General features: G+C 43.1%; 1 protein-coding gene across 1 annotated transcript; it reads left to right on the plus strand.

Moving 5' to 3' along the window:
• The first annotated feature begins 8,079 nt into the window (after window positions 1-8,079).
• Window positions 8,080-60,155, plus strand: LOC126334607 (uncharacterized). Its single transcript, XM_049997010.1, has 4 exons — window positions 8,080-8,232; window positions 27,737-27,889; window positions 45,154-45,309; window positions 59,867-60,155. Exons 1-4 carry the CDS (start codon window positions 8,083-8,085, stop codon window positions 60,074-60,076), a joined length of 669 nt encoding a protein of 222 aa, XP_049852967.1. The 5' UTR covers window positions 8,080-8,082; the 3' UTR covers window positions 60,077-60,155.
• Window positions 60,156-72,089: the final 11,934 nt, after the last annotated feature.

A 72,089-nucleotide genomic window follows, 5' to 3' on the forward strand; every position in this document is an offset into this window, starting at 1 on the left:
TCACTAGTGAAGTAAAATGGCAGGATGAACATGACTTATGGTCAAGTGAGTAAGGGGTTATACATAAAAAAAGCAAGCAGGGGTAATGCAGTAGTAGTATTCTAATGAGTAAGAAGACAGGAACGCGGGTAGGCTACTACGAACAGCATAGTGAACGTATTATCATACCCAAGATAGACACCAACCACAGCAGTACAGGTTTATACCAGCCAACTACCTCCACAGACCGTGAAGAAATTGAAATAATATACCACGTGATAATGTAAATTATTCAGATAGTCAACGGAGATGAAAATTCAATTACAATAGTTGACTGGATTTCGGTAGTAGGAAAGGAAAGAAACTGCAAAATAGTAGGAGAACATGGAATGGAGGAAGGGAATGAACGTAGAAGCTTCAGGCAGAAATTTTGCGCAGTGAATAATTTAATCATTACTAATGCTTGGTTTAAGAACCTTGTGCCCGCAGCTCGTGGTCGTGCGGTAGCGTTCTCGCTTCCCGCGCCCAGGTTCCCGGGTTCAATTCCCGGCGTGGTCAGGGATTTTCTCTGCCTCGTGATGGCTGGGTGTTGTGTGATGCCCGTAGGTTAGTTAGGTTTAAGTAGTTCTTAGTTCTAGGGTACTGATGACCATAGATGTTAAGTCCCATAGTGCTCAGAGCCATTTTGAAGAACCGTGTTAGAAGGCAGTATGCATGGAAGATATGTGACGTTGGAAAGTTTCAGATTGATTATGTATTGGTAAGACAGATATTTCGAAATCAGATTTTAATCTGTGAGACATTTTTAGGGGCCGATGTTGTCTCTGACCATAATTTATTGTTTATGAATTGCAGACTAAATCTGAAGTAATAGCGGGAAAGTAGTAAATGAAGGAAAGAGGAGTTGGATGAATTGAAGGAACGAGAGGCGGTTGAGAGCTTCAGAGGGAGCATCAGGCAACGCTGGACTGAAACAGGGAAAGGCTTACAACAGAAAGGAAATGGGTTTATTTGAGACATGAAGTAGGGAAGGCAAGAGAATCTCACACAGGTTCTGTGGATAACTCAGGAGATACTGAATTTAGCTGTCGGAAGGAGATAACATAAAAATGCAGCAAATGAAGGAGGCGAGAGGGATTACCGACGTTTAAAAATTGAGATTGACAGAAACTGCTAATTGGTTAAACAGGGGTGGCTAGAATACAAATAGTAGGGTGCAGAAGTATGTGTAGCTAGAGGAAAGATGGACGTTGCCTGTAGGGAAATTAAGGAGATCTTTGGATAAAAGAGAATCAATGTACGAATATCAAGATCTCAAGTGGCAAGACAGTACTCAGCAAAGAAGGGAAAGCCTTATGGTAGAAGAATACCGAGACTGTCTATATAAGAGAAAAACTTGAGAGCTTTATTATAGTAAGAGAAGTAGCTGAAGACGACATGGGAGATATGACACTGTGAAAAAAATTTGACAGAACACTGAAAGATATGTTGAAATAAGGCCCAGGGAGAAGACTACATTACCTCAGCCTGATTGACATCCTTGGGACAGCCAGTCATGAAGTATTCCGCTCCGTCTGAAAGATATGAGACAGTTGAAATACCCTCAGACTTCAGGGCGAATGTGGTAACTCCAATTCCAAACAAGGAGTTAACAACAACGAACCATCAGTTTAATAAGTAATGGCTGGAATATATTCACGTGACTCACGTACAAAAGAATGAAAGAACTGGTAGAGATCGACCTTGGGATAAGATTGTTTGGTTCCCAGCAGGAAATCCTGCCTCTTCGACTTATGTTAGAAGAGAGCTTGAAGAAAGGGATAACAATGTTTATAGTATTTGTAGATTTCAATAAATCTTTCAACAAAAACGACTGGACTACACTCTTTAAAATTGTGAAGATAAGAGGAATAAAATACAGAGACCGAAAGGTTATTTACATCTTGCACTCGAGTCGAAGAACATGTTAGGGAAGTAGTAGTTGAGAAGGAAGGGCGACTGGGTTGTAGCCTATCCTCGCTGTTATTCAGTTTGTACATTGAGAATGCTCTGAAGGAAACCAAAAAGCTACTTCTTTGTGGGTTGCGGATGACATTCTGAGTCGGCAGAGAGACAAAGAACTTGTAACAGCAATTCAACAGAATGGATAGCGTCTTGAAACAAGGTTATAAGATGAACATCAACAAAAGTAGAACGTTAAGGTAATGGTATATAGTCGAAGTAAATCGGGAGACCCCAACGGAATTAGCTCAGGAAATGAGACACTAAAAGGTGCAGATGAGTTCTATTATGTGGACAGCAAAATGATGATGGAGACAGTAGGCCTGCAAAAGCAAGGAAAGCATTTCTGACAAAGATCAATTTGTTAACATCTAACGAAAATGTAAGTGCTGGGATGTAAAGTATTTGTCCAGAGTGTAGCCTTGTACGGAAATGAAACATGAACGATATGCAATTCAGACAAGAACGCAATAGAAGCTTTCGAAATGCGGTGCCACTGAAGAAGATTAGATGGGTACATCGAATAACAAATCATGCAGTACTGAATCGAAATGTGAAGAAAAAAAATTATGACACAACTTGAGTAAAAGGCGGGGTAAGTTGATAGGACACAGCCTGTGGTATCAAGGAATTTTGAGTATGGTAATAGAATGAAGTGTATATGTTTGTGTGTGAGGGGGCAAAAAATTGTAGAGGGAGGTGAAACATTGAATACAGTGATCAGGCTCAAATGGATGTACGTTGTGGTTGTCGTTGTTGTGGTCTTCAGTCTGAAGACTGGTTTGATGCAGTTCTCCACGCTACTCTATCCAGTGCAACCCTCTTCATCTCCGAATAACTGCTGCAATCTACATCCTTCGAATATGCTTAATGTATTCATCTATTTGCTCCCTCTACGATTTTTACTCCCCACACTTCCCTTCATTACTAAACTGGTGATTCGTTGTCAGAACGTGTCCTATCAATCTATGCCTTCTTCTAGTCAGGTTATGCCACAATTTTCTTTTCTCCTCAATTCTATTCAGTACCTCCTCATTAGTTATGCAAACTTCAGCACTCTCCTGGAGAATTACATATCAAAAACTTTTATTCTCTTCTTGTCTAAACTCTTTATGGTCTATGTTTCACATCGTTACATGGTTACACTCCATACAAATACTTTCAAAAAGACTTCTATCGCTTAACTTTATATTCAATGTTGACAAATTTCTCTTCTCCAGAAACGCTTTTCTCGCCATTCCGTCTAAATTTTATATCCTCTCTACTGTGGCCTTCATCAGTTATTTTACTGTCAAACCAGAAAAACTCCTCTACTGCTTTTAGTATCTCGTTCCCTAATCTAATCCACTCAGCATTACATGATTTAATTCGATTATATTTCATTATCATGGTTTTGCTTTTGTTGATGTTTGCCTTATATCCTCTTTCAAGACACTGTCAATTCCGTTCAACTGCTCTTCCGAGTTCTTTGCTGTCTGTGATAGAATTACAATTTCATCGGTAAACCTCAAAGTTTTTGGTCCTTCTCTCTAAACTTTATTTAGGTCTCCTAATTTTTCTTTTGTTTCCTCTACTGCTTGCTCAATACACAGATTGAATAACATCGGGGATAGGTTATAATTCTGTCTCACTCCCTTCCCGACCACTGCTTCCCTTTCATGCCCCCTCGATTCTCATAACAGCCGTCTGGTTTCTGTACAAGTTGTAAATAGCCTTCGCTCCCTGTATTTGACAGCTGCTACCTTCAGAATAGAGTATTCCAGTCAACGTTGACAAAGTCTTTGTCTAAGACTGTAAATGCTATAAACATGGGTTTGACTTTCCTGTACCTACCTTCTGGGATAAGTCGTAAAGTCAGTACTGACGTATAAAGAATTCGTGTTAGTATTTTGCAATCATCATTTATTAAACTGATGGCTCAGTAAAATTCACACCTGTCAGCACCTGCTTTGCTTGGAACAGGACATACTACATTCTTCTTGAAGTGTAAGGGCATTTCTCTGTCTCATACATATTTTACACGAGATGGAAGAGTTTTGTCATGGCTGGCTCTCCCAAAGCTATCAGTAGGTCCGACGGAATGTCATCTACTCCCAGAACCTTGTGTCAGCTAAGGTCTTTCAGTGCTCTGTTAAATTCCTCTCGCAGTATCATGTCTCCCATCTCCTCTTCATCCACGTCCTCTTCCGTTTCTATAGCACTGCCTATAAGTTTATCGCCCCTGTATAGTCCCTCCACCTTTCAGTTTTCCCTTCTTTACTTAAGGCTGGTTTTCCATCTGAGCTGTTGATATACAACTGCTTCTCTTTTACCCAAAGGCCCCTTTAATTTTCCTGAATACAATATCTGCCTTTCCCATAGTGATATTTGCTTCTTACATTTTTCCACTAGCCATTCCTGATATCCATTTTGCATTCCCTGTCAATCTCATTTTTAGACGTTTGTATTCCCTTTCGTCTGTTTCATTTGCTGCTTTCTTATATTTTCTCCTTTCATCAGTTAAGGTCAGTATATCCCCTGTTAGCCAAAGATTTGTACTAGGCCTTGTCTTTTTACCTCTTTGATCGTCAGCTGCGTTCACTACCTAAACTACCCATACTTCTTCTGTAATCCTTTCCTCTGTTCTAGTCAGTCCGTGCTCAATGCTCCCTCTGAAACTCACAACAACCCGTAATTCATTGAACCTATTCAGCTCCCTTCTCCTTAGTTTCCTACATTTTTGCAATTTTTTTATCTACATTTTAAAATCAATGAATTACGCCCGGGGTCTGCGTCCGTCCCTGGAAATATCTTACAATTTAAAATCTGGTTCCGTAGTCTCTGTCTACCCGTTATATAAACAGTCTCAAACCTACCGGTGTCACCAGACCCCTTCCACGTGTACAACCTTGCTTCAGGATTCCTATACCAAATGTTAGCCATGATTAAATTACGCTCTGTGAACATTATACCAGGTAGCCTCCTCTTTCATTCTCTCTCCCATCCCGTTCCCCTTCCATATTTATCTACGATTTTTCCTTCTCTTCCTTTTCCTACTATCGAATTCAAGTCCACCATCGCAACAAAATTTTCGTCTCCCTTAACCATCTCAATAATATCTTTCATCTCGTGACACATTTCTTCAACCTCCTCATTTTCTGTAAATCTAGTTGGTATATAAAGTTGAATTACTGCGGTGGGTCATGTCTGTCTTGGCTACAATAAAGCGTTCACTGCGCTGTTCATATTATCTTACCCCCATTCCTATTTTCTCATTCATTATTTAAGCTACTCCGGCACTATCCCTATCTTATTTTGTATTTATAACCCTGTATTCACCTGGTTAGAAGCCCTGCTGTTGCTGCGATCGAAATTCACTTATTCCTGGTACATCTAACATCAGCCTATCCATTTCCGTTAAAAATTTTCTAATTTACCTGCCCAATTAAGGTTCTAGCATTCCACAATGCGATCTGTAGAACACCATTTTCTTTTTTCTATGATGATGCCATGCTCCAGAGTAGACTCCTTTCGGATATGCGAATGGGGGACTGTTTCACCTCCAGAATATTTTACCCAAGAGGGTACCGTCATCATTTAACCATGCAGTAGAGCTGCAACCCCTCGGCAAAAATTACAGCTGTAGTTTCGCTTTGCTTTCATCCGTTCGCAGTACTCGCACAGCAAGGCCATTTTAGTTGATGTTACGGGTGTAATGCCAGATCTGTCAACCGTCCTGCAACTGTTGGAAAGGTTGCTGCCTCTCTCCAGGAACCACGCTTTGTCTGGCCTCTCAACAGATATCCCTCCAATGTCGTCGCACCTACGATACGGCTATCTGTATCGCTGAAGCATACAAGCCATCCCACCAACGGCAAGGCCCGTGAAAAAATGAAGCCTGTAAAGCGTACGTTAGCATGTAAATCTGCATCAATTCACTCTTCGGTCTAAAGTTATGACTACACAATTAAAAAACTATATGACTTCTTTTTCTTGTAGCTTTAGCCCGCATCCACGCCGGGTTGGCATGGTTACTATTTGATTTGACTAATGTGAAGGGCGGAATGCCCTCCCCAACCCGCCGCACCTGGGACGTAATGTCTGCATCGTAACTGTCTGCGTATAATGTTATTCAAGTAAAAGAGTTCAAACATTTTCTAAATATTTGCTAATAGTGTTCAGTTTAATAAGTTACGGCTGCAAAATACTAACACGAATTCTTTACAGACGAATGGAAAAACTGGTGGAAGCCGACCTCGTGGAAGATTAGTTTGGATTCCGTAGAAATATAGGAACACGTGAGGCAACACTGACCCTACGAATTATCTTAGAAAATAGTTTAAGGAAAGGCAAACCTACGTTTCTCGCATCTGTGGACTTAGAGAAAGCTTTTGACAATGTTGAATGGAATACTCTCTTTCAAATTCTGAAGGTGGCAGGGGTACAATACAGGGAGCGAAAGGCTATTTACAATTTGCACAGAAACCAGATGGCAGTTATAAGAGTCGAGGAACATGAAAGGGAAGCAGTGGTTGGGAAGGGAGTGAGACAGAGTTGTAGCCTCTCCCCGATGTTATTCAATCTGTATATTGAGCAAGCAGTAAAGAAAATAAAAGAAAAATTCGGAGTAGGAATTAAAATACATGGAGAAGAAATAAAAAGTTTGAGGTTCGCCGATGACATTGTAATTCTGTCAGAGACAGCAAATGACCTGGAAGAGCAGCTGAACGGACTGGACAGTGTCTTGAAAGGAGGTATAAGATGAACATCAATAAAAGCAAAACGAGGATAATGGAATGTAGTCGAATTAAGTCGGGTGATCCTGAGAGAATTAGATTAGGAAATGAGACACTTGAAATAGTAAATGAGTTTTGCTATTTGGGGGACAAAATAACTGATGATGGTCGAAGTAGAGAGGATATAAAAAGCGTTTCTGAAGAAGAGAAATTTGTTAACATCGAGTATTGATTTAAGAGTCAGGAAGTGTATGGAGTGTAGCCATGTATGGAAGTGAAACATGGACGATAAAGAGTTTAGACAAGAAGAGAATAGAAGCTTTCGAAATGTGGTGCTACAGAAGAATCCTGAAGATTAGATGGGTAGATCACATAACTAATGAGGAGGTATTGAATAGGATTGGGGAGAAGAGGAGTTTGTGGCACAACTTGACTAGAAGAAGGGATCGGTTGATAGGACACGTTCTGAGGCATCAAGGGATCACCTATTTAGTATTGGAAGGCAGCGTGGAGGGCAAAAATCGTAGAGGGAGACGAAAAGATGAATTCACTAAACAGACTCAGAAGGATGTTGGTTGCAGTAGGTACTGGGAGATGAAGAAGCTGGCACAGGATAGAGTAGTATGGAGAGCTGCATAAAACCAGTTTCTGGACTGAAGACTACAACAACAGTGTAACTGAGGCGGGAATTCGGTACCAGTCCGGTATTCATCTAGTCGTTTGTGGGAAACCGCCTAAAAAGCACAAATGGTTCAAACGGCTCTGAGCACTATGCGACTTAACTGCTGTGGTTCATCAGTCCCCTAGAACTTAGAACTACTTAAACCTAACTAACTTAAGGACATCACATACATCCATACCCGAGGCAGGTTTCGAACTTGCCACCGTAGCGGTCGCTCGGCTCCAGACTGTAGCGCCCAGAACCGCACGGCCGCCCCGGACGGCCTAAAAAACACAACCAGGCTATTTGGCCCACTGGCCGTCCTCCGTAATGGGACTGGCGCACCTTCCCAAAAAGGGCTATCGGGGCGCGTAATTAAAACTGTACGATTACTCTTCGTAACTGAGTACACGGTCGAAAAATAAGCCTATTTCTCGCCTACAGGACGATAACTTTTCACCTTCGCCTCGTGTTACTTTCCTGCCCCACTCGATGTAGCCACCGGGAAACCGTGTGTCACAAGGCTATTTGAGCGAAATCAGTGCAGTGTATCTTGGCGATGTACAGTTCGCGTGTCTGCCGAGGGCTGCGGATGCGCTACGCTGAATAGCAGGGCGCAGCACTAAGATGTGGCGATTAGGGCGGCTGTAACAGGGCGGCACGCGACACCAGGAAGCGCTTAGTGGCGGCTTTAAAAGCGGCGCGCGGGTGGCGCGGGCAGCCACCATGCCGGCGGACACAGCGTGCAGGGCGGCGCTCGCCGCGACCGTGGCGCTCCTGGCGGCGGTCGCAGTGGTCGTGTCGGGCCAGGGCGGGCCGCCCGGGGGCGGCGGGCCGCCGTCGCAGCCAGACCCCGACGACGCGCCCAGCAACAAGGTACGCCAGAGTCACCGTCCGAGGCAGTACACTGGGGCGACAAAAGTCCTGGGACACCTCCCAGTATCGCGTCAGGCCTCGCTTTGCCCAGCGCAGTGCAGCAGCTCGACGCGGCATGGACTCAACAAGTCGTTGGAAGTCTCTTCAGAAATACTGAGCCGTAATAGCGAGAGTGTTGCTGGTGCAGGATCTTGTGTATGAACCGTCCCATAAATAACCCACTGGATTCATGCCGGGAATTCTGGATGGACAAATCACTATCGCGAACTGGCCAGAATGTTCCAATCGCCAACAATTGTGGCCCATTGAAAATTACATCCTTGTTTGGGAACTGAACTCCATGAATGGATACAGATTGTCTCCGCCTAGGAAAACATAACCATTTCCAGTTATTTCAGTTGCAGCAGAGAACCCAGTCCATTCCATCCAAACATAGCCCACACCATTATGGAGCTTGTGCAGCCTCTTGTTGACAAACTGGGACCGTGACTTCGTGGGGTCTCCGCCGCACTCGAACCCTACCGTTGGCTCTTAACAGCTGAAATTGGGACTCATCTCACCAGGCCACGGTTCTGCAGTCGTCTAGGGTTCAACAGATATGCTCTCGAGCCCAGGAGAGACACTGCAGGTGATGCACAGGCACTTGCATCAGTCGTCTGCTACCATAATCCACTGACGTCAGATTTTGCTGCATTGTCCTAATGGGTACGTCCGTCGTACGTCCCACATTGATTTCTGGGGTTATTTCACGCAGTGTTTCTTGTCTGGTGCCGCGTGGGATTAGCCGATCGGTCTAAGGCGCTGCAGTCATGAACTGTGCGGCTGGTCCCAGCGGAGGTTCGAGTCCTCCCTCGAGCATGGGTGTGTGTGTTTGTCCTTAGGATAATTTAGCTTAAGTAGTGTGTAAGCTTAGGGACTGATGACCTTAGCAGTTAAGCCCGATAAGATTTCACACACGTTTGAACATTTTTTTCTTGTCTGGTAGTACTGACAACTGCATACAAAAGCCGCTGCTCTCGGTCGTTAAGTGAAGGCCGTCGACGACTGTGTTGTCCGTGATAAGAGGTCATGCCTGAAATTTTGTTTTCTCGTCACACTCCTGACAATATGGATCTCGGAACACTGAATTCCTTAACCACTTTCAAAATGGTATGTCCCATGCGTCTAGCTCCAACTATTATTCCGCGTCCAAAGCCCTTTCATTCGCGTTCTGCGGCTAGAACCGTGTCGGATACCTTTTCATATGATTCGCCTGAGTGAAAATGACAGCTTCATCAATACACTGCACTTTTATACCGTCATCTGTACGTGTGCATATCGATATCCAGTGACTTTTGTTACTTCATTGTTGTTCAAGATTTACTTTGAAACGTTCCTCACCATGGGTACCCATTAGAAAATATGGTCCAGTTAATACATGACAGAGGAAGTGGACCACTTTCCTGCCTACACTTGCATGGTAGCCAACAGAAAAGTTCTCGCGTCACCTCTGACAAAATTGTCAGTGTTCAAAAAGAGAAGTAACAGGATGCACATCTGAGATGTCCATAAGTCTGCGTGCGGTCATTCACCAATACGGTGCCATTGAGGAGACAGTAGACGGAAAGCAATTGAAGGGTGGCGGTTTCAAGACCAGAGGGATACAATTGCCACGACAAGCACCATGGGAAAAAATCCCTCTGTGATAGTCTGGGCGGATGATAGGGCTACCGACGGATCTGTGCCAATAGCGACAGTTCATGCGTGATAGTTGGTAAACGTTAGTGCAGAGGTCTCACCATTACAGCTGGTCGCCGAAGATATTTTCGTGACCAGCTGCAGTGATACCGTACCTCTGTCATGCCAAGTTGCAATCTGTAAGGTCAATTCGATTATAAAATCGGCCGCTCGTTATGTTGAGTCGTGTGGGATTTGTTTGTGTCTTTGTTCGGCTTTCCTGTTTGTGCCAGCTAGTCAGCTGTATGAGTAAAACTGGCGGTGCGAGTCACGTTTGCTTAATACAGGGGTCCACCGATGTTGAATTGTATGTGTGTTTAATTCAATCCTACTCTAGGTGGTTACTATGATCCTCAGGAAAATGTTTTTGTTTTGTTATGCTTCCACCTGCGGTTTGTGAACATATGATCAAATGTACCTCCTACAGCTGCGACAGAAGCAGGTAGTCCTGGATACTGGAGCACTTGGAGATTTGGGGAGCAGAACAGGCAGAACGAGCCGTCAACAACGCCTGCAGGGGACATGTCGAGACACAATCTGCCATTCCCCTGCAGAGTACCATTTTGCTGGTGAATCGAGATCCGTGCAATTGTAGGACGACGAATGGCTGGCAGTGAGGGACTACAAGCTAAGGTCGGCGAAGCAACTGTGGACGGCCGTGGCGTTCAACGTGCCGGTTACTCCGGCGAGATTAAGTAGCCCTGGCCTGCCTCCGAATTGCCCACCGGCTCCTAACACGTCGCATCCTACACTGTGATTCCTGTGCCGTGCAAATCACTCTACGCCACATTATAACTCAGTGCGTTTTACACCGAGGTGTCAAAAAATCAAGCGATAACAATATGCACATATACGGAATTCGGTAGTATCGCATACACGAGGTATAAAAGGGCAGTGCATTGGCGTAGCTGTCATTTGTACTCAGGTGATTCATGTGGAAAGGTTGACGACGTGATCGCATGACGGGGATTAACAGATTCTGAACGTGGGACCTAGACGCATGAGACATTCCATTTTGGAAATCGTTAGGAAATTCAATATTTCGGGATCCACAACGTCAAGAGTGTGCCGAGAATACCACATTGCAGGCATTACGTCTCACCAAGGACAACGCAATGGCCGACGGCCTTTACTTAACCACCGAGAGGAGTGGCGTTTCCGTAGAGTTGTCACTGGTAACAGACAAACGACACTGCCTGATGTAACCGCAGAAATCAGTGTGGGATGTACGACGAACGTATCCGTTAGGACGGTGCGGCGAAATCTGGCGTCAACAAACTATGGCAGCAGACAACGGACGCGAGTGCTTTTCATAACAGCAGGACATCGTCTTAACGCCTCCCCTGGGCTCGTGATCATATCGGTTGAACACCAGTCGACTGGAAATCTGTGGCCTGGTCACATGTATCCCGATTTCAGTTGGTAAGAGCTGATGGTAAGGTTCAAGTGTGGTGCAGACCCCACGAAGGCATGGACCAAATTTGTCAACAAGGCATTGGGCATGCTGGAGGTGGCTCCATAAAGGTGTAGGCTGTGTTTGCATGGAATCGACTGGGTCCTGAGCTCCAGTTAAACCGCTCATTGACTGGAAATGGTTATGATCGGCTATTTGCAGACCACCTGCAGCCATTCGTGGACTCCATGTTCCTAAATATCTATGGAATTTTTGTGGGTGACATTTCGCCATGTCACGGCGCCACAGCTCTTTGCGATTGGTTTGAAAAATTTTTATGGACAATTTGAGCGAATGATCTGGCCACACATCGAAGATTTATGGGACATTATCGAGAGATCAGTTCGTGCACAAATTTCTTCATCGCTAACACTTTCACCATTAAGGACGGCTGTAGACCAACATGACTCTACATTTCTGCAGAGGATATCCAACGACTTACTGAGTGCATGTCATGTCGAGTTGCGCACTACGTCGGAGAAAATGAGATCCGACACAGTACTAGGAGGTATCCCATGGCCTTTGTCAGGTCAGTTTTTATAGTTATAGGAGGGCAGAAAGAAATAGAGATCGGGGTCTGCCCATGTTGTAGCTGATGACGGGACAAGTGAGGTAAAGTTTTGAATAAAATCGTCTTGGATATTAGGCAGGTCATTGTAAAACAGTTAACCGCGCTCAAGAGGACCGCTGCAAAGTCACCCGACACGTCGGCAATTCAGTGTTTCATAGTGACTCAGTCTAACACCCAAAATTATTATATTCAATAGGACACCGGTCGCGAAAGCCTACGTACTTATGTAAGTGTGGTAAAGCATTTAAAATTTTGTGAAGTGTCTGGAGTCTGGCCTATGCTTTTAAGTCGGAGTTTCCAGTGTGTTGTACGTTAACTGCGTCATCTCTTTTATTCCAGCGATCAGCCAGCCACAGCCATGTGCGATATTATTTTAATTCTTTCCACTGCATTTTCCTTTTTTCTGTAAGTTTTCGATCTGACATCGTGATTTTCATTGTTTTCTATGTGTCGGGGAGTGCGTGTGCATAATTTAAGGGAGGTCTTTATGTTTTCCTTCGCAGTTCACGTTTTCGTAATTTTGTGGCCTTTATTGACACTCGCCTCATAAAAGTTTAGTACTAGCGCTAAAGACTTCACCCAGTTAATGAACAATCAACTGTAGGTCCTACAACAGCGAGGGAACCTACTGAAATTCTACTGGGTATAGGGACATGTGGCAATTTGGGGAACTGAACAGTCAATTCTTTCCAGATCATCATTCCTTTGTTCCGGTTCCGGTCCTCTTCATCAAATTTTGCTTCTGTGCTTGCAGTTTTGAGAGCTGTGTACTCTTGCAATCACACTGCCTTAGTAACTGTTCCATTGCGTCATTTAGCCTTTCATTTTCTATTTGCTATCTACTACAAAGTGCTTCTCGTTTCCTGTTTGTTTTTTCAGACTGGTCAAATGTAGTTTCCAGTCCACCCCCCCTCCCCCCAGTTGATGACAGTTTCCCTGGGAATCTTTTTCGAAATCGAGCCCTAGTCTCTGAACATCTTGCTTTGACTGTTCCAGCTCTTATGACAGCTGATGTACAACTCTTTTCAAAAACTGTGCGCCTTAATTAGTATGTATAGCATCTCGCTGATCGAACGCATCACACACTGTATATCCTAAATTTTAAATGCTTTATCTGCCATGAAACTCCTACAGAAGAAGCTATTAAAGAGCTAAAAAGGAAAACAATTAGACCAACGCATACCTCACTTTTAATACCTATGTACACGCTAGTTCTCAATTACTAACAAGCAAATCTGTATAAAAGAAGACGTTGGCAACGAAATAATTTTAATTTTCATGGGGGCTCTCTCAGGTAGTCAAAGTTTAATAATAACCACCCTGTAGATGCTCCCAACTACTCTGCGTGGTTGTGGTCAAGTGCTACTCATTTCTGTACCCAAGCATGTTGTTGCAATTTTAATGGCCAGTGTTGTATCTACTGACTCCATATCGACGACACTCTCCACCGTAAGTTCGAACGTTTACATTTCTGCATCGCTGCTTATACAGGGTCCAGTCACATTAATTTGAACGCTGCCTACGTTCGACGTCAACGTGCAATGACCACTCACAGACTGCTGGTGGCAGCACTAACAGTGGAGGATATATAAAGTGTGTCATTGTAGACGAAGAAAACAGTGCAAACATTTCCTAACCCGAAAAAGGAGCGATTGACCTGACTTCCAGAAGCGCATGATCATTGGCTTTCGGGCTAAGGGTGGAAGCTTTTCCGAAACGGCTAAGTCTGTAAAGTGTTTACCTGCCGCCGTGGTAAAGTACACCGTGCATGGCAAAACGGCGCTATCAAAAACCGCCGGTGAAGCAACTGTGGTGCAGCACGGGCCATAATGACAGATGTGAACGGCGGCAGCAGAGATGTGTACGGAGCGAACAGACGTGCAACTATTGAGCAACTGACAGACCAGGTGAAACAAGGGGCTACGAAAATTGTCTCGTCAATGACCTTTCAGAGAAAGTTGCTGCTTATAGCCCTCTGCAGCAGGCGCCTGTTTCATGCACCCATGCTGACTGCTGTTCGCCGCCAACGAAGGATGGAATTTGCACGTCAATACCACAACTGGACACCCACTGAATGGTGGCAATAGCGCTCGCCTGATGAATCACTTTTTATACTCCATCAGACGGTTGTTCTTTGCGTGTACGGCGCTATAACAATCGTCGGAAGGCTTCAGGCAGGAAGAGGTAACGCTCGGGGCATTCGCTGGGCCTCTCATCAATCGGGAAGACACAATTGATCAACACAAGTATGCATCTATGTTTGGGGACCATGTCCACTCCTACATGCAAGTTCTTTTTCGTTTGCAAGAGGGACTGAAGACCTTGTAGTTTGGTCCCCTTATACCCCAAACAAAGCAACCAATCCTCTGCACGATGGCATTTGCCAGCAGGACAATGCAACGTCTCACACAGATCGCCAGAGCGCCAGGATCAGTTTATCGTACTCCCCTGGCCGTCGAGACTGTGGGATCATCGCGATCGGGCTCTTTGCGTCATGCATCCTCGACCGCGGAACACTGCACAGCCTGCAACGGCGCTTGAGTCGGAATGCCTCCACATCCCTGCCGGTACCTTCCAGGACCTCATTGTCCCCTTCCTGCCCGTTCACACTGCGAAAGGTGGTTGTTCAGGCTTTTGATAGGTGGTCACATTACTGTGACTCTACCATGTAGAATAAAGCTACATACAAAGGTCAAGATTCTGTCCACTCCTATCGAACACCGAGCGTCTCTATAGGGCAAGGAGGGGATGGAGGAAGTTAACGTAAGTGAATCGCTTTTACGTACAATTACATAACAATGTATGCAATCATCTGAAAAATACAACACGAAACATAGACCTAAAGTTCAGTTTTTCGTAAAGAGTGGTGGACAATGAAGAAGCTTGTTATGTCCGTTACCTCTAACGAATAAGACACTAACACGTACGCGTAAAACACGTTTTTATGCAGAGTTTCTGTTGGCATACCACTTACAAACCAGCTGAATGCAAAGGAGAAGCTTGCTCAAGCTTCAACGACACAAAACATGGACTAATGACCAATGGGAACATATACAGTGGTTCGGTTACTCTACATCCAGATCAGAACGCCGATATGGAGATTTGAATTCCACGCCTTCTGAATGTGAGTCCAGCATGTCAGTCACTGTGGTACTTTTCTCAGTAGTGAAATGACGCAGCTGCATAACAAGATGTCTAGGTGGTTGTTATGCCAGAGTCATGGTTACCCCTGAGGGCCGGCAACCCATATTACACCACAGAGGATAGGGTTGTCTATGTCCAAGGCATACCAAAACCACCATGGTAAACACCGTTTATTTACAAACAAGATAACGGAAACAGTCATTCCGAGAACTAGTTCCTTCAGGGGAGCTCGAGCCATGGCCTGCAGGAAGTTTCACTATGCCAAAACCTGATTGGCTGGAAACAGCTATTTAGTGGTTAAAATCAGCTTCGAAGTTCAGTTCACTCCAGATGCCGACCCTGTGGACTTCGACTGCTGAAGATTACTTCTTCGTCTCTGAATTGGACTTTTACTAATGTATGTGTGTTACCACGAATCTTTGTGGAAAATTAGGAAGTAAACTTTTTGGTTTGCCTCAATTAGGAAACTTTTACTGGCATCATTATTGTTACCTTTCTTTTGTTGTTCAGTCATCAACCTTGTAAACGTACATAAATAAATGTTGTGTTTGTGAAAAATTGCGAATTGTCCGTCACTACACAAGTGGCGACGAGTTGGTGCCTGCGTGTGACTTGCTCATGGCGGAAGTTGTACTTCAGCAGCTGATCCAAAGTGTGCACGACTTACTACAAGGTTTTCAACAGTTTTGCAAGAAATGTCAAGATACACAGGAACGTTTATTTACGAAACTCTTGCAAATCCGTCCGGCTTCGCCGCCCCCGCCGTTTCCCGCTTTCAACGAGGATGCTGAAGACTGGGAAACATACGAGAAGCGGCTCCAGCAGCATTTTCACATCCACCTGGTTGTCCAAGAGGCTGCTCGTCGTTCCTGCTTCTTGTCCTGGAACCAGGCCAATGTGTATGTTCTCTTGACGAAACTCCAACCTCGACCTCCGGTTTCTTTACTTTCTCCCAGATTTGTGAGGTTCTTGCGGCTTATTACTGACGACAGTTCGACATGTTGGCTGCCAGTGTCGAATTTTATCAGTGTCCCAAGAAGGCTGGCCAATCCTATCGACAGTGGACAGTGGAACTGCAAGGTCTCAGCCGGAAGTGTCACTTCAACACACGTGTTTCCAAATAATCCTACACGGACGAGATGATCCGTGACCACCTCATCCAGGCAGCCCCTGACGCGACGATCCTACTCTGGACCAGATCATTGATCTAGCATTGAAGTATGAAGTCTCTACGGTGGCCGACAAGCGTTTGGAAACCCAGGCCGAAGTGGCGGCCCTCTGCGGCCACGACACCTCGGAGCCCGTCACATCGCTGGTTGAGGTCGAAGACGTTGCTGCCGTCCGTTCCGATGACCGGCGGGGACCGTCTGTTCTGCACAGCGTCGACAGTGCAGTCGCCCTGTCCAGGAATTCGCGCCCTCGGACTGCTCCGCGGGTCCGGCACAGACTATCAGTGCACGGAGGCCCCCGCGCCATCACCCTCGCCAACGCCGCCTTCTCCTCTGGCAGCAGTCCTGCCCGGGATGCTTTAAGAACCATGCACGGGAATACTGCCCTGACAGTTAGGCATATTGTGCAGTGTGTACCTGTAACGGACATGTCAGTTCGGTCTGCTGATCTCGGCAGCCCCCACCTCATCCAGCCAATGTCCTTCGGGGGTCCTATACCTGTGGATATCAACCAGGTGCAGTCTTCAGGATCTTCCAAGCTGATGACCGACCTGCAGATGCAGGTGGATACTGGAGCTGCGGTCTCACTGATCAACTATTCCTCTTATGTGAAGATTGGGGTGCTCTCCCTGGCGCCCACACCTTGGCGCCTCCTTACTCATAATAAGCTAGCAATCGCCCTCTTGAGTCATTTCATGGCTTACATCCTGTATAAATAGGTTCGCCGGACAGTTACCTTCCTTGCGGTCAACAATGCGGTCACGGTGGATCTCTTCAGGTTTGATGCCTTCTGGGCCTTTGGCTTCGCCATCGACGACAGTGTTCATCTGGTGTCTTCCTAGGTTCCGTTTCGAGCAGTCGATACCTTGTTAATGGAATTCCAGGACCTCTTCTCGCCAGGCGTCGGCTGTGCTCAAGATATTCATGCATTACGCCAGCTGAAACTGTCTGCCCACCCGAAGTACTTCCGGGTGCAGCAGGTTCCCCACGCCCTCCAGCAGCCTCTTCAACAAGAAATGGACTGTCTCACCATGGAGGGAGTCGTCACTTCTGTCCGTTACAGTCCGTGGGCGACACCCTTGGTCGACCTCAAGAGACCAGATGGCTGTCTACGAGTTTGTGGCGACTTCAAGGCTACACTTAACTCTCATATACAAGTTGAAGACTATCCCATCCTGCGTCCCGAGGACCTGTTCTCCAAGCTCGTAGAGGGCCAATTTTTTTCGAAGATCAATCTTGCCAAAGCCTACCTCCAAATACCTTTTGATGAGCCTTCTACTCACTTGGCTATCCTCAACACACCTTTTGGGCTCTTCTCATTGAACCACCTCATGCAGACTATGGCATCACTAGTGCACCGGCCATCTTTCAGCATTACTTGGAACAGCTCTTGCAGGATGTGACAGGTTGTATAAACTACCTAGACGACATTGTCGTCACTGGCCATACCGTGGATGAACATCTCAGTCATTTGCAACAATTGTTCCTGTGCCTGCAGACTGCGGGCCTAAAATGCAACCTGCTATCTCATACCTGGATCACATCATTTCCTGCGATGACATATCGCCTACCTCCTCCCACATCGCCGCTATAATGGTCATTCCTCATCCACACGCAGTCCACCAATTGCGATCTTTCCTGGGTAAAATTGCTTACTATCGAAAGTTCATACCCTTCACCGCCCACATCGACTCCCCTCCATCACCTGTGCCAAAAGAACGTGCCTTTTCATTGGTCCCCGGCTTGTGAATCAGCTGTCCAAACCTTAAAGCGGAGGTTGCGCTCTGCGGTGTGTCTCATGCAATACAACCCATCTTTCCCTCTCCTCTTGGCTATGAGCACCTCACACTATGGTGTTGGGGCTGTCCTTTAGCACCGTCTACTGTATGGATCAGAACACCTGGTGGTGTACATATCTAAATCCCTTACAGATGTCCAATGCAAATATTCCCAAATTGAGAGGAGGTCCTAGCCATCGTGTTTGCCTGTACCAAATTCCTGCCATACCTTTATGGTACGTCTTTTCACTCAATCACTGACCATATACCCCTCGTGCCTTTATTTTCCCCATCAGCCCAGTTACCCACAAAGACTTCCCACCACCAGCAGCGATAGGCCCTACTCCTTTCACATTTTATGTACACCTCCATATCCGGCCCACCTCCCAGCATACCCATGCCAATACCTTGCCTCAGCTACCCTCTGACCAGGATTCAGCATTCGATTTCTCGGACCTCCTAATTTTTCAAGTCGATGACGACATACAGGATGCGTTAGGTGCATTCCCAGTCACGGCTGAGTGGGTGGCAGCAGCGATGACTGCAGATCCGCTCCTACAACTGGTGCGCTGCTATGTTCTCTGCGGATGGCTGATGCGTCTTCCAGCTCACGCCCAGGCTGACTTCCGATTCTTCTTCTCCATCACCCATCAACTGGTGGTCGTCAACGGGGTGCTCCTCAATGGCGTTGTTCGCACTTTTAAAACTCAGATGAAGAAGTACACGGAGGATGGAGGACCATTCTCAGGAAGAAGCTCTTACATTGTTTCTCAGTACCTGCAGGGCCACACCGATGGCTGACAAGAGCCCAGCCGCACTGCTCCTTGGTCGCCAGCCTCGGACCCTACTCCCTCTCCTCTTGCCGCAGGTTGGACCTTGCGCCCTGCCCGGCACTTGCCGGTATTCAACAGGCTCCAAGGCGTGGGCTCACTGTTTCGGGCCCTGGCACAGCTGGCTTTGGGGAGGTCGTTATCTTGCCCCGTGGTCGACAACTGTTCGACGTACGCCTGGACAACAGGGTGGTTTCATGTCACCACAACCAACTGTGTTCTTGTTTCCTCGAGTAGCTGCAGCCCCAAACACTGGCTGCCCTCTCTCTCTCATCGCCGGCCCCTACCTTTGGGCCTATGTTGATGCCCTCTGCTCATTTGGTGGATGATCTTCCCGGAGATAGCCAGCAGACGCTGGCTGCTAGCCCTGTGCCGTCGCATACTCCAGACCTGGGGCAGCTCCGGGACTTTCGCCTGAACCCACTTCCTGGCCCCTCTTCGGCACCGCCTCGTTTGGACGACACGGACGTCCCCATGCCGCTTTCCCAGCCCGACGTCGTCTCGCAAACGCCACTGCTTCGGCGTTCCAGCCGCTTCGCGCTGAAGGCGGCTCCCTACTCTCCGGCGGCCGGGTTCCACTGCCTCCATCAGAAGGACTTAGCTGCAGATCAGCCTACGGCACCGGGCTATATTAGTACTCTTTCTCCCACGCGATCGCCTGTGCCGCACCAGCTTTCCCAAGGGGAGGGGTGCTATGCCGGAGCTAAGGTACCCCCTGAAGGCCAGCAACCCATATTACACCACAAAGGACGGGATTGTCTATGACCAAGGCGTACAAAAAGCACCATGGTAAACACCGGCTATTTAATACAAGATAATTGAAACAGACATTCCGAGAACTGCTTCCTGCAGGGGGAGCTCGAGCCACGGGCTGCAGGAAGTATCACTATGCAAAAACCTGATTGGCTGGAGACAGCTATTTAGGGGCTAGAACCAGCCCCGAAGTTCAGCCCACTCTGGATGACGACCTCGTGGACTTGGACCAATGAAGATTACCTCTTCGTCTCTGAATTGGACATTTACTAGTGTATGTGCCTGTGTGTGTGTGTGTGCTTTAAACGAACCTTTGTGGAAAATTTAGAAGTGAACTTTTTGGTTTGCCTCAATTGGGAGATTTTCACTGGCATCGTTACTGTTGCCTTTCTTTTGTTGTTCAGTCATCAACCTTGTAAACGTACTTAAATAAAAGTTGTATTTGTGAAAAACTGTGAATTGTCAGTCACTTCAGTGGTCATACACTACAAAATAGGAGGGTAATTAAAAATGCACTGCTGACCACTGAAATTACGATACTTGGAGGGCAGCAAGCAATGCCCACGGTAGAGAAGGTGCTTAAATGTTGCCCTGGCTAATACGTGCTCCAGATCTCTCACCCAATAAAGAAATGTGGTCACTTCGAGAGACAGCTAGGTCATCACTCGTCACCCTCCACCATTGTTGAGCTTTGGCACAGAGTAGAAGCGGTGCGAAATGACATACCTACGTCTGCTCTCAAGCTCAGCTAGGTCATCACTCGTCACCCTCCACCATTGTTGAGTTTTGGCACAGAGTAGAAGCGGTGCGAAATGACATACCCACATCTGCTCTCAAGCTCAGCTCGACTCGATGCGAAGCTTTATCATACGACTGTCGTACTAAAGCTATCCGGACGTGAACCTCCATTTCATGTAGCTTTGGAAGTAGAGGAGTAAAAGTAACAGTCGCTGCAATGACGAGTGCAGAAGGTGAGTTTACTTAGATCTGTGATAGCGAAAATGCTCAAATGCCTCTCATCTGCCTACAAGTGCTGTTCAGTATGAGATTTGCAATCGAAAATTTCATGAAGAGTGAAATCCGTTCTGTAGTTGTTTTTTAAATGACAAAAAGTTTCAGACCTATAGACATTAATTACGAATTTTGTGCTGTATGTGGCTCAAATGTTTGTTGTTGTTGTGGTCTTCAGTCCTGAGATTGGTTTGATGCAGCTCTCCATGCTACTCTATCCTGTGCAACCTTCTTCATCTGCCAGTACCTACTGCAACTTACATCCTTCTGAATCTGCTTAGTGTATTCATCTCTTGGTCTCCCTCTACGATTTTTACCCTCCACGCTGCCTTCCAATACTAAATTGGTGATCCCTTGATGCCTCAGAACATGTCCTAACAACCGATCCCTTCTTCTAGTCAAGTTATGCCACAAACTTCTCTTCTCCCCAATCCTATTCAATACTTCCTCATTAGTTATGTGATCTACCCATCTAATCTTCAGCATTCTTTTGTAGCACCACATTTCGAAAGCCTCTATTCTCTTCCTGTCCAAACTATTTATCGTCCATGTTTCACTTCCATACATGGCTACACTCCATACAAATACTTTCAGAAACGACTTCCTGACTCTTAAATCAATACTCGATGTTAAGAAATTTATCTTCTCAGAAACGCTTTCCTTGCCATTGCCAGTCTACATTTTATATCCTCTCTACTTCGACCATCATCAGTTATTTTACTTCCTAAATAGCAAAACTCCTTTACTAATTTAAGTGTCTCATTTCCTAATCTAATTCCCTCAGCATCACCCGATTTAATTTGACTACATTCCATTATCTTATATCCTCCTTTCAAGACACTGTCCATTCCGTTCAACTGCTCTTCCAAGTCCTTTGCCGTCTCTGACAGAATTACAATGTCATCGACGAACCTCAAAGTTTTTACTTCGTCTCCATGAATTTTAATACCTACTCCAAATTTTTCTTTTGTTTCCTTTACTGCTTGATCAATATACAGATTGAATAACATCGGGGAGAGGCTACAACCCTGTCTCACTCCCTTCCCAACCACTGCTTCCCTTTCATGCCCCTCGACTCTTATAACTGCAATCTCGTTTCTGTACAAATTGTAAATAGCCTTTCGCTCTCTGTATTTTACCCCTGCCACCTTTAGAATTTGAAAGAGAGTATTCCAGTCAACATTGTCAAAAGCTTTCTCTAAGTCTACAAATGCTAGAAACGTACGTTTGGCTTTCCTTAATCTTTCTTCTAAGATAAGTCGTAAGGTCAGTATTTCATCACGTGTTCCAGTGTTTCTACGGAATCCAAACTGATCTTCCCCGAGCTCGGCTTCTACTAGTTTTTCCATTCGTCTGTAAAGAATTCGTGTTAGTATTTTGCAGCTGTGACTTATAAACAGATAGTTCGGTAATTTTCACATCTGTCAGCACCTGCTTTCTTCGGGATTGGAATTATTATATTCTTCTTGAAGTCTGAGGGTATTTCGCCTGTTTCATACATCTTGCTCACCAGATGGTAGAGTTTTGTCAGGACTGGCTCTCCCAAGGCCGTCAGTAGTTCCAATGGAATGTTGTCTACTCCTGGGGCCTTGTTTCGACTCAGGTCTTTCAGTGCTCTGTCAAACTCTTCACGCAATATCATATCTCCCATTTCATCTTCATCTACATCCTCTTCCATTTCCATAATATTGTCCTCAAGTACATCGCCCTTGTATAGACCCTCTATATACTCCTTCCACCTTTCTGCTTTCCCTTCTTTGCTTAGAACTGGGTTTCCATCTGAGCTCTTGATGTTCATGCAAGTGGTTCTCTTATCTCCAAAGGTCTCTTTAATTTTTCTGTAGGCAGTATCTATCTTACCCCTAGTGAGATAAGCCTCTACATCCTTTCATTTGTCCTTTAGCCATCCCTGCTTAGCCATTTTGCACTTCCTGTCGATCTCATTTTTGAGACGATTGTATTCCTTTTTGCCTGCTTCATTTACTGCATTTTTTATTTTCTCCTTTCATCAATTAAATTCAATATTTCTTCTGTTACCCAAGGATTTCTACTAGCCCTCGTCCTTTTACCTACTTGATCCTCTGCTGCTTTCACTACTTCATCCCTCAAAGCTACCCATTCTTCTTCTACTGTATTTCTTTCCTCAAATGTTACTCCGTCCGAACAGGCCTCGAAAGGTCCAACGGTACCGGTCGTCCGCCATGTCAGCCGACAGGCTTGACTTGATGCGGATATTGAGTGACATGTGGTCAGCACACCGCTCTACCGACCGTTGTCAGTTTTCCTGACTGGAGCCGCTGCTTTTCCATCAAGTAGCTCCTCAATTGAACTCACTACGTCTGAGCGCACTCCCTTGTCAACAGCGCTCTCAGACGTGGGCGGTCACCCATCCACGTCCAGGCAAAACCCAACACCGCTTAACTACGGTGATCTGACGGTAACCGTTGTTATCACAGTGGCAAGGCCGTTGGCCCCCTTGCATGCTAAGAGTGCAGTTGTTTTGCGCCAGTGGCGTAGTTTGTCAAGACTAAAAGGACAAATGTTCGTGATGATCCGTGGCAGTCCGTCTATAGACAGCAGCTGGTTGGTAGAGAACGTTCACAAAAATGAAATTCGTGAAAACCGGCATTTCACGATACCTCAAATATCGGGTTTACATGATGTAATTTATGAACAATTATGGTACTGCAAATTCTGTGGTCCTTGGGTTCCAAAACGTCCTTCTGAAAACCACAAAACATTGAACAAGTGTTTCTACGGACAAAATAGCTGTAAGTGGTGCGCCGTCATACCTCCTTGGAAAAACAAGAACTGTCAGTTACTTATTTACGTAAGGGATCTCATTTGTGGATGAGGCATAATAAATTTTAAAATAACGTGGCCACACTCTGCTCGACAGACGGAAGATCTCTTGCGTCTGTTCAAACCGGGCGTTTTTGACACAGCAACTACTTAGGTCCGCATGCTTATGCACATGAGAAAGTGGCTTGGCTCTCACCACTTTGACTCCGACGTAGAACTTCTAGGTGCTATCATGTGCTGGCTACAATGTCGTTAAGAGATACGATGAATCCTTAAATGTGAATGCTGATTATGTAAAGAAATAATATGAAGGCGCAGTTATAAGATTTTTCTAATGAATTTTTTTAACTCTACTTTACGGAATATACATTGCTGTTCGTTACAAGTGCACAAGTCTTATAAGTAACAGGTCGTAGATATTTATCTGTCGGCTTTTACAGCATTTTGGTACGCTAAAGCCTACATTCATTTTCTTTCCTTCTGATGTCGGCCCCCGATAGCTAAGTATCAGTGCGACAGAATGTCAATCCTAAGGAGCCGGGTTCGATTCCCGGTTGGGTTGGAGATTTTCTCCGCTCAGGGACTGGGTGTTGTGTTGTCCTAATCATCATCATTTCATCACCATCGACACGCAAGTCGCCGAAGTGTTGTCAAATCGAAAGGCTTGCAGCAGGCGAACGGTCTACCCGACGGGAGGCCCTGGTCACACGTCATTTACATTCCTTCTGACGCATGGTGCATATTGAGTGTCGAGTTTTTGGGTGGATTAATCTGGGAAGCAATCTACACTCAAGCTCAGTTCCAGGAGCCTCAAGGAAAAAAATACTAGTCAGCCCCTTAGAAGACAACACAGTTCGCTTTGGCACGCTGTAGGTGGGGTGGACTGGTACAATGTCATGCGACCCGCCACCGTTGACCTAAGTCATAGCAATGAAGTGGTGTGTTTGTGCCAGTCGGATGTAGGGAATCGTAACAGTCAGATAGGACGATGTGGAGACGTGACAGGAAGGTAGAATGAAGCAATTGTGTCTAGACGAAAACTGTAACAATGATGATCTGCAGTAGACCATAAAAACGTCTGTGGATTCGTTCATCCAGTTTGCTTAACAGGTCGCCTTTCTCCATCGGATAACTGTCTCCACTTTTGTTGTTTCCTGGGAATCTCCAATTCATATTCAGATGCTGTTATGACATGAGTGGTCTGTGTTCTTTCGGACACAACACAGTCATGATTCTGCGGTCGTATATATATGCATTGTGAAAGAAAAAACACCGACGTCAGCCGCACGAAGCACTGAAATAATTCAATGGCGATAAATGAAAATTTGTGCTGGACCTGGACTCGAACCTGGATTCCCCGCTTTAAGCGAGCACTAGCCTTCAGTGTTTCGGCTATCCGAGCACACTTCCTGTCCGACACAAATCCCCGACTCGTCGAGCGCTACTTCCGCAGCGCCCCCTATTCATTTTCCCCGTTGGTCACAGCACTGTGCATGGTTCCCGCAAGAGATCGGACCTAGTGTGCATTCACACAGAACATATCATGAAATACTGTCAAGGCACGGATATGTCCGAAAGGCCAGAAACCATTCATACAACAGTAATATCTAAATTTTGACGGCATTTCATGATATCTTCAGTGTGGATGCACCCTGGTCCGGAGTCTTGCGAGAATCATGCGAGATACTGCGAGCAATGACGAAAATGGTCATGGGGGGGGGGGGGGGGGCGAGGGGGCCATAGAAGTAGTGTGCGACAAGCTGGCGATTTGGGTTGGACGGGAAGCACTTCGATAGCCGTAGCAGCCATGGCGACCGCTCGCGTAAAACGGGAAATTCGTGTTCGAGTCCCGGTCCAGCACAAATTTTCACTTATCGCCATTGAATTGTTTGAGTGCTCTCATGCAGTTGATGTTGGTGTTTCTCCTTCATCATAAGACAGCTGGTAGTCGACCTGAGCAGGCGTACCTCCAGTGAAACCACCCCACAAGAACGCTCGCAGCTGCCAGTCCGTGGAGTCGAGGCCACTCACTTCTTCCCATTTCGACAGAAATACGCCTGTGACCAATACGCCTGTGCTTTCATACCTTCGTATGCATACCCTGAGCATTACAGAGCGCGCATTCAGTCGGGTACCGAAAAGTGTCTGACCACTTAGAAAAAAATGGCTCTAAGCACTATGGGACTTAACATCTGAGGTCATCACTCCCCTAGACTTAGAACTACTTAAACCTAACTAACCTAAGGACACTACACACATCCATGCCCGAGGCAGGATTCGGACCTGCGACCGTAGCAGCAGCGCGGTTCCGGACTGAAGCGCCTAGCCGGTCGGAGTGGCCATGCGGTTCTAGGCACTTGTGCTTTCATACCTTCGTATGCATACAGCTCATTAGGCCTATAATACAAACTTCACCGCAAGTATTATTGAAGATCTCGAACGCATTATCAGATAGGCCGGGCCACCGATACAGTCTAAGGTTCGAATCCTGCCTCGGGAATGGATGTGTATGATGTCCTTAGGTTAGTTTGGTTTAATTAGTTCTAAGTTCTAGGCGACTGATGACCTCAGAAGTTAAGTCGCGTAGTGCTCAGAGCCATTTGAACCATTTGAAGCGCCTAGAACCGCTTGGTCACAGCTTCCGGCGACCACTTACAAGGGAACCTCCCCACCGCACCCCCCTCAGATTTAGTTATAAGTTGGCACAGTGGATAGGCCTTGAAAAACTGAACACAGATCAAGGGAAGACTTGAACCAAGGACCTCTCGTTCTGCAGCTGCTCACGCTAACCACGGGACCACGGCGCTCCTGAGCTCTAAGTATCCTTGGTATTTCCTACCTTGCACATGGACTACTCAGTTTGTATATTTTGCTTATTTTTTTCATAGTTCCACACAACTTCTTCCTGTTTTCTCGATTGATCTGTGTTCCGTTTTTCAAGGCTTATCCACTGTCACAACTTATAACTAAATCTGAGGGGGGTGCGATGGGGAGGTTCCCTTGTTAGAAGAGAAGGACTATTGCAAATTGACGAGTGGAGATAGCTGACTTACCACTTCATTCATCTGGCACCGTAATGATTCTAACAACCCTGCATAATCGAGACACTAAACCCTCACATGGTGAAGCCACTGCCCAGAAATATCCAACTCAGCCTGACCACCTGAAAAAAAAGAAAACGAAAATTCCCAGTACACTACGTACAAGTGTTTTAACAAGCTCACATATCAATAGACGGTGACCGATAAGGAAGCACAGGTGGAACAAGAATGCTTACAGCACTGTCTTACATGTAAGGGTTCTGCTTTGATGTCCATCAGAAGACTGGATACAGAGTTGAAAATGTCACGCATAGTGGCATGAGTACAGTTCGAAATTTTTAGGCAGTTTTTGTTTTAATGAAAGACACTGGTTTCTAATATATTAACTTTTAGGAAAATTTTGAGTTCATTCCACCCTGGAGTTCCGATCCAGCGCACAGTTCTTATCTGTCAGGAGCTAAAGTTTATTATCTTATACTTTCTATGAATAAAAATGCATTTAACCTTTATCAGTATTGTTATTTTACGCCATGCTCAAAGTCATTTGCGTTGGTACGGGTGCAAGACGACGCTTTTCCGTTAGTTTTGTAAGCTATTAGTAAATATAGTACTATTTTAGCCATCCATGTCGCACTCTCACGAAAATATTTTTGGTTTCAGTTTTGTGCACTAAAATTTTCCATTAGCTAGCCTGAAAAACGGAATGGCCATACATCCATAATGAGTGAGATGTTGAGCTTAGAAATAGAATAAGGGATTAATATTATCCGTTGCAGAGATTTTACGGGCGATTTTCTGGGAAAAAAAAAGAAAACAGAACACTGCAATGACGGGTGTGTTGTGAACCGACAGAGGTATATAGAGACAGAGATTGATTTGTGTTATATTTTCATGAAGCTCCTCCTTTGTAATCCTTCACAACATAAAACGTTTTCTCAACAGGAACTTTCGAACAACCTTTTGAAATAAGTTTGTTTTAGTAGTTTTAGCACTGCTGTTATGATGTTTATGTTTACTCTCTCTTAGTACTGGCATAATAACTGTGATTACATTAAAATAAAAACTTATGTCGTTAGCTACAAGTTAGTAAAAGGGCATTCCGTTTGTACGCGCAAAGATTTACAATAATCATTTTATTAAAATGCCTACTTGGCCAAGTCAATCCCAGATGCAAAACTGCAATTGTAGTCCAAAAACGTTATCTAACCAGTAAGTACTATCTGTTGTCTGTTTCAGCGTGATTTCTACTTTGTCATCAATGAAGTTATTACGAACGCGAGCTCAAAGTTTTTCAACATCATCGATATCAACGTGGAGAAATGGAGCAATGAATGTTCGTACGTGGACGGCATGGTCGAAATCTTGGAGGACGTGCCTGAAGACACAATAGTAAGTGTAAAGCAGCAGCGCCAACAATAGCCATACCACACCCGTTATCTGAAAAATGCATGCCGGAGAATGTTTCGTGTCATTACACGAGTCTCTTTCACACTTGGAACTTCAGAAAAATGTTTGTTTTCATCCTTATGTACAAGCTGTTGTCTACCTAATTGAGCATCAGCGGCTTCTGCAGGAAGCATTTGAATATGTAGGAAGTTAAAGAATATGCTCAGAACCTATCCTCGAGACAGGTTCTCGGAGCTGCCAAGTGTGCGCAAGTCATTTGGGCCCCCACCTCAAAGGTTTACCACTGATTCTGCCTCTAGTACATTCGCGCCCCGGGGGCACAGGCCTGACTGAACTCGCCGGCTCTGTCTTTCTTTCCTGTGTAGTTCTCTGTTAGTCTGGCCTACGTACGTGAGCAGTGTTCTAACAAAAGTAATACAATTCTGGAGTAACCAGTCTCTTCCGTAAACAAACTGTAGTTTCCTAGTACCGCCAATAATTGGAACATGTTGTTTACATGGCCACAACACTACGAGAAAGGATGATATTCACTACTCAAGGTTAAATCTAACTTTGGCTCAGAAGGGGGTAAATTATGCTGCCACAAATGTCTTTGATCACTTACCTAATAGCATCAAAAGTCTGACAGATGGCCATATGGCATTTAAAAGGAAATTAAACGAATTTCTTAACGGCAACTCCTTCTACTCATTAGATGAATTTTTGGATATAGTAAGTGGGTAATTTGCCAACCTAAAAAAAAATTTAAAAAATTGAGTGTCATGTAATATTTTATCTAATGTACCATCTTGTATAGACAACTTTTATTAACCTGACACGTTCCACATCATTACGAAGTGTCGTATTCATGATCTATAGAACAAGTGCTAATCTAATCCAACATGACCTCCAGATTCTTGTATGACATGACTAACGAGCCGAGCAATTAAAGTCATACTTTTCGCTAGGTTCAATGTATTTCCCTACATTAAGAACTCACATTTCGTCAAAATTTTAGAATTGTAGCGTATAACGTCGTCCAATCCGCAAAACATTTGAGAGCGCCCATCACTGTCAGTTTGTTCACCGTTATAATGTAGAAGACGCCAGCTCAGCAAACTGCTATTACTGGCGTCACAATTTGCATGTTGAAGACTATATGTATAGAGGGGAACTCCTGTAACGCGTACAGGATGGGCCAGAAGTCACGAGCCGAAATGTTTAATGTTACTGTATCGAAACAAGAAGCATCATAAAATGCAACCAGGAACATGAAACGAGTCCCAAGATCTATCAGAAATTGTGTTTAATAGAAAAAGATACACACAAAAAGGTGCTAACACAGAAACGAATGTTATTTAACACTTATTACATATTTCAAACTCTCTCTGTATGTTGATCTTCGTTCTCATTGATGCTGCCTGATCGAAATGAATGGTAACCTTCTTTCTTCATTCAACGACGCACGGAAGTTCTGCCCATGTTCATCTCCGCTGACAGCTTCTGTGTTGATTCTGCTAGTGAATGAATCAATAATGCATTTGTCACAGACCCAGTTGCAAAGGCCTTTCTTTCCAGTTTCCGAGAATTAGCATCCATCTGTGATTCTTTCCTGAAGCGATTAAAAACGGTTTCTCTAATTTCATCATAATCCTCACCCGTTCGAAACTTTTCATGCACCCATACAAATAGAAGACGTTCCTCAGTTGTAAAACTGCTTGTATCCATCATTACAGCAAAAATGTTTACAACAGTACCACCTTGACAGAAAAAAGAATACGATTACATGTCGTAGCATTCGCCAGAACCACAAGCAAAACAACACGATCGCGTACCGTATTTTCATGGCGTGACGCCTGCATTGTTTTAATTTGACGCTAAGCAATTACAGTCTGAGAGTGACATCTAGCAGAAAAAAGACGTACTATGGGCAGGGGACATTATTTTCAGCCTAGAATACATTTCCAGATCCATGTAACTGTGAAAGCATACGATATTTGAATACTTTCCAACTTTCACTTCTGGCCCACCCTATACAATAAAAGGAGCTAAAGTCAATTCAGATTAGGAGAACAGTTGGCAAGAACTGGATAGTTGCGTGCTTAATAGAACATTGCACGACGGGAGGGACTCTTCATGGTGTACAGCATCTGCAACGAAACTCGTAAAGGAACAGCGATTAGAGCACAGTAGGCGTAAAACAAAACATAGGCTATAGAGGCTAATTTTGCTAAATGGGAACAAACTGCGCAAACGACTCCTGACAGTATAAACATACAAGGACGTTCGGGAATATAGCCATAAATGAGTTCCAAGGGAAGTATACCAACTCGAAGATGGAGATAAAAGATTGAAAGCACAAATGAGATCTAGCAAGTAGGAATGTTTTCTCTGAAGTAATGTTTTAGCCCCAGCCTCAAGAGGGCGTGAATGGTGTTTATGCTACATGGTCGCCGCGGTGGCAAGTCCGTAAGTAATAAGTAGGGCCAGGATTTTAATGATAATTCAGATTTTTTTCCTGAACTTCAGTAAGGTGACCAGATTTCTGGGACTCGAAAATTGGACCATTTTTATAATTGCTGGGTGTTCAGGATGAATAATTCTCTGTAATCGTTAGACATTATTATGGCTGACAACGAAAAGAATAGTAGGCACCAAATGATGATACAACAAACATAATCTAAACCATAGGCGCATTCATAGTTACTGTATAATTATAATACACTTAAATCTTAATAGTCAGCAAACAGAACACAACACACAGATTTAATTCATTCCTGTCACCAAACCGAATTTAATTGAGTAGATATTTGCATCCCTTTAGGAAGTCGTAGAATTCCAGACGACTCCAGCATCATTATTGTTTTCAAACTCATCTTTCATTTGAATTCTGATGTCTGTGTCTTACTCATCAAAGAAAATATACGCTCGACTGAAGCATTTGTATCGGGAATGCATGACAAAAATTTCAAATGTTACAAATATTTTCATGAGATATATTTCTGAATATGAAGCGCTGAAACGTTTGTACCCAACAGAAGTCACTGACAGTTTTTTCTGTGCTCTGTTTCTCTGTTTGCTGAGATATGACAAACTGCTTCATATTAACGCATTCTAGGAGCAAGTCATTATCATTAATTTTGCAGTTTGGTACACGTTTTTAAGAGAGTCGTAGCATTTTTGTATCTCATCCCATGTAAGTACATTGTGCAAAAGAACGCACATCTAGCCTGAAAATGCATTAACTGATACTTCCACTGTTCAGTGTATTGTTCACGGCTATGACGAAATATACATGCTCTTTTAGTGAACTTATAACTTTTTCTCTCCCTCAGATTCTATTTTGCTTAAAGGACTTCTTGTAACTTGAGCTATGAATCTAGTGATTCGTTTTTCTTTCATATTCATTCTTAAATCATGATGTGCTTCTTCAAACTTATAAAGTTGTTAAATGCTGTCCTTCTGTCTTCAATGCTGCTGCATGAAAAGTCCTACACTATTTATGACAACGAAATGCCCGTGAAAGCATTAAGATTAACGCTAAGCTAATACAGCTCATTAGGCCTATAATACAAACTTCACCGCAAGTATTATTGAAGATCTCTAACGCATTATCAGATAGGCCGTGTGCACACATTTCAAAACACAGCGCATCATGGTATATTAGATCAGGAATACTATATTGAAATAAAGCTTTGATACTTGCTAGAAACACAAAAACTCACATGTTGAAACTTCACATGACCGAGAATTTTATTTTACCTCTATAAACAGGAACATTTAGGCTTCTCGGCATAACCCAGCAGGGACAGGGGGACTGAACTCAGAAAATCGGAACTGTCCCAGCCGACTTTAATTTAATTTTATATCAATTAAGCGCGAATCCAGGTGTTGTAGTGTACATAATGTATTTCTTCTGTCCGTATAAAGTCGTACTACACCTTTTTTTAGTAGTAGGTCATATTTCGGATAACTATTGCCATAATAAGTCATATTTCGGCCAATATTTACCAAAATTGGTGTATTTGTCGTATTTTTAAGGACACAAGAATAGACGAATGAACATGCTGATCACATGACAATGTTTCAGGTTATACTATAGTAGGCAAGCAACGCAACACACTATCCGATTCGTTAGCTTAAGGCGTGGTTGCGTGGGGTCGACAAAAGGTTTTCGAAGCCACAGAGACGATTTCCGTCGTAATGAACGTCGCAAGCGTGATCATACGATTCGTTGTGAATACAAACTCAGTCTGGTTCAACGTGCCGAAAGTGAAGTGCTCAAACTGCCTAAAGTTTCGAGGTGTTGTTCGTGAGTTTGGTGAGACGTTCTTCAGCACTGACGAGGAAATATTATTTTGCAAAGTACGTGAAGTTAAATTTAGTGCAGAAACGCGCTTTAATGTGGAACAACATTGTAATACCGTCAGACACAGCAGCTGTATAAAGAGACGTGCTGAAAATTACAAAACGCTGGTATTTGAGTGTAGGTCCAGTTCCAGATGAATCTACATTCCGAAAGAATTATTTATACGTGTGCTACGTGGAGGTGCTCAACAAAACATGAATTAAAGGCCTGGGTGTCCACAGGTGAAACCGCCAGAACATTCCCACTCACCTGGTTTATTGTTATGTGTGCTTTCAATCACTAAAACATACTCTGCCAGTGTCTTTTATTTCCACCTTCAAGTGGGTGTACCTCCCTTGGAACGCATTTCCAGTCATATTGTAACCTCCCCCTCACCTATCGACCTCAATGACAGTGAAAAATTAAACTGCGTGCACCTAATGGAAATTTGGGAAAAGTAATCGTCACCGAAGTTAATTTGTCGGTAAAGAGGGAGGAAAGGGTTACATCTAAGTGAAAGGAAAAATGCATATGAAATGGGTGGAAATTAATTTTGAGAAAAGGGTAAAATTAATAAAGAAAGTAAATGTGAGGTCGTTACGTTAACAATTAATTAGCGTTAATTAGATATTTGAGATTTGGGGAAAATTACGGTCGCCAGTCCTATGGACAAGTACTATAATAACTGAAAATGAAAGATTAATGCACATATAATTAGCACTAAAAGTATGGCAACTGAAGGTTGACACGTGTTGTGTGAAAACTGAATGTTTGTCAGAAGTAATAAATTACGCTACACTCTGACGTAATTTAGCAAAAGAATTAATAAAACCGGAAAATTGAAAGTTAATTTAGTGACTGAAATTAATAGTGAACTTTGTTTCTGAAGCACTACAAAATTCAATAAAATAAGTTTAGTCCTGGGCTACCTCAACAATTTCAAAAGTTACTTGAATCTACGCAATTTAGAAATAAGAGCTTTGACTTTGAACTTGAATTAAATGATTCTGCTTAACAAAAGTAAAATTTAGTAATTTGTGCTTGTGTAATCTAAATATTGTAGCCAGCTATGAATGCTTTAACTGAACTTTGAAATTAAAGCAGTGAAATGGAATGATATTACTTTAATGCTGGCGTTTGAATTTCAACGACACTCGGGTTCATTCCGGAAAAGGAAGGGACCCTGCTTGGTAATGCAATTGGGATAATGAGCAACAAAGGTTCATGCTACGTCGCTGTAATTTAGTGAGAAAAATTTAACATTTTGAAAAGCTGAGGTCTGCCATACAGTTCTAAAACTTTACGTGCTTTTCGTCTTCCTTGTTGGTTGATTGAAGGTTTGCAGTCGTCGATCGAGGAGGTGGCGACAATCACTCATTGTCGGCTATAGCTGTTGCAGAAGCTGGATGTTGGCGCGCCTTCTTCTCAACATGGTCACCAGGCGAAACGGGCTCTTGATGTGTGCCAGCTAATGCTTCCCGTCCGCGACGCCGTGTCAGAAACTATCATAGCAAGTCGAGCGCAATTACATACTGCCAAACCCCGAAAGCGCGGAAACTCGCGGGAGCGTCACTAAACTCACCTGCTCTACCACCCTACTACAACCAGACTCTGCTCTGCCCGTGCTCCACATGGCAGAGTTAACACTACCAAAGATCCTAAACACTTTGGTTCTCCACACGACCTATCGATGTAATCGTTCGATAGAATAGTTTTCCCTAGGCAAGGCCCAGCGTAAAAATAGAAATAGTATTTGCAAAACAAACCAATTATACATCGACATAAATGCATAAACAATTACAATATATAAAGACATAGAAATGTCATATCTTCAGGTAACAAAATAAGGAAAAAATTTATAGTACAATAGATGGAAATAGGAGGATATGCATTTCCGGCATTACAATATCTCCGTATGATCTTTTTTACTCCTTATCCCCTCAGGGACTATTTCCAGCAGTTTGTCCTCATTTAGCAAAATCATTCGATACACAGAGAGGTCACAAATTAAGTGCATTTGTCTGTCAAAAGACAACAAGTGAAGCCTTCAGCGACTATCATAGCAGAATCTTATTGTAAGATTTCTCGCAATACCTAAAGAGATTCCAGTCCTAGTTTAACCGTTTCAGTGGCACCAAAGTTAGTGTCCAAACATTCATGGACAGCACAGAAACCGAAACTGAATGTAACATAGCAGAAGTAGAAATGCTGAACTCCGCTTTCAAATGCTCGCTCACAAATGAGTATCAGGAGTACTGCCGCAGTCGAATCCACGCACCATTGTGCAGACAAATGATGCATAGGGTGCAGACTGTTTACAACGTACCACAGCTGTGTTGAGGAAATCGAGACCAACAACTGATACATGACACTTGTGGTTTAGCAAGTCGTGAGACAACGTCACATATGCCACAAAAGCCACTTAAGTTACAGTACTTGCCCGTTGTCCAATAGTTTCAATATTCTCTCACTCTCTTCGCGCAAACACCTAACCCTAGAGAAAAAATCTGCAGCATCTTCCATGTAGGAAAATGAATGAATTTTAATTCTATACTGAAATACGTTTTCGCTAGAGGCTGCGGTTATCGAATTATTCAAGAAAAACGTACAACTGGAACCTTGAAACGCAGAAAAGAAGAGCTGTACTCTGTAGAAAACATGCTTCCACATGCTCTGAAACATGGAGATATGTGGCATTTCCAGGTGCAGCCTTAACACTAGCTACTACCTGTTCGAAAAAATATCTCTCGATATCAACAATTCCAAAAAAGTTGACAGTATTTCTCTAAAGCCTTGTAGGAAATATTCTAAATGCGTCCTGGTAATTTAAACTCTGAAATCCATTGCTGAGGAATATATTTTTAAACACCTTTTGGGGCTGTTGTACCTTTGAACCTTTAACAACAATCTAACCTGGTATAACCCATTTCCTCTCACCAATATTTCTCAAGGAATGCCACCTCGAAATCAGCATTGGTTTTCACCGTTGTTGTTACGTGAATGTGCCATCCTATGGTATGTCCTTTTAATTTTCTGGACACAAAACTAATTTTCTTCTCTTCCATCCAACCGACAGACTAATCTCCTTTCATATCCTTGATAATTAGATAAAAATGCAACACGATTGATCGAGCCTTTTGGATCAAATTTATCGATTCATTACGACTCGGGAGGTGTCCTCCACGAACAAACACGTCCAAAGGAGTGGTTCACTAAAGCGAACAAAAAGCCCGAAGAACGACTTCTAAGCTACAACCGTTCACCATTCAGTTTGATTCCGTTCGGTCTAATTCCCAGGAATCGTCGTTTGCAGTTCCCTGTGATGGCAGACAGTCTCAGTTCACAGGTCACAGTTCACTTCAGCTGGTCTCCATTCCTCGTTTCTCCCTTGGTCTTACTCGGGCAGTTTCGTTCCTTTTTGTGTAGTTACTCGTTCCAGTCGAACTTTTTCATAATTATAGAAAAATTAAGTTGTATGTAATATATACGAATTTTTCAAGCAACACAAAGAGAAATCTGCTTATCTCTTTGTTGTTTTTACCAACTGTAGGATAAGTATTTACAACAAGGCAGGTTGTTTGACCCACTAAATGAGTAGCCATTACTTTTTAATTTGTGAATTTACTCGTCTGTTTGATTGAACGTCTAGTTTTTAAAATAACATTTAATAATTTTTCAAGTATAGCGTAAGAAAGTTTACATAAAACTTACGATTTTCGCATTTATTCCAAAAATAAAACATGACGCTTAGGGAGGCTCGTATGTTTGACGTTTGATTTTTTCTTTGTAGTAACCCGTAGTTTAGTTCCTTTGCACTAAAAATGAGTTGTACATGATTTCCACTCACGTCAGTGGGAAAAGGAGAAGCGGTGCTTCTCCTTCTAAATGATCGTAGAATGGCATAAAATCGTATTTACTTCATATCTCAAAAAATATTATTCAGATGAAGCTTTTTAAAGTTTTTTTACTTTCTGTGTAATTTTTAATACCATATTGCTGCATTAATCTTAACAATACAGCCACAAACTTCCTTACTAACAACCTCTAGTTTAGTAACTAGCTGCAGTGCGTTCATGACAGCTTCATTTTCATGCCACTGTGAAGCATCTGTGTTAAGGAACTTCTCACTCAAATTAAATCAATTTAGAGATACACATATCTTATTAGAAAGGAACAATTTAGTCACATAAGTCATAATTTTTGGGTTTTGATCGATTCCTACTTGAATCCTTATATATTATCGTCTGTTGGTTCTGCTTAACTATTCAGTGTAGTGGCTGTTTTCATTTTTGATTCAGGAGATTAAGGCGACAGAACAGGAGATAGTAACCGTAAAAGATTTTTCAGTTTTTATGAAGCGATACCTTGCGTATCGCTATCGATGGTATGACATACCGGTACACAAATAAAGTTCTGAAAGAATTCTGAAACACAAATATGGCGCTTCGGCCTCGGAAGTGGCGCAAGATACTGCTTCGATTTACATACTGGTAAGGAAAATACAAAAAAGACAAACTGCATTCTCTTCCTGTAAACATAATTCAGCTTCATCGAGGTACCTAAGGTTTTCCAATACATTTATGGTTTTCGCCCACCCATCTTGCATAGTGGATTCCATTCTAGCACGGAAAGAAATTCAATGAGATGGTTTTTCGAGAAAATAGTTTACAGTTAATTCAATAACCATGAATATAATTATCTCATAGATCTAATACCTGCAAGGTAAACACAAGAGACCTTTTTCCAAAATGTTTTCAGTCAAAATACATTCACTTCTAAAAGTAATCATATTTTATGCTGGTGTTAAAGATATTAATTATTTAACTAAAAAGGCAATCAAGGTTTCATGGGCTTTTTCCTGCCATTTTTCATAGTAAGTTAAATGACCGAAATGTGTGTAAAATTATCGGCATTGACCTAGTAGTGAACCTTAATTTTCAAACAATGGAAAATCCAAGTGGAATGTAACAGTATTGTGAGAAGGAAAGTTTCTACTCACCATAGAGCAGAGATGCTGAGCCGCAGATAGGCACAACAAAACGCTTGGCCGAAATCTTTGAGAGTGAAAATCTTTTTGTTGTGCCTATCTACGACTCAGCATCTCCGCTCTATGGCGAGTTGCAATTTTCCTTCTCACAATGCTGAACTTCAATTTTCTGTATTTTCAAATAAATTTGTGTGTAAAATTTATGTTTTAAATACAATGATGCATATTTAATTACTTGTTGAATTTCACATTCATTTCACTCTCGTCTCTTAATGGCTGCCTGCGCTAGTTCAGAAGTTCACTTTCTCAAATAACTGATGAGTGATTCAGTGCATGGACCTGCTTAGCCTTTTCAGTTACATTCATTGATCAGAAACTGGTTATCTTTTTGGACTGTTAAAGAGCTTCAAAACAATAATGTGTGCTACGTCATGAAAGTTTTGAAGAAAATAAGAGAATCTTGTTTGTTTTGACTTCGTAGGTTTCAACGATCTCCGACCATATCTGTGTAGTTGTCCTCTCCACCTGGCTTACAGTCACTGCAACTTAATGTCACCTAACTAATCTGATACTTACAAAGGAGTCATTCAACTAAGGAAGTCGAAATAAACTACCTGCCTCCATAAACATAGCCAAAGCCCTGCAGACAAACAAAAATTACGCGAAGCGAAATGTAATGAGAGGAGGGCTATGCGAGAGGCGTTCAATGAATTCGAAAGTAAAGTTCTATGTACTGACTTGGCAGAAAATCGTAAGAAATTTTGGTCTTATGTCAAAGCGGTTGGTGGATCAAAACAAAATGTTCAGACACTCTGTGACGAAAATGGTACTGAAACAGAGGATGACAGACTAAAGGCCGAAATACTAAATGTCTTTTTCCAAAGCTGTTTCACAGAGGAAGACTGCACTGTAGTTCCTTCTCTAGATTGTCGCATAGATGACAAAATGGTAGATATCGAAAGAGACGACAGAGAGATAGAGAAACAATTAAAATCGCTCAAAAGAGGAAAGGCTGCTGGACCTGATGGGATACCAGTTCGATTTTACACAGAGTACGCGGAGGAACTTGCCCCCCTTCTTGCAATGTCTACCGTAGGTCTCTAGAAGAGCGTAGCGTTCCAAAGGATTGGAAAAGGGCACAGATCATCCCCGTTTTCAAGAAGGGACGTCGAACAGATGTGCAGAACTATAGACCTATATCTCTAACGTCGATCAATTGTAGAATTTTGGAACACGTATTATGTTCGAGTATAATGACTTTTCTGGAGAGCAGAAATCTACTCTGTAGGAATCAGCGTGGGTTTCGAAAAAGACGGTCGTGTGAAACCCAGCTCGCGCTATCGTCCACGAGACTCAGAGGGCCATAGACACGGGTTCACAGGTAGATGCCGTGTTCTTGACTTCCGCGAGGCGTTCGATACAGTTCCCCACAGTCGTTTAATGAACAAAGTAAGAGCGTATGGACTATCAGACCAATTGTGTGATTGGATTGAAGAGTTCCTAGATAACAGAGTCATTCTCAATAGAGAGAAGTCTTCCGAAGTAAGAGTGGTTTCAGGTGTGCAGCAGGGGAGTCTCATAGGACCGTTGCTATTCACAATATACACTCCTGGAAATGGAAAAAAGAACACATTGACACCGGTGTGTCAGACCCACCATACTTGCTCCGGACACTCCGAGAGGGCTGTACAAGCAATGATCACACGCACGGCACAGCGGACACACCTGGAACCGCGGTGTTGGCCGTCGAATGGCGCTAGCTGCGCAGCATTTGTGCACCGCCGCCGTCAGTGTCAGCCAGTTTGCCGTGGCATACGGAGCTCCATCGCAGTCTTTAACACTGGTAGCATGCCGCGACAGCGTGTACGTGAACCGTATGTGCAGTTGACGGACTTTGAGCGAGGGCGTATAGTGGGCATGCGGGAGGCCGGGTGGACGTACCGCCGAATTGCTCAACACGTGGGGCGTGAGGTCTCCACAGTACATCGATGTTGTCGCCAGTGGTCGGCGGAAGGTGCACGTGCCCGTCGACCTGGGACCGGACCGCAGCGACGCACGGATGCACGCCAAGACCGTAGGATCCTACGCAGTGCCGTAGGGGACCGCACCGCCACTTCCCAGCAAATTAGGGACACTGTTGCTCCTGGGGTATCGGCGAGGACCATTCGCAACCGTCTCCATGAAGCTGGGCTACGGTCCCGCACACCGGTAGGCCGTCTTCCGCTCACGCCCCAACATCGTGCAGCCCGCCTCCAGTGGTGTCGCGACAGGCGTGAATGGAGGGACGAATGGAGACGTGTCGTCTTCAGCGATGAGAGTCGCTTCTGCCTTGGTGCCAATGATGGTCGTATGCGTGTTTGGCGCCGTGCAGGTGAGCGCCACAATCAGGACTGCATACGACCGAGGCACACAGGGCCAACACCCGGCATCATGGTGTGGGGAGCGATCTCCTACACTGGCCGTACACCTCTGGTGATCGTCGAGGGGACACTGAATAGTGCAGGGTACATCCAAACCGTCATCGAACCCATCGTTCTACCATTCGTAGACCGGCAAGGGAACTTGCTGTTCCAACAGGACAATGCACGTCCGCATGTATCCCGTGCCACCCAACGTGCTCTAGAAGGTGTAAGTCAACTACCCTGGCCAGCAAGATCTCCGGATCTGTCCCCCATTGAGCATGTTTGGGACTGGATGAAGCGTCGTCTCACGCGGTCTGCACGTCCAGCACGAACGCTGGTCCAACTGAGGCGCCAGGTGGAAATGGCATGGCAAGCCGTTCCACAGGACTACATCCAGCATCTCTACGATCGTCTCCATGGGAGAATAGCAGCCTGCATTGCTGCGAAAGGTGGATATACACTGTACTAGTGCCGACATTGTGCATGCTCTGTTGCCTGTGTCTATGTGCCTGTGGTTCTGTCAGTGTGATCATGTGATGTATTTGACCCCAGGAATGTGTCAATAAAGTTTCCCCTTCCTGGGACAATGAATTCACGGTGTTCTTATTTCAATTTCCAGGAGTGTACATAAATGACCTTGTGGATGACATCGGAAGTTCACTGAGGCTTTTTGCAGATGATACTGTGGTATATCGAGAGGTTGTAACAATGGTAAATTGTACTGAAATGCAGGAGGATCTGTAGCGAATTGATGCATGGTGCAGGGAATGGCAATTGAATCTCAATGTAGACAAGTGTAATGTGGTGCGAATACATAGAAAGATAGATCCCTTATCATTTAGCTACAAAATAGCAGGCCAGCAACTGGAAGCAGTTAATTCCATAAATTATCTGGGAGTACGCATTAGGAGTGATTTAAAATGGAATGATCATATAAAGCTGATCATCGGTAAAGCAGATGCCAGACTGAGATTCATTGGAAGAATCCTAAGGAAATGCAATCCGAAAACAGAGGAAGTAGGTAACAGTACGCTTGTTCGCCCACTGCTTGAATACTGCTCAACAGTGTGGGATACGTACCAGATAGGGTTGATAGAAGAGATAGAGAAGATCCAATGGAGAGCCGCGCGCTTCATTACTGGATCATTTAGTAATCGCGAAAGCGTTACGGAGAAGATAGATAAACTCCAGTGGAAGACTCTGCAGGAGAGACGCTCAGTAGCTCGGTACGGGCTTTTGTTAAAGTTTCGAGAACATATCTTCACCGAAGTGTCAAGCAGTATATTGCTCCCTCCTACGTATATCCCGCGAAGAGACCATGAGGATAAAATTAGAGAGATTAGAGCCCACATAGAGGCATACCGACAATCCTTCTTTCCACGAACAATACGAGACTGGAATAGAAGGGAGAACCGATAAGAGTACTCAGGGTAACCTCCGCCACACACCGTCAGGTGGCTTGCGGAGTATGGATGTAGATGTAGATGTAGATAAGGAAATCAATGAATTCATCACACAGAAGTAATAACTGTCCGTACTTGATTTTTTTCTGGAAATGTATCTAAAATACATGTAGCAAGCGCAGTTTGGGTAATCTGCCATCAACGGACCGGTTCCGTGAGTGGACCGTCGCTTTACTTTTGTTTGCTCGATGGCTACTTCCATACAGATCTGTTGAACCGACTTACTAGTGGAGAAACTTGCCACTATCTTTGTTTGAAAGTTGTAGGTTACTGTGAAGACCTATTGTGAATGCATTAAGAAAATTGTGCTTTTATTTACATCGGCTTCAAATTGGATTTTGTACGGAAATAACATCTATTATTCCAGGTCTGACTTTTATTATTGGTATGTGAATATTATCTACTTTTCATGGATATATTTAGATTGGTATTATTTGCTGCTACTTCCTATCTTCTGGCAGACATTTCTCCTATTCCTAAAGCTTCTAAGTCACTGAAGGCCAGATCAAGAAAAGGCGCACAAGAAGCTTTAACACTGACAAGTTCTCCATACAAGTATCAATTAGGACGCAGCGCTAAACCTCCCCCTAACTTAAAGAGACAGCTGGCTACAATGAGTCAAATGAAACAAGTGAAAAACACTGCACCAATGATTAGTTTTGTGAAGTAGGTCAAAATAGATTTTGTGAAATAGGTCAAAATCGATCAGTGGAATACATGGTTTAAAGTATGGCATGTAGGAAGTGGGTGCATGAGAATTATGTTGGATTTAGGAGGAATTATAGAAGATACTTTTGTTTTAATTGCAGACAGACTGTATCACCGTGTTACGGAAAAGAGGTTGAACTGCCTCATAGTTTGTCCCAACTGTGCGCAGAGGCAAATAAAGCAGCCTAAATTTCACTTAATTCTACGATAATGCCAGTCTAGAATTGCACTGCATTTCAATATAGGTCTAATTTAGTTTTTTTTTATGTTTCGTATCAACATGCTCCGTTCATATTAAAATTAATTTTCACTTAATCATCCTTTTATTTTCTTAATGCTACTGTCTGGCCGTATTAAAATCCACCCATCAGTTGTGTACTCGAATGAACGTGTTTAATGACGAAATTTCGGATATACGTTTAATGGACTATTCACGGAATTCAGCTGGTCCATTAATGGAAACGGGTTTCCGTGAATGAATCTTTACGGAAAATGATTTTATGATGGTGTTAAAGGTATTTCAGGAATAACCGTTACACACTGAATGTAGTTCTGACATTCAGTTTCTCAACATTTGAAACATGGTCCATTATGGCATACTTATCCTAGATAAAAAAAAAGGGAATGGCGAATGAGAAAATAATGAACGATTCCCAAAAAGGAACGGCCACCAGTGAACTAGTGTCCAAAGATGAACGAGTTTGCCCATCTCCAACTACAGCCCACTATGACAATCCATTGTGTACTTGACGTGACTCTGCCTCCTTTCACTCCTTTTTGATACATTCTTGTTCCGTTTTTTCGATTTTAGCTTCTTTCTTTGCCATTTTTTCCTCTCAATTTCAGCTTTGCCTTTTAGTTCAAAAATCGTTCAAATGGCTCTGAGCACTATGGGACTGAATTGCTGTGGTCATCAGTCCCCTAGAACTTAGAACTACTTAAACCTAACTAACCTAAGGACATCACACACATCCATGCCCGAGGCAGGATTCGAACCTGCGACCGTAGCGCTCGCGCGGTGCCAGACTGAAGCGCCTAGAACCGCTTGGCCACTCCTTTCGGCGTGAATATTTTATTTTACTGCCATAACCAGTTTAGGGCTATCATGCCCATCTTCAGATGCCTAATATTTTCGGTACGTAGATGTTTTGGTTTACAGTATGTCGCTGCTCTATCCTGCACAAGAATATTTGAGTATTTTGTGCCACTTTATCAGTTGTTTCATTAATAAAAGTACGCTTAAGTGCTTCCATTTTATATATATGATACAAAATAGTCGTGTCCACTTATATATGTTCCAGAAGATGATGGTTCGTTTTGTTCCTAACAACAATTTCCTCCTTTTTTCGTCCTTCACGTGACGCTGAAGCCGGCCCGAGTGACCGAGCGGTTCTAGGCGCTACAGTCTGGAGCCGCGCGACCGCTACGGTCGCATGTTCGAACCCTGCCTCGGGCATGGTTGTGTGTGATGTTCTTAGGTTAGTTAGGTTTAAGTAGTTCTAAGTTCTAGGGGACTGATGACCTCAGAAGTTAAGTCCCATAGTGCTCAGAGCCATTTGAACTATGACCCTGAACAACGTGTGTCGCCGTATGCATCCTATCCCCCCATTTTAATTTTACTGCTGTCTAACAACCCCGAGTCTTTAAATCTGTCCTTTTGTTCTACGTTGCTTTCCTCCTGTTCGTTAGTTGCTCCTCTGAATAATTTATTTGTTTCTGCCATACTGTTAGCTCGCAGTGGTACTAGCTGGAACAACTGCTCCCATAGGTCAAGTATACAGATCACTCCGATCGCCACACGTTATTCTACACCCTAAGTATCACAAAAGCATGATAATTCTGCCCAAATAGCAGCAATGCTGGCAAACTACTGCGTTGCTTCATATGACGCTTACTTCTCATCTTCTTGCACTGTTGCAGATGTGTACCATGGCATGCTGTGCGACTTCGAATGCTGCTCCCTTGTTTTCTTGTAGTTCCTTCCGTCGCTTCGCTTTTGCAAATATATTCCATTTATGCAATTCGTATTTTTAGAATCACATCCCAGTTGAATCCGGATGCTACCCTTCCGCTCGACAATGCGGCATGTATCTCCGGTTCTTTCACGATCATTATTTTAATTTTTAAATTTCTCTCAGTTTGCACTCCCCGCGTACTTCTTCAGCGTAGATCGCCCGGTCGCGATCGCAGTCGCGGCATGCAAGACTCTAATCGACGCGAGGAGTGTTAATTACCGGGTAGAGACGTACTAAGTCACACAACACACCGATTCATCAGAAGGATGTAAATAATTCACCAAGTACAGCAATTATTCCAACATGCTATTTATTACACTAAATGTTCAAATGTGTGTCAAATCTTATGGGACTTTACTGCTGAGGTCATCAGTCCCTAAGCTTACATACTACTTAACCTAAATTATCCTAAGGACAAATGACTGCAGCGCCCTAGACCGCTCGGCTAATCCTGCGGGGCTATTACACTAAGATTCGCAATTTTTCACAAGATAAGAACCCTTGTATACACTTTCTAATATTAGTCCTGTACCAATTCTCCCATTAACCATGAGACAACAACAATCAAAAATGTGACTTCTTGTCTGGGGAGCCGTGCGCCTATTAACTGTGTCCCCTCCGCTGCCCAGGAGAGATCATTATAAGGCAAAAAGACGCCTTAGGCAATTCATGAGTGCTTCAGGCCCCGTGTGACCTTAACTTAGCTCTGTAAATACTCCTAGCAGATGTTACGCGATAACTTTATGCCTTGAAGACCAGCCACCAACTGACTCCCGTCCTCAACTTGGGACTCGGTTTGACAATATAAAACACAAATAATCCAATACTCTTCCTTAACTTTAAGATGGTGCTATTGTGATTTGAATTTCACTGTGTTTTACAATTTTCCCAGTTATTCCTAATATATGAATAAAGTCTACCTGATCCGGCAAGTGGCTATATCCTGTCTATGAAGTTAATTTCAGGATTCACTCCATTTAGAATTTTCTTCGTTTAAAATTTATTTTGTCAGAGAACCATCAGTGCACTATTACTAACACAGTCGAACATCTGGAATGAAGTGAGATGGTAACAGCACACAATTACAGCTATTGTAATGCAGAACACTACAACTTGGCAAGAGTGCTAGCAGCAGCATTATTGTATCTGAACAATCACTGTCCTAACACTGTAGAGCTGCAGCGTAGGATAGTGATGATGCAGTGTTTTGGGACACACTTTACAGCAGTGATGCATTAGTTGCGCAGCAAAGTCCAAGAGATGCATAATGATAGTGGTTATTCACCAGGAGCATGTTTCTTTTTTAATAACTAACTACTTCATAAATCTCTCCATCTGTCACAGATCCAGATAAACTCAGAGAACATGCAGGGAAGCACTTGGAGTGCACTTGCGCCCACAGGTCCAATGCCTCTCTGCAGCTACATGGTGGAGCAGAAAGACAAGATGGAAATGTTGTGGAGAGCCAGCAATCTCACTCGACAGTGTCCCATTCTCAAGGTATGTAAAACAGTCTTTCTCATTGTCATCTCCGCTCTCTGCTATACATATTTGCAATTATTGTGAGATATGTTACATGATAAGGAATTAGAACAGCAATGCAGAACTTTTAGCTATTAAAAGAGCTTTATACCACGTTCTCACGATGTTGTCATATTTGAATTCGTCAGTGCTTGTACCGTTCAACACACAAAGGTAAGACCGGGTTCATTATCATCATTACACATCAAGGAACTATCTGTAACGTATGTTCTGATTCCATTTCACGTAAGCCGCTCCAATCAGCGATCAGTTCTTATTGATCATGCTCGTCACATACCCATTTCTAATAAATATGAATGATTCTGTTGCCCATTTCTGATGATTATGAACGATTTTGCTTATTTACATAATAATCCATCTCCCAACATGATGGTAGGTACAGACCAAGGATTCAGTTCAGGGGGACAGGGTAAAGGGGGTGACAATTAGTTAACCGCCTTTACCCCACACCCTCCCCAAATATGCAATGTGACTGTAATTAAAGGTCCAGTTTCAAGACTCTGTAATAAAAAAAAGAAAAACTGCTCTGAATAAAGCGAAATTTTAACGGAAGGTGGCAGGGGTAAAATACAGGGGGCGGAGGGCTATTTACAATTTGTACAGAAACCAGATGGCAGTTACAAGAGTCGAGGGACATGAAATGGAAGCAGTGGTTGAGGAGGGAGTAAGACAGGGTTGTAGCCTCTCCCCGATGTTATTCAATCATTATATTGAGCAAGCAGTGAAGGCAACGAAAAAAAAATTCGGAGTAGGTATTAAAATCCACGGAGAAGAAATGAAAACTTTGAGGTTCGCCGATGACATTGTAATTATGTCATAGACAGTAAAGGAATTGGAAGAGCAGTTGAAGGGAATGGACAGTGTCATGAAAGGATATAAGATAAACATCAGCAAAAGCAAAACAAGGATAATGGAATGTAGTCGAATTAAGTCGGGTGATGTTGAAGGAATTAGATTAGGAAATGAGACACTTACAGTAGTAAAGGAGTTTTGCTATTTGGGGAGCAAAATAACTGATGATGGTCGAAGTAGACAGGATATAAAATGTAGACTGGCAATGGCAAGGAAAGCTTTTCTGAAGAAGAGAAATTTGTTAACATCGAGTATTGATTTAAGAGTCAGAAAGTCGTTTCTGAAAGTATTCGTATGGAGTGTAGCCATGTATGGAAGTGAAACATGGACGATAAATAGTTTGAACAGGAAGAGAATAGAGGCTTTCGAAATGTGGTGCTACAGAAGAATCCTGAAGAATAGATGGGTAGATCACATAACTAATGAGGAGGTATTGAATAGGGTTGGGGAGAAGAGAAGTTTGTGGCACATCTTCACTAGAAGAAGGGATCGATTGGTAGGACATGTTCTGAGGCATCAAGGAATCACCAATTTAGTATTGGAGGGCAGCGTGAAGGGTGAAAATCGTAGATGGAAACCAAGAGATGACTACACTAAGCAGATTCAGAAGTATGTAGGTTGCAGTAGGTACTGGGAGATGAAGAAGCTTGCACAGGATAGAATAACATGGAGAGCTGCATCAAACGAGTCTCAGGACTGAAGACCACAACAACAACAACAACAACAACACACTGTCTAAGAAGGGGTAAACATTACAGAAACAGAAAACACTGAACTAAATTTTTACCACCAGATGGCGCTGTAAGGGGCATAATATAGAAAATAAAAAACGTGGGGTGCACGCCTGTTCCTCGGTTTGCGTCTGTGACGCCCAGCATGACTGTCTCCATAAAGCATCCAGCTCTGCTGTAGAGCTCTTTTACGTGGACGATGGCTGTGGACCGGTAGCTCTGTGGAAGTTTCGGACACTCATAGGTATGAAAAAAAGCATTTGTCCGATGTCTGCCAAGGCTCTGGAGAAAATGATTGCAAAATCTGAAGAGACAGGTTCTTTTGAAGTGCAATATGGTAGAGGGAGGAAATCAGCTGATCCGACGTCAGTAGAAGATGTTCAGATGGTTCAAATGGCTCTGAGCACTATGGGACTTAACTTCTAAGGTGATCAGTTCCCTAGAACTTAGAACTACTTAAACCTAACTAACCTAAGGACATCACACACATCCATACCCGAGGCAGGATTCGAACCTGCGACCGTAGCGGTCGCGCGGTTCCAGACTGCAGCGCCTAGAACCGCTCGGCCAATCCGGTCGGCAGTAGAAGATGTGGCCGCAGTACTGTAGGAGGGGTCGAATGGTGATGTCCAAGTACGCAGTGCACGAGGGTGAATAAAATTCTACGAAACATCATGCATTACTATCCATACATAATTACCCATGTTCAGTTGCTCATGCTGACCTGGCTGTAAGACAAACATCTGTTCTAGAATTTATTACTCGCAAGGAAGTGGACAATGGATGGCCATGGAACAATCTGTGGAAAGACTAAGCCCATTTCCATCTCCGACAACAAGTCGATAGGTAGAACTGCAGAATATGGGCAACGGAAAATCCGCTCACACATCAACCGGTACTGCTTCATTCTGTTAAGGTGACTTCTGTGATGCGGGTTGTCGCCATTGTTTGTCGTGGGGCAATATTTTTCCGAAGAGATGGACGTTGCCTGTTCTCTTACCTGTACCGTCACTACTAAACACTGTGAGAGTCCTTTGTGCACCAACGTCACTCCAACCCTTTAACAGCGTGGATGTGTGGATGGGATTATTTTTATGTATGATGGTGCTTCTCTGCGCACTGCACAACCAGTGAAGCGCCTGCATAGGCATTTCGGAAACGCTTGAACTATCTGCGTTATTTCCATACAGGCTGGCCGTCCGGATCTCCTTACCTTAATTCGTGTGACTTCTGGCTGTAGGCTCATCTGAAAGATGTGCTCGGTGCCCCGACAGCAAACGTAGCTGAACTGGAGGCACGCATTGCACAGCGCATTCTAACCGTAGCCGCTGAGACACTCCGATCAGCTGTGGAACAAGCAGTTCTCGATTTGAACTTGTAGCGGAAGACGGTGAACAGCACACTGAACAAATCTTGCTCCAGTCTCACGACAGTTAAAAGCGATTTCATTGTTGTTCTGCATGCGGTTTTTGGCCTCATAAAAATTACAAACCCATGTCACTGTTGCTTTTATGCAGTTTTCGGCCTTGGGTCAATTAAAACAACGTTTTTTTTTCCATCCGATTTTGTACGAGCTTGCCGTGGCGGATGGACTTACCTAAATAACAGTGCCACAACTGTTGAATACCAAACTTGCGTGGTCATGCACATTAGACAGTATATTTGGTGCAGTGTGCAGCTTGCAACATAGCGGTCGTATTGCGTTTGCGTGTAGCCGAAGCCAGTTGCGTCATGGCGCTTGCATCACCATACAGTGACAAAATTTTTGTTAAATTTTGTGTTTCCATAACCTATCCTCTCTTCTTCGATAACAATCAATTCAAATTTGACGTATCTGAGAATGCGATCCATTTTCTTTCTTTTTTTGCAGCACTTTGAAACTGGAATTTTACTAATAATCATCTTGTAACTTCAGTCACCCCTAGTTTTGACAGCATGGTTGCCACGTATTTATAATAATAAAAATAAAGTAGATAATATGCTCAATATAACAATAATTTGTTTACACAGGTCGTTAGTATATAGTTTTAGCATAAAACCCAAGAAACTGTAGTTCAGAGAAATGCGAAATACAGAAATTATTAGTTCAATACTTATGTAGTACATGTGTGACACTATTGGCTTCAGAACTATATTCAAGCGCCAAAAAAACTGGTATATTCAAGCGCCAAAAAAACTGGTATAGGCATGCCTATTCAACTACAGAGATATGTAAACAGGTAGAATGCGGCGCTGCGGCCGGCATCGCCTATATAAGACAAGTGTGTGGAGCAGTTGTTAGATCGGTTACTGCTGCTACAGTAGCAGGTTATCAAGATTTAAGTGAGTTTGAAGGTGGTGTTACAGTTGGCACACGAGCGATGGGACACCGTATACCCGAAGTAACGATGATTTTTTTCCATACGACCATTTCTCGAGTGTACCGTGAATATCAGGAATGCGGTAAAACAGCAAATCTTCGTCGTCCCTCCGGCCGGAAAAAGATCCTGCAAGAACGGGACCAACGACGACTGAAGAGAATCGTTCAGTGTGACAAAATTCAACCTTTTCGCAAATTGCAGCAGATTTCAATGCTGGGCGATCACCAAGTGTCAGCGTGCGATCCATTCATCGGAACATCATCGATATGGGCTTTCGAAGCCGAAGGTCCACTCGTCTACCCCTGATGACTCCACGACTCAAAGGTTTACGCCTCGCCTGTGCCCGTCAACACCGACATTGGACTGTTGATGACTGGAAACATGTTGCCTGGTCGGACGAATCTCCTTTCAAACCGTATCGAGCGGATGGAAGTGTACGGGTACGGAGGCAACCTCATGAATCCATGGACCCCACATGTCAGCAGGGGACTGTTTACGCTGGTAGAGAGTCTATAATTGTGTGGGGCGTGTGTTGGAGTGATGTGGGACCTCTGATACGTCTACATACGACTCTGACTGGTGACCGTGTGTAAGCATCCTGTCTGATTACCTGCACCTATTTGTGTGCAGAGTGCATTCTGATGTACTTGGGCTGTTCCAGCAAGACAATGCGACATCCCACACGTCCAGAATTGCTGCAGATTGGTTCCAGGGACATTCCTCTGAGTTTAAAATCTTCCGCTGGTCACCAAACTCCCCAGAAATAAAGATTATTGAGCATATCTGGAATGCCTTTCAACTTGCTGTTCAGAAGAGATACTCTTTCGGATGTATGGACAGCCCTGCAGGATTCGTGGTGTCAGTTCCCTCCAGCACTACTTCAGACATTTGTCGAGTCCATGCCACGTCGTGTTGCGGCACTTCTTCGTGTTCACTGGGATCCTACACGATTTCAGGCTGGTGTATGAGTTTCTTTGGCTCTTCAGTGTATAATATCAACAGACGGTCTCAACTTTGATAACATCACAAATTTAGCAATGTAAAATCGAAGTATGCACTCAGCATTATCAATATTCTGCTTTGTACTATGATCGTGAACTCATATCTGCAGACTGCGGCTATGCGAGCATATTAATGGAGGAATTTTGTTTCCTTCCGTATTTCTAGCGTCATTCTGGAGATCAGAATTTGTGTTATATTTTTCTTGGTTGGAGATCTTTTCTTCGTTAGTGTCTTTGGTCTTTTGCGCCGCATCAGATCTGTTGTTGGCAGCAGGTGTTGTGAGTCTGGGAACGGCTGCCTTCCTCTGGCTGGAGTGTCTTCTGCAGCTGGCCAGGCTGTACGCCTAGCCGCACGGTCAGGCCCTCAGGCAGGCAGGCAGCTGAAAACTATCCGTGTCAAACATATTCCATTATTTCTAGAATTACTTGCCATTTTGGATAAAGTTTTAATTTCCTATGTAATCCGAAAATTAATCTATCTAAAAATATAAATGTTATCACTAAAATGTCATATCCCCATGACAACCCTCTCTACCCACCATTAGATCCATCCCAGCAGGATAGACAGGTGATGCTTTAAATTCATGCGTCAAATTTGCTGCCAATATTTATACTCAAAGGGGAAAATATGAAGCTCCTTCATTTGTTTTTAGATCAATGAATTTCATCAGAAATAAAATTACTGGATATGAGTTAAGTGCAAAGTCTGAGTCACAGAATTAAATAATCTTTATACCTACGAAAAGTTTAATATAAGTACAGGTTTGGTTAAGAAATATCTTCAAAAAAGAGCAAAGTTCGTTTGCCAATTTCGAAGAATGCAAATGATAACTAAATATTTTCATCTGCTTGATCTAAATGATGAGATTTTGGACTACATGAAACTTTCAAAGTAATTAGTAACATATTTAAATTTGTTGCTACATAAAATTCTATAGTGAACCACGCAAAAACTCTCATTTACTGAAATAACTACAAACTGTAATTAAGGCTGATCCTGTCATATTGTTTCACGCATCACTTGGCTGTGAAAACCTTTAAAAAGAGTTAAAACAGTAACGCTGAGGTGATATAAGCCATGTGACAGCTCTTAATATCGTGTCGAGCCTGCTTTCGTAGAGCAACTCGATGTGGCAAGGACTCAAAAAGTCGTTGGAAGTCTCCTTCAGAAATATTGAACCATTCTGCCTCTACAGCCGTCCACAACTGCGAAAGTGTTGCCGGACAGGATTTTGTGTACGAACTAGGCTCTCGCTTATGCTATAAAAGTTGGATTGGTAGCTAAATCAGTCGCACGAATTGTCTAGATTGTTTTTCAAGCCAGTTGCGAACAACTGTGGCTCGGTAACATGGGGCATTGTCGTCCATAAAAATTCCATCGTCGTTTGGCATGAATGGCTGCAAATGGTCTCCCAGTAGCCAAACATAATCATTTACAGCCAATGTTCGCTTCAGTTGGACCACACAACCCAGTATATTCCACGTAAGCTTAGTCCACACATGGAGCCACCACCGGTTTGCACGATGCCTTGTTGACAACTTGGATCTGCCGTTCGGTCTTCGGCGTCTTGCCACGGCTTCCCACGTCGGAGGTTCGGGTCCTACCTCCGTGATGGGAGTGTGCGTCGTCCTTAGTGTAAGTTAGATTAAGTAGTGTGTAAGCTCAGGAACCGATGACCTCGGCAGTTTGGTCCCATTAGAACTTACCACAAATTTCCAAAAATTACAACTTGGGTCCGTGGCTTCGTAGGGTCTCTGCCACACTGTAAGCCAACCATCTGCTCTTGCAGCTAAAATCGGGACTCATTCGACCAGGCCACGGTTTTTCAGTCGTTCAGGGTCCAACCGACATGTTCACGGGCCCAGTGGAGACACTGCAGGCGATGCCGTGCAGCTAGCACAGACACTATGTCGTCTGCTGCCATAACCCACTGACGCCATATTTCGCAGCCTGTCATCGTACGTCCCACGTTCATTTTCGGGGTTCTTGCACGCCGTGTTGCTTGTCTGTTATCACTGCAAACTCTAGACAAATGCCACTACTCTAGGACGTTAAGTGAAGGCGCCGACCACTGCGTCGTCCTTGGTGAGAGGTAATGCCTGAAATTTGGTATTCCTGGCACATTATTCACACTGTGGATCTCGGAATATTGAATTACCTAACGATTTGCGGAATGGAATGTCCTGTGTTTCTAGCTCCAGCTAGCGTTCCGCGTTCAAAGTCTGTTAATTGTCGTCGTGCGGCCATAATCACATCGGAAACCTTTTTACATGACTCACCTGATCACAAGTGGCAGCTCCGCCAATGCACAGCCTTTTTGCACCTTGTGTACGAAATACTACCGACGCCTGTATCTGAACATATCGCTATACCGTGACTTTTGCCCCCTGAGAGTATTCGCTTATGCTGGTCTTGATAGGTCATTTTCTTGTTTGGTTTTGTTTATTTTTTGAGCTGTGGAATCATTTAGTTAAAGTTATTACAGTCTCCATAGCAGAATAAGCAAGAAAGGTGGCACGTCAGTTGACTCTCATTAAAACACACTGAAGAACCAAAGAAACTGGTACAGCTGTCTAATATCGTGTAGGGCCCCCGCGAGCACGCAGAAGTGCCGCAACACGACGTGCATCGACTCGACTAATGTTTGAAGTAGTGCTGGAGGGAAATGACACCATGAATCCTACACGACTGTCCATAAGTCGTAAGAGTACGAGGAGTGGAGATCTCTTCTGAAGAGCACGTCGCAAGGCATCCCAGATATGCTCAATAATCTTCATGTCTAGGGAGTTTGGTGACCAGCGGAAAATTTTAATCTCTAGGAATTACCCAAGTCCATCAGAATGCACACTGGTCATGAATAGATGCAAGTGATCAGACAGGATGCTTGCATACAGTCAGCAGTCAGAGTCGAGTCTTTACGTATCAGAAGTCCCACATCACTCCAACTGCACACGCTCTTCACCATTACAGAGCCTCCACCAGCATGAATAGTGCCCAGCTCACATGCGGGGTCCATGGATTCATGAGGTTGTCTCCATACCCGTACACGTCCATCCAAAAACAAAAATGGTTCAAATGGCTCTGAGCACTATGGGACTTAACATCTGTGGTCATCAGTCCTCTAGAACTTAGAACTACTTAAACCTAACTAACCTAAGGACATCACACACACCCATGCCCGAGGCAGGATTCGAACCTGCGACCGTAGCAGCCCCGCGGTTCCGGACTGCAGCGCCAGAACCGCACGGCCACCGCGACCGGCACACGTCCATCCGCTCGACACAATTTGAATCGATACTCTTCCGACTAGGCAACATGCTTCCAGTCATCAACGGGCCAATGTCGGTGTTGGCGGGCACAGGCGAGGTGCAAAGCTTTGTGTCGTGCAGTCATCAAGGGTACACGAGTGGGCCTTCGGCTCCGAAAGCCCATATCGATGATGTTTCGTTGAATGTTTCGCACGCTGGCACTTGTTGATGGCCCAGTACTGAAATTGCAGCAATTTGCGGAAGGGTTGCGCTTCCGTCAAACTGAACGATTGTCTTCAGTCGTCGTTGGTCCCGTTGTTGCAGGACTTTTTTTTCCGGCCGCAGTGATATCGGAGATCTGATGTTTCACCGGAATCCTGGTGTTCACGGTACACCCGTGAAATGGTCGTACGGGAAAATACCCACATCATCGCTAGCTCGGAGATGCTGTGTCCCATCGCTCGTGTGCCAACTGTAACACCACTTTCAAATGCACTCATATCTTGATAACCTGCTACTGTAGTAGCAGTAACCGATCTAACAACTGCGCCTGACACTCATTATATGGCGTTGCCGGCCGCAGCGCCATATTTCACCTTTTCACCTATCTCTTTATTTGAATACGCATGCATGTATCAATTTCTATCAGGCTTCAGTGAATCTCTTGCGAGTGACTAGGAGGCTCTGTACGAAAAGGAATTATTCACAAAATGAGGAGAGGAAAAGAGAAAATAATTATAAGAACAAATGTGATTTGTAAGCCTGACAAACTAAGGATGATAAAGAGAGAACCAGTAGTCAGAGATAATGAAGTTGCAAACTTTGAAGAAACAGCATGGAAAAGAATACTAAGAGATGAAAGGTAAGGAACTGATGGGCAAAGGCATGAAAAGAATGAAAAAGTGAAGGGGTGTCACAACATGCAAATAATGAAGAAAATGAAAAAATAAATAAACTGGAAGTGTTGAAAACAATTTTACAAGCATTGATAAGGAAGAAAGAAAAATAAACTGAAATACGATACAGATAGTGTAATTTTATGTCAGGTAGTTATTATGGACAAGCATGTGATGTGTAGCAAATTCCCACTAGCACAGTTATGTGCCGACAGTGCTTGTACTGGATATCACCCACATGTGATGACCAGAATTTTGGGAAGGATGAAATGGTGACTAAATACTATATCGTATTATGATAGAAACTTGGTGAGTAGAAGGATATTATGTTGAAGCATAACTCTAATGAATATTCCAACTAATGGAGAGGAGGAGATTAGTGTTTAATGTCCCGTCGACAACGAGGTCATTAGAGACGGAGCACAAGCTCGGATTAGGGAAGGATGGGGAAGGAAATCGGCCGTGCCCTTTGAAAGGAACCATCCCGGCATTTGCCTGAAATGATCTAGGGAAATCACGGAAAACCTAAATCAGGATGGCCATACGCGGGATTGAACTGTCGTGCTCCCGAATGCCAGTCCAGTGTGCTAGCCACTGCGCCACCTCGCTCGGTTAACTAATGGAGAAGTTAACTGATGCAACTAACTCGACAGTTCAACCTGATGTGGTGTAGACTTTTTAGTTGTATCTGACATGACTCAATAGTTCTGGGTCCTCAGCTACTCCACCGCTTCGGCGACAAGAAAGTTCCCCTGCAACAGGACGGTGCACATCCACCTATGGCGACCATGCCACAACGCACCACTCATGGCGAAATGCCATTCCGCACCTTTACGACCGCTTGTATATGAGAATGCACAGTGCGTTGCCGTCAGAGGGGGTTACTAGTGAGATACTTGAAAGAGGTGACGCTGAGGTGCTCTTTAGCGTGTATTTGTGTGGCAAATAGTATACATATAAATAGGTATGTTTCTGTTAACTGCCAAGGTTTGACTGTGTGCTCAGTTGATTCTATTTATTTTTTCCTCTTATATGTAAATTACCTCTCGCTCTTGTGTCATGACAGTTATGATTCTAATAATAGGAGGTTCTGGTGGAATGTAGATGACTTAAGAGGAACGGTAACAACCTGTAGTGTTACTGATCTGGTTTTTATCTCGTCAAGTTTCATGATATTTCTTCTTTGATCATCCTCCTGTCACTATTGGATTTGGCGAACTGTTATTAAAGAACACACATAATACTACGAAATTATTTCTTGATCTCCTCATATTTATTGACATTTAAGTTTCATTTTTACTACCAGGTTTGTAATATAGACGAGCCTCAATATTTTAACATAGATCAGTAAGATACACCAATTAACAAAATTTTCATTCAATTCACTTGTGGCAAGGACTAACATATTACGCTACACACTGGTAGTTAACTGACATAGTAACTGGAAATTTTACCTGTCCATCGACGACTGACTGAAACTACGAACATGGTGCCTATTGGCTAATTATAAACATCACAGTTTGATAAAATAGAGGACTACCATATTTTAGTTACTAACATAAAAGACAGAAACAATAAAAAGCATAGAAATAAGATAAGCAGAGAATTAAGTATGTTTAATTATACACTCCATAACTATAAAATAATGAAATAATAGTTACTATTTTCTGAGATAGAAGTTTTAATGTGTACATGATTTCCCCAAGTAAACCAAGAATTTTCCAGATAGTTAAATTTTTAATTTGAATAACTATCAAACTAAAGTATTATTTTAGAGAAAATTTACAGAAAAATCAGGTCTACTAAACCGTAATACTGGTTTTTGGTAAGTATTACATTTTGAGATTGGAACATTCTAAAACACGAAATTTTAAACACAAATAGCTTCTGAAATATAAATTTTCTAAGAAAAGTAAAACATTTGTTGAAAAGAGGAGAATGGGGGCAAATCAACTAGATCAGTCTTGAAGCAAACTGTTTGTGGCAGTACTGAGGTTTAAGATGCACTTACTTTACAGATATCTTAAATTACAAATATTTCTCTAAATAAAATGTTTCCATATAAACTAGATATACTATTATCGTCAGAAGTCAGTAAATTACACTGTGAATAATGAAACTTAATGAAATATTACGAGGGAGGATCGGAAAGTAACGTACAATAAATGTTTCCCCTGGTATTGCAGCTATAATGTTTATTTAATCGTGTGGCTGGGGGCCCCCGTCGGGCAGACGGTTATCCGGGTACCCGTCTTTCAGTTTGACTCCACTTCGGCGACCTGCAGTCGATGAGGATGATAGGATGACGATGAGGGCAGCACTACATCCAGTCGCTGTGCGGAGAAAATTCACTGACGCAGCCGGGAATCGAACCTAAAGGATTGACAGTCCGTCACGCTGACCATTCAGCTACCGGGGGCGGAAAGCTCTAATGTTGAAAGTTCACGACGATATACTTAGAAGTTTGCGCTACAGAGGGTATATTTGTTTTCAAGTACAGCTATAGCATGAGAAATACGAAACAAACATGGCGTGAATGTTACTGTCGTCAACTTGTGAAGAGCAGCGAATTGTAGTTCAATATTTGTAGGCAAAGAGTTATAAACCAATTGAAAATCGCAGGGACACGCGCAACTTGTCTGGGGCCGACTACACGGATCATAGCAATGTGTCCATCTGGTGTGCATTCTTCCAAGAGGGCCGTGATTTGCCAGCGCTGCAGAATGTCGGAGCCATTTTGAGCGACCGGCGTGTGCAACTGTGAACCTTAGCGCAGCAGTTCAACATTTCCTATGGTGTGGTGTACGATATCATTCATGACATGTTGAAATTTCGTCAAATTAGTGCTCACTAGGTGCCTAAGAACCTGACGGACACCACGAGGGACAGCAAATGGTGGCAAGCTTAGATCACTTAATGCATTTCTCTAAAAATGAACATGACATTCTGAAAGGAATCTTCATTGGTGATGAGCCATGGGCGAACCACTACATGCTCGAAACCAAGCAGGAATTTATGGTGTGGAAAAATGTTGGTTCCCCAGTACGAAAACAAATTCGAAGAGACTCAGTCTGCTAGGAAAGTGCTTGTGGTGTGTTGTTGGTGGAATTTGCTGAGCAATGGACCACTGTGAATGCTGCTCCAGCATCCACCATACAGTCCAGACATTGCACTGTCAGACTTTCATCTGTTTGGTCCCATCAAGAAATTCCTGGACAACCAACGCGTTGCAACGGATGGAGAGGTGAAATCAGCAGTCCGCAAGTAGCTATATTCCAACCAAACGGACATCTAAGAACAGGGCATATTGAAACTGGTACCACAATAAGAGAAACGTGTTGAGAACATTGGCGTCTATACAGAAAAAAGTAGATAAAAGAAGTAAAATCACTTGTTATTTTTTTGTTATCTATTAAATTTTTGGTAATAAAATTATTGTACACTATTGTCTGACCTTCCCTCGTACAAGGATAACAGTTTAGTCATTTTATGTAAATGTGGTATACACATTATGTGTAATATAAAGAATATTATTTATGAAGTAGTACTGTAGCTAGTGGAGTTATCCCACATTGCTACGCCCCAAACTCAACGAATAGCAGAGGCGTTGAGACGTTAACAGGAATGTAATCAAGACTGAAAGCTTTGCTAGCTTTTAGATGAATCCTTTTTCTAGCTTCAGTACACTTACACTCAAATACACATGCACCTGTACAGATAATTTGTGTCAGCTGAGTACACTATGTTGGGACTTCAGTTCAGCAGCTGACTAGGGTGAGGGGTTGTGTTGGGAGCAGTGAGTTAGGGGGGGGGGGGGGGCAAGGAGGTGAGATGTGGGAGGAAGAGGCAGCAGGTGGACAGGATAGGAATGCGACGTGGCCACTGGTGAATTCGTGCAGCACATGATGACAATGATATGGAGCAGTGGTTTCATGGGGGTGAGGCTAACAGAACAGGAGAGGGGAAGACTATGCAGAAGAGTTTGTGGGTCAAAGGTTCAAGGATGAATCAGGTTAGACTCCTGGAGCTATGTGGAGGTGAGTATGGGGCTAGGGTCTAGTGGAGATTGATGCTAAGAGTATTATGGGAATGATATATGTGGTGCAAGGACAGCTCCTATCCTATGTAATTCAGAGAAGCTCATGGTGGAGAGAGGGATCCAGATGGCTGTAAAGCAGCCATTGAAGTCAATCATGCTGTGCTCATCAGTGTGTTACAACACTGGCTGGTCAACTCTGCTCTTGGACACAGTTCAGCTGGTTGGTAGTCTTGCTCACACGAAATTCTGAGCATAAGCTTCAGAAGAGCTGGCATATGAAAATACTCTTTTCAAAGTAGCCTCTGATGGAGTATAATAACCCTTTGATGGGACTGGGATAGGACATGCTGGATGGATGTACTGGGCAGGCCCCACACCTGCGTCTTCCACAGATGGCAAGGGATTGAGAGTAAGTGTGGCATAAGAATGGACCAAGATATTGTGTAGGTTCGGTAGTAGCTGACTACCACTTTGGAAGAGGTGGAAGGAATTGTGAAACATAGTTAAGCCCCTGGTCAATGTAGAGGTGCATCTCAGTGTCTCAGAAGTGGTACACTGGGCTGAGGACTACCAGACTAGACATATGGGAGGCAAGATGTTGCACTGTGGAGGAATGAAAATAGGGTTTCTTGGCCCTGGGTCCAGATCATCAATTTACTTGAACCAAAAAAGGGGTTTGGGGCTTTGGGGTTAGGAAAGATGACCCATAAACTAGTTGGCATAGGATTTAGCAGATTTTATAGGAGGTCAATGGCACAGTAAATTCGTTGCCAGTCCAGTGCTGGACAGCAGCCATTGGCGAGCAGCAAAGCACCCACAATTAGCTGAGAAGTACAGAAGCCTCTGTACTTTGTCTCATAGGCGTCTCTACTCAGCACACATCACAGCGCGCAGATTAGCATGGATGTGGGAACACTACCATTGCATTCTCAAAGGCGGTAAAACAGCCATCTTGACCAGTGAATCATAGTACATGCTGATAGTAAGCTATTAATATGTCTAAAGCAATATGGCACAATGTATCCTGCATAACATGGCAACATTCAGTTACCTGGGAGATGTTTAAATAAGATGAAGTAATATCCCTAACAAATCCGTGATTGTCCCACACAATTAATCAGTATAGGAAAAAAGTGCCTGATGATTCCATATTTTTATTTACCTACAGCACTCTGGAAGCAACTTGTACCTTACTGTGAACTGACTTCACCACAATAAACTAATATTAATCGACTTGTATTATATTGTTCGCTATCAAACATTATCCCACTGTGGCTTAACAGCAGTAGTACTCACTATGTAATCACAGTCACAGTAGTCTATAAAGAAATGTTACAGAATTCTGGTGTGTTTCTATTTGACAAAAACCATTTTAATTTTTTTTCAGAATGGCATGTTCCTTAATAAATTTACTGTACTGGAAACAGTATTTCCACTAAAACTCACGGGAGATGACTGGAGAGTAGTCATCATGCTTGTACATCAAGGTGAGGAAATACTTAATGTGAAAGTTGCTGTATCGAAGCTTCCAATAGAAAAAAGAGACAAATGTGATGAAGAACAGGAAGACGACGAGGAAGATGAAGATGATGAATAGCAGTAGAAAAACATAGTAGCGTAGTTACCTCCAGTAACGGACATCTTCTGATAAATAAACAGCCTCTGTGTAAAGTGTGCTTCATTGGTTCACTATTTCCCCCAGCTGCTCCAAACAAATAAAGCAAAGAAGTGCATTTGCAACAAACCTGTAACAGATGGTATCAAAACAACATCCTTTTACATTCTCTGTTATCAAGGAAAACATAATCCCTGGCTTTGTAAGAAAAGCACATTTGCTATCAAAACATTAATATACATACACTGCAATACTGAAAACTTATAGGCCTACGCTATGTTTAAAGATACAAGTAAAAATTAACTAGTTGTTTACAGATCCTGCCCACTTGTATTTTATCTTCACAAAAAATACATGAGGCTGCTTGTATGGTAGGAAATATTTGTAGTGGTTCATTTCCCCCATCAAGATTTAGAGGTTCAGTGACAATGTATGAGCAGTTTAGGAGTTTACTACAAACTTTGCCTTGAGCTCCATTGGAAAATGTTGTACACAAAGTCTATCAAAAATTTAATGAAACTGAATTCTGTAAATTTCTGTCAGTTAGCAACTTTCAACTGTTTGACTTTACGCACTGTTGCAGTCATTCCTCCAATGCCCCAAATATTTATTCTTTCTTTTATTGATGGGGCTACATGGGAACTCTGTTTTTGCCTTGCAATAGAGTCTAAGAAAAAAATTTGAAGGCACTGAGTAGGTCAATTTTGATAAAAATTGTCACACTTTTCGAAGTCAAACAATGCTCATGCACTCGCACAATACACATTTCCTTAATAAGCAAGCTGCCTATTATCTTTGAGGTGGTATTATATGGAATTTGAACACAGCATTTTTTATGAATTAGTGAACAAAGAGATGAATAACAATAATCACACACAAGCACTGAACACAACATATATTTAACTCATTGTTTAGTATGATTTAGAAACTGATTCTTTTTCATAGTAACATGAAAAGTATATAGGCAATTAACATTCATATCTATATATGACTCCAAATAGAAAATCTTCCACCTAAAAAATACATGAAGTGCTTCAAAGGTTTAATGCAATAAAACAATAGAATGCGCTGTCCTATCAGGTAAAAAATAACATAAATATTTCTTACCTTATATCAGAATTTTTGTAGAAACTCAAGAACATGGGCTCTTCATGATAGTTTGCCACCTACCTGAAGATCTAGGAATTTTGATTGTTTTGTCTCACGTATAATTCAGTGTATCCAAAACGTCAGTTGTAGTTTTAACAGTGTGTTATAAACTGTATAAACTAAGTCTTACAGTGATGTAGCATCAATTTTACTTTCTACAATCTATGAATGTGGTCTTGAACTGCACTATTTGATATCTTGCCTATTTTGCACTCAACATCCTTCACTACCAAGCTAGTGTCATCAGCAAACAGAAGTGTTTTAGAATCATATGTCACATTAGAAGGTATATCATTTATATATTAATAAATAGCAGCGGTTCCAGATTTGACCACTGCAGCACTCCTCAACAACCATTCCCCCAACCACACTCCACATCATACCTCCTCTCAGTACTGTGGAAAATGACGTTTTGTTGTCTGGTCTTAAAGTGTGACAGGAACCAATTGTGAGCTCTCTATCAGTTCATATTTTTAGGGATGGTTGTGGGACTCGGCTGTTCTATAGAGGATGTCAAATTAAACCCCTTTCAGCCGTCAAATTTCCAACCTTATTTTATTTGGCAACCAGTTTCAGCGTTGTACTGCGTCACCTTCAGGCCCCTGACTGGCGAGTAGGAAAAATCTACTTCGGTTATGATCTAAACAGGGGCCAGCAATACTGGTATTAGTAGAGACTTGCTACAGTGATCACTTCAAATATCACCTGCCGATTGTTAAAACACGGTGCAGTAATATTTTGTGAGCAACATAATTGAACACCTTAGCTGAATCAATGAAGACAGCTAGAGTTCACAACCTTTTGTTTAATCCATCCAGTGCCACACACAGAAAATAGAACATAACTTTTTCTGTCGCAATATCAATTCTAAAACCAAACAATAAATTTGACAGGAATTTATGTGATCTGAAACGATCAATTAATCTTATATATATAGCCTTTTCAATAACTTTAGCAGTCATTCGACATGTAGCAGTAGTATATCTGTCCGATGCGCATGCCCATCGCATTCTTAGGCAATAAATTAATAAATTAAAATAATTAAGGAGATAAATAATCAGGTGTAATCGTGTCTATATGTACAGAAATTTTTTTGAATAAGCTTGGTGGAAACAGCATCATGATCCGCATGGAGGATCACGAGATATTTGAATTTTAATTCATCTTATTGATCTGCCTTGCTTGTGTAGCAGGGCAATGTTGGTCACAGTAACACAAGTTACCAGTGATATGGACTCAGTCCAAATCGTCAGGAATATTCGAATGTTTATGGAGTTTTACTACCTATGTCCTAAGCATAAACATTGCATAGTTTGCTGAAGTGAACACCCCTTTTGTACGACGAGGAGGTGTGTGAGGTAGCCTAGAAGGATAGAGGAAAAATAGTGCATGATAAATTAACGTATTGTCATAGTTAGAAGGTGTGAGAAATTCTGTCAGATCTCATTGCGAGAGTGTCTACAATGTTGCAATCAGTTTAAGCTGTTATAATATGAAAAGCACTAAACATTCTTAAAGTATATGGTATGACGTCACTGACACTCAAGACGTGCGGCAGTGGACGAGACGCGCCATCGTTAGGAAGAACATGGCTGGCAGTTATAGCACCTGGGCGTGTGGCGAACATTAACTCTACATTGATGGCACAATAAGTTTTGGTTTTTGTCCATATTAAGTCAATAATGTCTCAGCAAGTAAAGTCGCGTAGGAATTGAATTTGTTTGGTGTTTCCAAAATATATTTTGTTTTGTGACAACTCACGCATACTTAAACAATGTCAGATAACAAGTAAAGGTTGAGCTAGGTACAAGGCCATCACTACAGTTCGTGTCAGTATGTTGGATGCTTTGATTATTCCAGTGTTCACAGTCGCTTCGTCCTCTTGTGGCTTTACAACCCAGCATGGATCTTTCCCTCCTCAACAGTTTCCTTCCACTCTGCCCTCTCTTTTACTTTCCTTCTTCGTCCTCTGATTCCTAGGGCTTCCTCGTCATCTAGCCGTAGTTTATGCGGTCTATGTTTTAATCTTCTTCCTGCCGGTTTCTATTGGAAGACCTTCTTTGTAGTTCTTGTGTGCTCTACCCTTAGGATGTTCTCCCATCAGGCTGTTCTTTTACTTTTAATTAGCCTTACAGTATTAGCTCCTTGTGCGAGACTACCCAACTCATAACTGGTCCTTGGTCTCCAAATCTTTTTTTCAGATCCATCCATAAATTTTCAATAGTATTCTTCCCTCTGATATTGTGAGTTGTTGTTCACCAGCGTTGGCGAGCATCCATGCATTTATGTACATTTGAGCTATCATTTTCCATCCTAGACAGCATTATCTGTTTTAAATGTATAATAACACATATGTTGTTGTTATTGTTGTTGTCTTCAGTCCTGAGACTGGTTTGATGCAGCTCTCCATGCTACTCTATCCTGTGCAAGCTTCTTCATCTTCCAGTACCTACTGCAACCTACGTCCTTCTGAACATATTACCGTTTAAAATCCAGGAATTTTATTTCAGAGCCCATGTAGTGCATTTTCTTAATATTAGCCCCAAATTATTCAAAACCCTCTACTGGATCAAAATCTTTTGCTTATCAATTATCCAGTTTACTGTCCCCTGTTCTATGGAGTTTCATATATTTAGTTATTGATTAGTTAATTTCCAGCCCCTTACACCGTGCAGCTTCTTTCCGTTCCACCACTACTCTCTCCAGTGATATCCTTTGTCTATTAATTATTGCTACATGGTTAGCATATGTAGCCAACTGCGTGGTCGTTTTAGCTATATGCCCAGATATTTCCTGGTTCCGTATGATCGCTTCTTAGATCAAACTGAAATGTTTTGTCGAAAGAACATCTCCTTGTCTGACTCCTTTATTGGTGTTGAAACAGTCAGTCAATTCCCCAACCACTCTCACTACCGCCTTGGAACCTGCAAGACTGCCCTAATAACCTAAGTGTGTTTGGATTGTATGCCAAGCTGAATTACATTTTCTAGCATCTCTTCCCTGTTTAGGGTGTAGAAGGCCTGCTTGAAGTTTATGTAGATATTGTTGACTCCTAGGTTATATTCATATGCTTTTTCCTGGTCCACAGTTGATCTCTTAGGCTTAAAGCCACAATGATAATTACCCAATATACAATGTATCTTCCACATATGGGACTAGTCTACTCTGTAGCCTTCTACATAAAATCTTAAATGCCACATTCAACAGAGTAATTCTTCTGTATTTAGAGTAGCATACCTTGCCGTCTTCCTTATATAGGGACTGAGCTACAACTGTATTCAATTCCTCTGCAATTCTTCCTTCATCCCATTTTAAACAGATAAGATAATGTATTCGTTTCTGTAGAGTGATGCCTCCTTTCTTTAGCAGCTGGTCAATTATTCGACCATTTCGTGGAGACCTGTGATTTTTTTAACAGTTAACCGCCTTCTGTACTTCTGAAACATTAGGCTCATCTGTTTTTGGTTCTGTTATACGGTATATCCATTGCTCCCCGCCAGTGAAATCACCCTCTAATATTTCTTTAAATTATTCTTTCCATCTTCCCATCGCTTTTCCCTTTTCTTTCAGCAGTTTTCCAACTTTATCCTTCAGCTCATTGTTTTAGGTCTATACCTTTGTGTTTCTTCTTTTAGTTTCTTATAAAACTTTCTACTCCCATTCCTGTTGTAATGCTCTTCATATATTCTATCGCCCTTTTTAAGGCTTCTCTTTTCTCTTCGTGTGTAGTCTTGGCGCTTCTATTCCCTTTTTATTGTATGTAGCCCGGTTAATTCTCATTTTTCATTTGAGACATTTTACTCTCGCTTCTTTCTTCTGTTGCACTCCCTGTCCACATTCATCATCATAACACTCCTCATTTCTAGGTCTTTTAGATTTCCCTATTATAAACTTTGCCACAGTTATGATATTACTCTTAATACATTCCCATTCCTTATCTGCGTCATTACTGTGTTCCATTAACTGCAATTTCTGTTTAAATTTATTCTGACATTCGAAAGCTGTATCTCTGTCTTCCACTTTTTCTACATTCCATTTCAGCATTCTCGTAGTTTTCACTTTATACGGCATAACAATCATTTTTCTTATTTTTACACTTACAAGGTAGTAGTCCGAGTCTGAATCTGCTCTCCGAAACGCGTGTACAATTTCAGTGCCACTTGGCCATCTCTTGGATAACAATATATGATTCATTTGATTTATATTATTCGTTCCTGGAATTTTCCAGGAACCTTTGTGAATATTTTTTTCTTAGGAAACTGTGTTTTCTGCTTTAAGATCTTTGGTAGCCACAAACCTGGGAACTTTCAGCCCATTGGCACTCATTAGTACTCATTGGTACTCATACAAGCTTTCCTCGGCAAAAAGGGGGTGGAAAGTTTCTTCTTTTCCAAGCTTTCCATTACAGTTTCCCAGGAGCGTTCTTAAATCGTATGCAGGTATCCTTTCACAGACTTCATGTAGCTGAACGCAAAAACTACCCACCACATCCTCATCTGATTCTTCGGCTAAAACGTATAAATACACAAAAGTTGTGTTATAGAATCTGCCCTTTATTCTGTGGGTGCATTTACCACTATTATATCGTGCAAAGGCAAGGATAGATTTTCATACGGTTTCGCTGCCAGTATCATGATCTCCTTGTTTGTAAGCTCTCCCAGAGTAATAGAATGTAAAATTTTGCTTCCATATGTCCTTTCGCCTTTCAGCTGATCTGTTGGAGGGCAACTAATTACAACCTATCCAAGACTTCTTCGACTACACTATTCATTGCTCCTGGCTGTAGCAGTGTACGTGTATCCCATGTTCCAAATTTAAAAGTCCTACCCGTATCCTTGCTTCATAGTTATTTCATCATCGTGAGAGTAGTCCAGCTTTTTCTTTTATCTGTACCAATAATTTTTTCCAAGGCAGCAAGCATATATAGTTGTAGCGGCTTAGCAACATAAATTCATGCATGAGTAACTTTTTCTTGAATCTTGGTATCGTTGGGTTAAGAGTAATAAGTTATGATCACGTGAGCTCCATGAAATCTGACCATAGCATTTGTAACTTTGTGTAGTTACTGTAACGAATCTACACCTACAGAACTGGAGGTGACTGGGCCTCGACAGTATGTTAATGTTTCACCCAGTTGACAGTTATTCATTTATGGGTGAACCAGTTTCTGCCCAGAGTGTTGTTGGCTCAAATGACTCTGAGCACTATGGGACTTAACATCTGAGGCTATCAGTCCCCTAGAAGTTAGAACTACTTAAACCTAATTAACCTAAGGACATCACATACATCTATGCCCGAGGCAGGATTCGAACCTGCGATCGTAGCGGTCGCGCGGCTCCAGACTGTAGCACCTAGAACCGCTCGGCCACTCCGGCCAGCAGAGTGTTATTGTCATTGCACAATTCGTTATCTGCCCAGTGTACTGACAGTTGCTCTGCAGGTAAGGTCAGGTGAGTTTGACAGGTCGAAGACATAATTTTGGACTTCAAAGATGCAGAACCAACAGGTAGGTCTATTATTGATTAGAACTACACAGTCTTGTCAGACTTCCGCTTGCTGATACAGCCAGTTTGTTTACATTGCATTGTTGGTTAGCGTTTGGAAATCAGTTTTTTCTATCATTGTCAACCTATGTGTTTCCTTTCGTTTGATACAAAGAAGACAGAGGCAAATTAATGCAAAACACGAGAGGAAGTAGCGAAGAACATTTCAAAATGGTGCATTGTGATTCTGGGGAATGGTGTGGAATATTGCTGAAGAAGTAGTGAGACAGGTTTCAGAAGAGTGTATAACAGTGGTGGGAAATGGCAGGGAATGATGCTGTATAATTAATAATCTAGTAGGTAATGCTTAGAAGATTCGCCAGCATTAAGTTCTGAGTAGGTAAACGCAACGCTGGGCAGTATCAGCTGGAGGTAAAAAAGTATCCTGCTTGCGGGAGGAAGCACGGAGCACGGAGCACCAGCGCAGTTGTTCAACGAAGCAGCAGAGATAGCTGGTGTAAGGGCAGACGACGCAGCATCAGGTGCCTTCAAAACTGAGCTCTCTCATTCTTTACCAGCTGTTTGGTATGCCAGTAACATTACAGAACAGAATGCGTGATATGGATAGAGACCTAGTAATTCATTTCACCCGCAGGAAAAGAGGGTATACTTGACATGGATGGAGTTAAGAGGGAGCTAAGTAGCACAGAAGTGATCAGTCCTGATATGTACTGGATAAGAGTTTTGTCTGAGGGTGGAACAGTGTTAGCAGCTCCAAGTATTATTTCGTTAGAACCTCTGAAAGTGGAACCACACGAAATTAATCTGGAGGATTTAGGGCCTGCAATCATTGACGACACTCAAGAAATGACAGACGAAGTAATGGGCACTTGGCTCCAGATATAAAGTCTGGTGGGAAAAATTTTTTGCTGTTGTCACTGATGGACACGTTGGGTTATCTCAAGGCAGAATTACAAACAGAAATAGATAAAGGTAACGAAGCAGTGAATTCTTGCGTGTCCTCAGAAATGAAGAAGCAGAAATCAGATGTAAAGCATGACCCTGACAAAAGTTTAGCCAGTACTAAGTAAAAATAGAGCAGCAGGTGGAAACAAAGTTGAAATAGGTAGTTTCAAACGAACATTCAGATTGTAGCGGGGTGCAAAAAAATAGCGAGTCACGAGCTAAAAAATCTGAAAGGATTAAGTGAAAAGATTGGAAGCCAACGAAACTCTCGCACTTTCACTGAGAAAATTGAGCTAAAGGTTTTAGAATGTCTTTACAATATGAGCAGGCTCTGCTGCAGGAATTAAGTGATATCAGTGATAAGATAACGCTTGACCACAGCACTAATTTTAAGGAGCGTGTAACAAAGAATAGTAGCGTGCTGGGTGCTGGGGAAATAGCACGCGAGTCGCTCCAGAGTGACTATCTATGTATCTATCTACCGCTTGCGCCTTTGTCCCGCATTGTGCGCGGGTTTGGCGTGGTTAAATCGGATTTGGCGTGTTAATGTGAAGGGGTGGCCGGGTGCCCTTCCTGCCGCCACCCCATACTACCCCCCCCCCCCCCCTCCCCCGGAACGGAATCACAGTACTCCATCTGTCTGTGTCTAGTGGAAATCATGGAGAAGTGCGGATGTGTGTCAGATGTCTGCGAGTCGTGTAATTAAGGCGGGACGTGGGGACCAGCCCAGTATTCACCTAGAGGGATGTGGAAAACCGCCTAAAAACCACATCCAGGTTGACAGGCACACTGGCCCTCGATGTTATCCCAGTGGAGGCTACGTTTATCCATTGTTGAAAATTTAGTTATTTCGATTCTCATGGAAACGTGCGTCTGAAACTATTCATACAGAAATTTATGGATGTCTTAGTAGTATTCTGGACTGCAACAAGAACAAATTTCTTTTGTACCAGGATACCTAGAGTGGTAATAAATATCAACCATATCATGACACAATGAAGGGACTCTGCTATTATTGGTGAAATTAATTGTGTTGATGCAGGTATAGTTATGGAACTGTTTGCTGTGGGTATAGAATGAGTATTATCAAGTTATTTGGTGATAATTATGTACAGTGCCTGGAAACATTTGAATGCTTGCACAGCCACTACAGCTGCCACAGGACGCTGGACGGTCGATGAGTCTTATTCGCGGTCAGGGCTGCGCCCCTGAGCTATGCAGCAGGTGACACAACAGCAGCCACTCTAACGATAATGCGAAATATAACAGTGAGCATTCCGCATGACTCGTTAAATCAGACAGAGTCTCGGTGCAGGGTCAGTCAGAGACGAGATCTGAGGCTCCAATTTTAATTCGAAAATTGGCAGATAAGCTTCAGGTAATATGAATAAACGATGTGCCAACAGCAGAGGTCTCAGGGGACCTTGGTGGCGTGAAAGAGTAGTCGATGGGAGAAGTAGACTCGAGTACTTGTTCGGCCAAGTCGTGGCCAGGATGTTCTAGAAGCCACGCTAGCTGCTGGAAAGTTTTCCTGCAGCGCCAAATGTGCGTGGAGTGCGGTTTGCACTTCCCAGCAGAGGTTCAAACCATCATGACATTCTTGACGAATTTCGCGCCAAGGATAGGAGCGGGACCAACCGCAAAACAAACAATTAGGCATAACAATTCAGTGAGCTGCCAAGTGTGGGAAACTTGGTTTCCGAAAGAGTATATTAAAGAATGTAAGGATGCAAACACTTCTGTAGTGCAAGTGAGATAACTCGAACAAACCAGTAAATCAGGAAGCGTAAGAGTGCCTCTGGACGAAAGTGACATCTATAAACTCGTATTCAGTGGACATTCCGAACGTTATCTGCCTCTGGCATTGAGTAAGGATCATGCAATGCTTTTATACTTTCAGGCCGCATGGGTGAAAGTCAAGCACATTTGTGAACTGTTGCTTCGTGACAGAATACTTAGAGAGTTTAAATGTCTGCCTGTGGGAAGAGTAAAGACGGAAAATTCGGTAACTAAGGCCTAGTTTGATAGAAAACCAATAATCAAAGATTTGTTGTGTGAAGAGTAGGTAGTACATACTACAGTAATGCACTGCATCTACACCATACTAACGATGTGTGGTGGAGGATACTTCTGACACTATTAATTGATTCCCGCCCCCCCCCCTCCTCCTACCTAGTTCCACTCGCGAATGGCGTGTGGAAAATATGATTGTCGATAAGCCTTTGTATTGACTCTAATTTCTCTAACTTTCTCGTCGTGGACAACCGAGCGAGGTGGCGCAGTGGTTAGCACACTGGACTCGCATTCGGGAGGACGACGGTTCAATCCCGTCTCCAGCCATCCTGATTTAGGTTTTCCGTGATTTCCCTAAATCGTTTCGGGCAAATGCCGGGATGGTTCCTTTGAAAGGGCACGGCCGATTTCCTTCCAATCCTTCCCTAACCCGAGCTTGCGCTCCGTCTCTAATGAACTCGTTGTCGACGGGACGTTAAACACTAACCACCACCACCACCACCTCGTCGTGGACATTACACGATATGTATTTGCGGAGAAGTGATACAGAGTGTATCAAAAAGAATCATACGATTCTATATTTCTGAAACTAATAAACGTACGCAATGAATTTTGTTTTTTGATGAAGGGGAAATTCAAAAAGTTTTTTTTTCATACCTTTTCATAGGTGTTCAAAATGCCCTCCTTGAGATGAACGGCGTATGTCAGTCCAGTATTCAAACTGTTACCACACTGCAAGCGAGCACATCTTGAGTTACAACTTCCACAGCTGCTTTTATGCGATGTCTCACATTATGACTGTTCTCCTTTCCATTTAAATGGAATGTTGCCCCAACACTAAGCGTGGAGGAAAACTGTCATCCTCCATCTTGCCAAGAACGAAATTACAGAACTCCACATGTTGTTGTTTGTCACCTCCACAAAGAGCTTGCAGTAACTGAACTTTGTATGGTTTCGTGTATAAAAGTCGACGCAACACACGCCAAACAGACATCCGAGGCATGTTGAGCTGTCGAGCTGCACGGCGAATGGATTTCTGTGGACTTGTGAAACTGTGGCGGTAGCTTTTCACGTCTTTGTCAGACACTCGGGGACGGCCAGGCGATTTTCCTTTCCACGAGCAACCTCTTTCTGGAAATTGTTCATGCCATCGTCTAATTCTCTGTGGTGTAGGTGAATCCACAACATACCTAGTATGAAAGTCACGCTGAAGAGTTATTATTGACCCGCACTACGCAAAACATTGAACACAAAACGCTTTCTGTTGTCCCGACACCATTTTTACTAGAACTAGAGTGGGCGCACACTGCTGTTACCTAGCGGGAACCGTGCAAAACTCGAGAATTTGCTCTTTCCAACAGTATGCTGCTCACGCACATATCTCAAACAACAGAATAGTTATGATTTTTCTTTTAATCGGATAATCTTTTTTGATACTCCCTGTATTTTGTTCGACTCTTTCCGGAAAGCACTATCTCGAAATTTCAATGTTATACCTCTCCGCGATGCACAAGCCTCTTTTGTGAAGTCTGCCAATAGAGTTTGTTAAGGACCGCGACAACACTCTCGCGCTAATCTTCGTGGGATCTCCTCTATCTCTATCAGTCCTACCTGGTGAGAATCCCATATTCATGCACAGTATTCAAGAATCGGTCGAACAAGCCACCTTATAACTCACTTCCTTCGTGGCTGAGTTAAATTTCCTTAAGATACGAGTACTTCCTACATTACATGAGCAGAAGTATTCGGACACCTGTCTGAAAATGAGATACAAGTTCGTGGTGCCCTCCATCGGTAATGCTGAATTTCAATATGGTGTTGGCCCACCCTTAGCCTTGATGACAGCTTCCACTCTCGTAGGCACACGTTCAATCAGGTGCTGGAAGGTTTCTTGGGGAATGGCAGCCCATTCTTCACGAAGTGCTGCACTGAGGAGAGGTATTGATGTCGGTGGGTGAGACCTGGCACGAAGTCGGCGTTCCAAATATCCCACAGGTGTTCTATAGAATTCAGGTCAGGACTCTGTGCAGGCCAGTCCATTACAGGGATGTTATTGTCGTGTAACCAAAACGGCCTTGCTGTGTAGGTACTGCGAACGGCTGAAAGCAAGGGGAAACTACGGTCGTAATTTTTCCCGAGGGCATGCAGCTTTACTGTATGATTAAATGATGATGGCGTCCTCTTGGGTAAAATATTCCGGAGGTAAAATAGTCCCCCATTCGGATCTCCGGGCGGGGACTACTCAAATAAAAACATAAATATGTTTCGTTTCTGGCGGATCTCCACGTCACTGGGAGGTCGTCCCTAGGTTAAAGAGAGATAAAATCTGTTGTCCTACCAGGACTCCATCCACTGCCTTTCGGTTACCAAGCTCACGGTTTACC

This window comes from Schistocerca gregaria, chromosome 2 (genome assembly GCF_023897955.1).
Source record: "Schistocerca gregaria isolate iqSchGreg1 chromosome 2, iqSchGreg1.2, whole genome shotgun sequence".
Classification (NCBI taxonomy): domain Eukaryota; kingdom Metazoa; phylum Arthropoda; class Insecta; order Orthoptera; family Acrididae; genus Schistocerca; species Schistocerca gregaria.

Coding starts and splice junctions, on each gene's coding strand:
- LOC126334607 (XM_049997010.1), top strand. CDS start 8,083: ATGCCGGCGGACACAGCGTGCAGGGCGGCGCTCGCCGCGACCGTGGCG. Junction 27,890..45,153: donor ACGTGCCTGAAGACACAATA/GTAAGTGTAAAG, acceptor CATCTGTCACAG/ATCCAGATAAACTCAGAGAA. Junction 45,310..59,866: donor GACAGTGTCCCATTCTCAAG/GTATGTAAAACA, acceptor ATTTTTTTTCAG/AATGGCATGTTCCTTAATAA.